The sequence below is a fragment of the Pinus tabuliformis genome, chromosome 7 (genome assembly GCF_031772625.1).
Source record: "Pinus tabuliformis cultivar Carrire ecotype Pingquan chromosome 7, CPIR1, whole genome shotgun sequence".
NCBI classification, from domain to species: Eukaryota; Viridiplantae; Streptophyta; class Pinopsida; order Pinales; family Pinaceae; genus Pinus; species Pinus tabuliformis.
The window spans coordinates 823,263,929-823,336,017 of NC_142293.1; positions in this window are offsets into that span (position 1 = coordinate 823,263,929).

The following is a 72,089-nucleotide window of genomic DNA, read 5'->3' on the forward strand; positions in this document are numbered from 1 at the left end:
TTCTCCAAATGGAATTGGGGGACAACACAATGTTTAATTTTATATACCACAATTCATATGGTCTAAAAAAAATAACTAAAACTAATTAGGATGATTCCATGGCTGGTCTGGAAAGATTTTTAAGGCTGATTTGGGCTTATGATATGTAAATGGATTTGGTTCGCCAAGTGTCTCAATGACAAGACAACAAATCTGTGTGCACCCATAAATAAGCATGGGATTGTCATAGAGATTTATTATTGAAACACCATTTTGGCTTACAATATTGTCTCATTGAGAAGTACAAACATGTACTTTGACAACATCATTGAGAAGAAGCTCTTTTCTAGTATTCCTTAGCGATCATGTGCAACTACTTGTGGAAAGCTACTTCTCAAGTTCACTTTCATTACAATTTTTAGTGACTAATTTAGGTGGGAAATCAAAATGGTAGTAAACAGACTCTAAAATGGTACAGGTTAGAACCTAGCGCTACCAATTTTACAATATTTGCAAGCAATTCTATTTTTGGCTGCCTCTGGTCTTAACACAAGGTTTGAAAAGGATCCAAAATGGAAAGATACTTGAAAAAATTAGTTAATTTCTTGGAGCATACCTCTCTAGATCATGATAAAATGAATATGAATCATCTCCACTATTATGATACAATGTAAATCGTAATATTTCAATAAATACAAAATAGAATAATAATAGAAAATGCAAAACTAACAGAAAGAAGATATGTCTTGTGTTTAATCATAGGAGATCACTTGTATTTATAATACAATGAGAGGAGCCTGGCATTTAATATAGGTGGTTGGCTTGTTCACCTACCAATTAGTGACAAGTCAAATATGCACATGATTAGACATTATAATCTAAATAAACTTAACTACATGATGTATGTACACCAATGCCCCATCATAAGTGCAACTTACGAACATAGGGAAAATATGTTAAATCTCAAAATGGGTCCTGGCTACAAGGTCATGATAGGTACCATGTACAAAGTGTTCAGAACAAAAAAAATCAGAGAGGGGGAGTGATATTACCCCCACCTTAGGGACAATGTCCTTCACATCAAGCAAGGTATCAAGTTGAATATAATGATACTTTGTCAAGGGTTAGTGAATATGTCAGGAACCTGCATCTCAGTGTGTGACAATACTGCAAATCAATAATCCTACCATTAATCAATTGTTGGATGTAATGCATATGGACTTCTATAGGTTTGGGAAGTTGATGCTCTACTGGCTACCTGATAACATGGATAACACTCTGATTATTGACCCATATTAGATTAGGTTGTTGTTGTTGAAAACTAGACTTGGTCAAAATATGTTCAATCCGAATAGACTAAGTGGCGGCACTATCAAGACCTCGATATTTTGCATCCATAGAAGGAAGGGCATTGAAAGCTTTCTCTTTGCTAGACCAAACATCAGGACCAGAGCCAAGATGAATGACATAGACAGAGTTGGACTTGCAGTAATCAAGATTGCCAACCTAATTAGAGTCAGTATAACTGACTAAATTTGCATTACCATCAGAATAATATTGAATGCAACTTTCTAATGAAGCTCACATTGTTCCTTCATGATTGGGAGACCAACCAACTGCATAGGATATATTTGGACGACTGTGAGTCAAGTACAAAATGCCTCCAACGAGATACTGATACAGCATAAAATCAACTAAAGGAGTGGAAACACTTGGTTGACAACTTGACCCCTGACAAAAATGGTATGGGTGTAAATTTTCAATCCAATCTCTGAAATCTGCTAAAGAGATCAAAGGCACAATTGAATTGTGATATGCCTATCTTAGATGCAAACTAAAAGGGTTATTGATACCACATAACGTCAACCAAAGGAGTGGAAACACTTGGTTGAAAACTTGACCCTTGACAAAAAGGGGGTGGATGTAGATTTGAAATCCAATATGTGAAATCTACTCAAGATATCTAAGGCATACTTGAGTTTGCGAGATGGTTATCCTAGATGTAGACCAAGTGATATGTATCTCAAGAAAGTAGTGAAGGATCCTCAAGTCTTTCGTGTTGAATTTTTGATGGAGAGTGGACTTCATATGATTAATGAAGGTAGGAAAATGCCCTACAACATATTTTGCGCTACTATCCACATCAAAGTAAGAATCATAGCTTGATAGAGATGGAAAATTGCATGATCCATTCGAGAGGTCCTTGCTGGTAGTTTTGGGTTGAAGCCATCAATTATGCCAAATATGTTCAAAATTGCATGCCTCACAAAAGTTGCCGAGGGGATGTCCCCAAAAGAAGCCTTGAGAGGATGGAAACCCTTTATTGGTTATCCCAGATTCTTTGCATGAATGTTGGGCCCAAACCCCCAAATAAAAATGCAAGGAAATGTACATACAATGTATGGTTTGCATATTTGTTGGCTACCCATAATATGTTAAAGGTTGTAAATTTCTTGGTCTAGATACACATTAGTTAATCATTATGAGTGTTAAATTTAATGAGCATGCCCCTTGGAATCTTGATCTTCACATGAATTTGCTTCTTTTGAGTTCAATTCTCTAGATAATGATTGTGCTCTTGAAGAAAATTGTGATGAAATGTTTCTACCACTTTCTAAGTGGAGTGAATGTTTACATACTTGTTTTAAGTTCACTTAGGTAATACATTATATCCTTAGTTGGTATATCTTCCAACCGAATTCTTAATTTCTTGACTCTTCGTAGTTTGCTATGAATGGAGGGCCTTTCTTTGTATTCCAGAAACAACAAATTTTATGGACAATGATATTCTTGTTCCTTAAATTCATTTTGAGTCTCCGTTGTTTTTTTCCAAGTTCAGTGGATTCCAAATTTAAAACAAAGAGTGTTGACCAGGCTCACTTGTTAGCTTGAACTCCATACAAACAAGGCATAACAACAACAAAAGATGCAAAACTGACATACAAACTTATGTTGTTGTTCTTCCTTTTATGTATGGAGTTATATAAGTTTAATTACAAGGAGATCACCTGTATCTATGACATAGACTGTGAAGATACCAACGTTAAATATAGGTGGTTGGGTAGTTCACCTGCGAAGCTGTAATAAGTCAATTATGCAAAGTGATTAGACATTGAACATCAATGTTAACACAAATAGATCTAAGGGTATGGATGCAGAGTTAACATTACATGAATGTTTTGGCAAGGTTTTTAAGGCTTATTCAGGCCTTACGATACATAAATGGATTTGGTTTGCCAAATGTCTCTATGACAATACGAACAATCTGTGTGCACCCCTGAACAAGCATTGGATTATCATATAGATTTATTATTGGAACACCATTTTGGCTTAAAATATTGCCTCATTGAGAAGTACAAACATGTACTTTGACAACATCATTGAGAAGAAGCTCTCTTCTAGTATTTCTTAGCAATCATGGTGAATACTAGTAGAAAGCTACTTCTCAAATTCGCTTTCACTGCAATGTTTAGACACTGCTTTAGGTGGAAAATAAAAATGATAGTAAACAAACTCTAAAATGGTATAGGTTAGAACTTTGCACTAAAAATTTTACAATATTTGCAAATAATTCTATATTTTCTTGTCTCTTGTCTTAGAACATGGTTTCAAAAGGATTGAAAATGGAAAGATACTTGAAAAAATTAATTACTTGCTTGGATCATACATCTCTAGATCATGATAAAGTGAATCTGAATCATCTCCACTATTACGATACAATGGAAATTGTATTATTTCAATACATACAAAATATAATAATAACGTAAAATGTAGAAGTAAGAGAAATAATATATGTCTTGTGTTTAATTACAAGAGATCACACATATTTATAATACAATGAGAGGGGCCTGACATTAAATATAGGTGGTTGGATTGTTCACCTACCAATTAGTGATAAGTCAAATATGCACGGGATTAGATATTGTAATATAAATAAACTTAACTACCTGATGTATGTACACCAACACCCCATCATAAGTGCAACTTAGGGACATAGGGAAAAGATGTTAAATCTCAAAATGGATCCTGGCTACAAGGTCATGATAGGTACCATGTACAAAGTGTTTAGAATGAAAAAAAATCAGAGAGGGGGAGTGAGATTACCCCCACCTTAGGGACAATTTCCTTCACCACAAGCAAGGTATGAAGTTGAACATAATTCAAGACTTTGTCAAGGGTTAGTGAATATGTTAGCAACCTGCATCTCAGTGCGTGAAAATACTGAAAATCAATAATCCTATCATTAATCAACTATTGGATGTAATGCATATGGACTTCTATAGGTTTGGGAAATTGATGCTCTAATGGCTACCTGATAACATGGATAACACTCTCATTATTGCCCCATATTAAAGTAGGTTTCTCTTGCTTAAAACTAGACTTGGTCAAAATCCATTCAATCAAAATAGACTTAGTGGGAGCGTTATCAACACCTTAGTATTTTGCATCCATAGGAGGAAGGGCATTAACATCTTTCTCTTTTCTAGAAAAAAAACTAGGACCAGATCCAAGATGAATGACATAGACAGAGTTGGACTTACAGTAATCAAGATTTCCAACCTAATCAAAGTCAGTATAACCCACTAAATTTGCATTATCATCATAACAATATTGAATGAAACTTTTGAATGAAGCTCATGTGGTTCCTTCATGACTGGGATACCAATCGACTACATAGGATATATATGGATGATTGTGAGTTAAGTACAAAATGCCTCCAACGAGCTGCAAATACAACATGGTATCAACCAAAGGTGTGGAAACACTTGGATGACAACTTGACCCCTGACAAAAAGGGTGTGGGTGTAAATTTGCAATCCAATCTCTGAAATATGCTAAAGAGATCAAAGGCACAATTGAAACGTGATATGCCTATCCTAGATGTAAACTAAAAGAGTTGTTGATACCACATAGTGTCAACCAAAGGAGTGGAAACACTTGGTTGAAAACTTGACCCTTGAAAAAAAGGGGGTGGGTGTAGATTTACAATCCAATATGTGAAATCTGCTCAAGAGATCCAAGACATACTTGAGTTTGTGAGATTCTTATCCTAGATGAAGACCAAATCATCTGTATCTCAAGAACGTAGTGAAAGAGCCTCAAGTATTTCGTGTTGAACTGTTGATGGAGAGTGGACTTCATATGATTAATGAAGGTAGGAAAAGGACCTACAACATACTATGCCCTACTATCCACAACAAAGGAAGAATCATAGCTTGATGGAGATGGAAAATTGCATGATCCATTCTAGAGGTCCTTGCTGGAAGTTTTGGGCTGAAGCCATCAATTGTGCCAAATATGTTGAAAATTGCATGTGTCACAAAAATTGTCTAGGGGGTGTCTCCAAAGGAAGCTTTGAGTGGATGGATACCCTCTATTGGCTATCCCAGACTCTTTGGGTGAAATGTTGGGCCCAAAACCCCAAATAAAAATGCAAGGCAATGGACATATAATGTACGGTTTGCATATTTGTTGGCCACACAGAATATTTTTAAGGCTGTAAATTTCTTGTTCCAGATAGACATCAATTAGTCATTAGGAGTGTTCAATTTTATGAGCATGCCCCTTGGCATGTTGATCTTCATATCATTTTTCTTCTTTTGATTCAACTTCTCCAGCTAATGATTGTGCTCTTGAAGAAAATTTCGATGAAATGTTTATACCACTTTCTAAGTGCGGTGAAAGTGTACATACTTGGTTTAAGTTCACTTAGGTAATACATTAAATCCTTTGTTGGTATATCTGCCAACCAAATTCTTAATTGCAAGACTCTTGCCAATTTTCTATGAATGGAGGGCCTTGCTTTGTATTCCAGACACAACATATTTTATAGACAATGATAATCTTGTTCCTCAAATTGGTTTTGAGTATCTGTCCTTTTCTCTTAGTTCTGTGGCCTCCACATTCAAAGCAAAGAGTGTTGACCAGGCTGATTTGTTAGCTTGAGCTCCATACAAACAAAGCAGAACAATAACAGAAGAATAATAACATATAGAAAGACTTATGTTGTTATTCTTCCTTGTTTGTATGGAGTTATATAAGTTTAATTACAAGGAGATCACATGTATCTATGACATAGACCGCGAGGAGCCCAACATTAAATATAGGTGGTTGGGTAGTTCACCTGCCAAGCTGTAATAAGTCAATTATGCACAGTGATTAGACACTGAAAATCAAATTTAACATGGATAGATCCAAGGGTATGGATGCATAGTTAACATTCCATGGTTGGTTTGGAAAGGTTTTTAAGGATGATTCAGGCCTTACAATACATAAATGGATTTGGTTTGCCAAGTGTCTCTGTGACAAGACAACAAATCTATTTGCACCCCTAAAAAAGCATGGGATTGTCATAGAGATTTATTATTGGAACACCATTTTGTCTTTTAATATTATCTCATTGAGAAGAAGAAACATGTACTTTGACAACATCGTTGAGAAGAAACTCTCTTTTAGTATTCCTAAGCAATCATGTGCGAATACTAGTAGAAAGCCACTTCTCAAGTTCACTTTCACTGCAATGTCTAGTGAATTATTTAGGTGGGAAATCAAAATGGTAGTAAACGAACTCTAAAATGGTACATATTAGAACTTTGCACTACCAATTTTAAAATATTTGCAAATAATTCTATTTTTGGTTATCTCTGGTCTTAGAACAGGTTTTCAAAAGGATTGAAAATGGAAAGATACTTGAAAAAATTAATTAATTTCTTATAGCATACCTCTCTAGATCATGATAAAATGAATCTAAATCATCTCCACTATTGTGATACCATGGAAATCGTAATATTTCAATACATACAAAATAGAATAATAACAAAAAATGCAGAACTAACAGAAATAATATATGTCTTGTGTTTAATTACAAGAGATCATCTGTATTTATAATACAGTGGGAGGGGCATGGCATTAAATATAAGTGGCTGGCTTGTTCATCTACGAATCAGTGATAAGTCAAATATGCACAGGATTATACATTGTAATCTAAATAAGCTTAACTACATGATGTATGTACACCAATGCCCCATCAGAAGTGCAACTTAGGGACATAGGGAAAATATGTTAAATCTCAAAATGGGTCCTGACTACAAGGTCATGATAGGTACCATGTACAAAGTGCTCAGAACAAAAAAAATCAGAGAGGGGGAGTGAGATTACCCCCACTGTAGGGACAATTTCCTTCACCCCATGCAAAGAATGAAGTTGAACATAATGAGACTTTGTCAAGCGTTACTGAACATGTCAGCAACCTGCATCTCATTGTGTGAAAATACTACAAATCAATAATCCTATCATTAATCAATTGTTTGATGTAATGCCTATGGAATTCTATAGGTTTGGGAAGTTGATGCTCTACTGGCTACCTAATAACATGGTAGCACTTTGATCATTACCCCATATTAGAGTAGTTTGCTTTTGCTGTTATAGCACCATTTACCACTCTTGGTAGATCTGATGCTCTGGTTATGGCCTAGGGCAACCCTTTCTTTCCAGACTTGGTCCAAATTCTAAAAGACAATGTTTTATCTCCCATACACTACTTTTGCCTGTGTTAAAAGCGTGTACACGCGCTTCAGTATATAACCAACCCGTGTATATGTGTTAAAACACTTAAAAATAATAAATCTCCTTAAATTCAGGCGGATTTTATGGGTTTTACCTGTTACTCACCTACTACAGTCTGTGGCCCAACTATTTCCCAACTCAAAAAACTAATTTGGAGAAGTATAAATTAACCTCCATGGGAAGGCCTAAGGAGGGGAAGGGATGAGATATTGATATTATAGTTGATTGATCCTTAATCGATTCTGAAGAAATCCTTGTGCCTCCTACATTACGCAAGTTATAGGAAACCTTTGTTTCCTCTTTTCTGATGTCCTTCATCCCTCCTATGACATCCTTGTGTGTATTGATGGAGGAATATTGCTAAGGCCGGTGATCCAAATTGGATCCTAGAACACTCTCTAAGTTTTCATGAATTCTTAAAAATCATGCCAAAGTTTCAAAATCTTATAAAGGAAAAGCTTATCAGAGATATCCTCGTAACAGTTGCAATTTGTGATCAGGGCAGAGCAACGAGGACCCTCGGTCAAGCGCACAAACCGTCGGCCCATGGTAATGTGCGCTGTCGCGAATTAACAAAACGGGAGGTCTTTAAAAGAAATAGGGGTGGTTTCTGATATGCGATTAGCGACATTCCTAATCGCATATTGCAGGGAAATTCCCTCAAAGAAGGAAAAGCCCCGAGTGTTATAGACATTTTTGGGCACTGCAACCCCAATCATAAATGTCCATAAACCAAGGGCTCTTAAGTCCCTAAAAGTGTTGTTCCAACCCCTAAAAGAACAAGGTCAACTGATTACATCTTCTCCCAGAAGTTCTCCATGAAAAACTACTCAGAACTGGTCAAAACTGGACCATTTCACCTGCTCCATGGTCAAAGTGCGTTGCATCCCACCTAAGTACACACAGTAGGTGCGATGCATGTTGGAAAGCCCTTCTATGGGGTGCGATGGGCGAGAGTGGACAAATGGCAGGGTCAATCTGCAAGGTGGAGAAGCAAAGAATCTTCTAGAAACTTCTCCTGTGACACTTACCTCTCTGCATTCACCTAGGAATGAGTAAGAGATCATCAATCTCCAAGTGGATTCAAGAACTATCAGGGAGAGGACACTAATCAAATCTCAAAAGCTGACTCACCTCCCTTGCAAACATCTATATATGGATCCCTCATCCCAGAGATCCAGAGGCTGGAATTTTGTATCTTGTAAGGAAGTACTGTTGGTTTCTTGGTGCAACATCATAGTGTTGGGTGATCTAAGCCTTTCATGAGGTGAAGAAGGGCTTCTTGCTGAGAGGATGATGCTGGGTCAGAACAATTGGTTGTAATCCTCTTTGCTCTTTCTTGATTATCAATAAAGCTATTCAAGTTTTCCTCCACATTCTTGTATGATTGATGTTATATGCATTTGTGTGGTTAATATATATCTAGTCCTATATTGTTTATGACAGTAGATCTATGTTCTTGTATAGTGTTATGCTGCTTTGATTCTACAGGTGCTCTTTGAAGCTGGGTATACAAGGAAGCAGGTGGCAAAAGACTCTCAAAAGGGAGAGGAATCAAACAAGGAACCAAGCGCAAGACTGAGGTTGGTCTCCTTTATTCTTCTCTCATCTACTTCTCATAAAGGAAAACAAAAGTGGTTTTTGTTTGTTTGTTTCTAAGGAAGCTACCAGCCTTAGTGGGACTAGCAGCTCTGCATAGACACTAGTTTTCCTGATAACACCGAGCACCTGGACCCGAAATATTATGAAATGTGGAAAAGTAATTAATTCGGTTCCGACGAAGCGGGATTCCACAAAACCGAAAGAATATCAGAAGGGAATTGAGTGGAAAGCAGTTTCAACTGAGTCCCGCCCGATGCCACACAATGGGTGTCACGCATCTGGTGGAAGAGAGGGAAAACTGCTCACGTCGGATGGGTAAACGTCATGTTTTGTACCCGCTCGATATGGACGATGACTGTTGGATCTGGAGGCCCCAGATCAATGGTGGAGATGCATTCTGATGGATGACCTAATTTGACGGGGTCAAAAGGCAGAACTGTAAAGGATTTGAAGTCTGATATGGATGATGCGTTGGCGGAGATTCGTATTTCGCTGGCAATCTTGGAGCAAACGGAAATAACGGTCGTTTAAACATTTCCAGTGAACCTGACACACTCATCTATTACAGAATAGGTGGCCACCTCCCTGTGAGGCGTTATACAGTGATGATTATGCCAAACAGAAGGATTCAGACGGACAGAAGCAAGGAAACCAAAAAGCTAAGAAGCAAAAACAAACAGTCAGGAAGCCGATGGCTTTAAAGCCACAAACTAACAGAGACCGAGCAGGAAAAAAAAAGAGAGTTGGTTAGACACAGAAAGCTAAGAGTAGAAAGAAGGAGCCAAGCTGACCTGCAGAAGCAAAGGCAGCATCGAGCCAGACAGAGCCAGAGAGAGTCAGAGAGTCTGTGTACTCCAGAGAAGGCTTGAGAGGTTCAAGCAAACTCCTTTTTTTATGCCTGTCATGTATGAGTCTCAGATTGGGCTCATACTGCTGTGACCAATAGAGGTCGAGTTTCAGTAAGTAGATTCTGTGTACTCCAGAAACTTGGGGGGGATCCAAGTACAGTCTTGCTGATTCATATCTACTAAGTGAGACTCAAATTGAGCTTACTATTGTAAAAACTCTGCTTTTGAAAACATAATAGAGAGGCCAGCACTGAAGGCTGGACCGGGAGATGTAGCCCAGGAGTATTGGGTGAACTCCTTATTAAAGTTGTTGTGTTTACATGTTTTCCTGTTATGTTTTCTCTAACTTCTTCAGTGCATTTGTATTTCACAATCTTATCGATCCGTTGCATAAAATAACATAGGCACATCCATGCACATGAGTCTGTAATACCTTAATTGTTTGTCTTAGATCAATTTCAGATCAAGTGGTATCACAAATCTAGGTTGCTAAGGTTAGACAAGCTTGTGCTGGATTTTTTTGTTGAATGCTAACTAGATTAAAGCTTAAATTAGGAGAAGGAGAATTGGTTGAAGCTAACCCAGAAATTGGAAGAGTCTATCCTAAGAGGAAAATGGCAGAAGAAAGTCCCTTGGAATCAAACTCCCAGTTCATGGATAGTTTCATGACCATGAGAGCCATGGTAGATGAAATGTATAGAGAATTTAAGAAAGGTAGAGATGAAGATTCATCAAACTCCAAAAAAGATAAAGGAGCAGAAGAATCTCTCCTCAATGACCATTCTAAAGACAAAGGGAAAGAAGAAAAGCTTCCCACACCTCCTGATAGCCCTGAAAATAAAAAGAAGACATCTTTGATTAAATTAGATTTTAAAATTTGATTTACCAATATATGATGGAGAGCTGAATGTAGAGAAGATAGATAATTGGATTAGACAGATTGATGTATATTGTAGGGTGCAGAGTATTGATTCAAACAGTAGTAATATTTAGCTGGCCAGCCTACACCTTGGAGGCACTGCCTTGGTATGGTGGGAAGGCAGGACACAAACTGACATGAAGAAGCATGGTAAAATTCTTTCTGTCTGGAGTGAATTTGTTTCTGCAATTAAAAAACAGTTCTATCCACTAGCTTATATGCAACAAGCCATGATGAGTTGGCAAACTATTCGACAACTGAAAGAGAAAAGTGTACAAAGTTACACCCAAGAATTTAGGAAAAGAGCTTTGATTCTAGGAATTTCTTTAGACTCACCTGAAACTTTGCTGAAGTATATAGGTGGTCTACACAGCTATTTAAAGCATACCATTCTCATGTTTAATCCCACTAGCATAGATGAGGTATCTGTTCAGGCTACACATCTAGAGGCTAGAGGCAAGAATGTGAACCCAGAAGTTGGGGGATCATCAAAACCCACTGCAAGAAAGAATAAGGAAAAGAGAAAGCAGAAATGGAAAGAGAGGAAGGCAAATGCTGTACAAAATACCAAACCTTCGTGCACTCACTACAAGAAGGATGGGCATGATGATGAACACTACTGGATTCTGCATCCAAAGCTGAAGCCCAAGAAGTACGATGGCAAAAAGAAGAAGACCACTGCATCTATTCAGAAATGTTTGGGGTTAGACTCAGGGGATGAAACAACAATCACAACCACAGGTATAAAAGTTAAAAATTATGAAGCATCTAGTAGAAATTTTGCACAATCTACTAATAATGAGAGGAAAAGACATGAGCTTTTTCATATTAGAGTTATTTCCAAGCATCAAAAGATTGATAATTTGTTTGATAGTGGCTCACAAGTAAATTTAATTTCTGAAGCAATTGTAAAGAAGTTGGGATTACTAACCACACCTGACAAGAAACCATATCCATTAGGTTGGTTATGTGATAAAGCAAAGCTACAAGTGACTAGACAATGTAAACTTCGGTTTTTTTTGGGTCAGCATTTGTAGATGAGGTTGAGTTAGATATTGTTCCCTTGGATATATGTGGAATTGTTTTAGGAAGTCCTTACTTGTATGATAGAAAAGCTATTTTATATAGGGCAGAAAACGAGTATCAGCTCCTTAAAGATGGAATTGAATATATTGTAAGAGCTCATAAACTCAAGGATAATTATACTCTCATAAACTCAGGGCAGATGAAAAGAATTGTAAATTCATGCAAACAATTTTTACTGATGGTTGTAAAGGAAAAGAAACCTGATAAAACCAATGTATTTGAGGGTTGTAATGCTAAACAACAAGCTGATTTGAAAAAAGTTGTTTCAGAATATGATATACTATTTCAAGAACCTAAAGGTATGCCACCCAAAAAGGAAATAGTACATGATATTAATTTGCAGCAAGATGCTCCATTGCCTAACATCAGAATGTATAGGTTGTCCGCTTTAGAGAATGCAGAAATCAAGAAGCAGGTACAAGAGCTGCTCGAGAAAGGGTTCATACGACCTAGCACATCACCATGTGGATCTCCAATTGTCTTGGTGAGAAAGAAATATGGCTCATGGAGAATGTGCATTGATTACCGAGCACTGAATAAAATAACGATAAAAAATCATTATCCCCTTCCTCACATAGATGATTTATTAGATCAGTTGAAAGAAGCTGTTTACTTTTCCAAGTTGGACTTGCATAGTGGCTACCATCATGTCAGAGTTGCATTGCAAGATGCATGGAAGACTGCTTTCAAAACAAACCGGGGATTGTATGAGTGGTTAGTTATGCCTTTTGGCTTAACTAATGCTCCTGCTACTTTCATGAGAGTAATGAATGATGTACTCAAACCTTTTATTGATGATTTTGTCATTGTATATTTACATGACATTTTTATATTTAGTAAAACATGGGAAGAACACTTGAAGCATGTAAAGCAGACTCTAGATGTTTTGAAAAGAGAAAATATTTATGTTAAGCTCTCAAAATGTGAATTTGGCAAAAAATCTTTGAATTATTTGGGTCATATTGTAGGGGGTGGTGAATTGAAGATAGATCCCTCTAAGGTTGCAGTGATTGTAAACTCGCCTAAACCCAAATCTGTTACTGAAGTTAGAAGCTTCCTAGGAGCAGCACAGTATTGGAGAACGTTTATTTCTAACTTTTGCTTAATTGCAGCTCCCTTACATGCTCTAACAGGATTGAACAAGGTGTTTCAGTGGGGAGGCAAACAACATAAAGCCTTCAACACCTTAAAAGAAAAGAATAGTACAACAACAGTACTAGCATTGCCTGATCTTCAAAGACCATTCGAGATTGAAACCGATGCCAGTGACTATGCCATGGGAGCAGTGTTGATGCAACACGGTAAACCCATATGTTATCATTCTGAGACATTTAATTCTGCAGTAGTTAATTATCCCACATTGATAAGGAATTATATGCATTAGTACAGAGTGTGAAAAAGTGGAAACATTATCTAATGGGAAAAGAGACAGTTATACATATTGATCATCAACCACTCCAATATTTACACTCACAAACTAAGTTGCAACAATCAAGACACTATAGGTAGATGGGAATTCTACAACAGTTTCATCTTGTCATCAGATATAAAAGGGGCATACACAATAAAGTTGCAGATATATTGTCCAAACCAATCATAAATGCATCCACTATATTTAAGCATAATTCAGTATTGCATGAAAGCTACATTAAACAATATGCTCAAGATATAGATTTTCAAGATGTATATGCAACTTTAAGTCACAGAAAACAAGTAGAAGAATTGGATTATCATGTTAAGGACCAAATCTTGTATCATTTTGGAAAGTTATGCATTCCTCAAACCGAAAGAGTAAAGGTAAATCGAGAAGCACACACTTCTCTAATATCAGGTCACTTTGGTGTATGTAAAATAGTTGCACAACTACAAAGATTTTGTTATTATCCAAAAATGCATGAAACAATTTCTAGATATGTAAGAGGGTGTACCATGTGTGCTAAAAGCAAGCCAAACAATAGAAAACTAGGCTTTTACACTCCACTACCAGTTCCTTCTCATCCTTGGGAAAGTGTTTCCATGGACTTTGTTGGGGACCTGCCTAAATCTAGAAAGGGTCATGACTATTTATATGTTATTATGGATAGGTTTAGCAAAATCTATATTTTAATAGCTTGTAACAAACAAATTACAGCTGAACAAACAACAAAAGTTGTTCTTTCAGCATGTATGGGTTCATTTTGGATTACCCACTTCCATTGTATCTGATCAAGATTCCCTATTTGTTGGGAAATTTTGGTCGAGTCTGTTGGAATTGATGGAAACTAGACTAAAGAAGAGCACAACCTTTCATCCACAAACAGATGGCCAAACAAAAGTGGTCAACAAGACAGTGATCCAGTTTCTCAGAGGCTATTGTAGAAAGCATCCCAAGCTTTGGGATGAACACCTATGCTATGTACAACATGCTTACAACCGAGCTAAACATTCTTCTACACAGAGATCTCCTTTTGAGACCTTTTTTGGTTTCACACCAAGGTCTCCCTTGGATTTTGTCTTCAGTAAAGACATAGCGGTTGAAGGACACAGTGATGTGGACAAGGCAACCAAGTTTATTGAACAAATCCAAGAGATTTACTAGGCAGTACAAGAACAGCTGGAAAAGAGCCAAGCCAAGTACAAGGCAAGGCATGGTAAGCATCGGATTGAGCATAGTTTCCAAGTTGGTGATAAAGTTTGGCTGTATATCAGCAAAGACAGAATGCAAGGTGAAGGTGAGAAAATTGGTGAAAATGCTTCTCTCCTTGATTTGCTAGCTTACATGTACATCTATTACGTAGTTAATGCAGAAAGCTTGAGACTATTTGAACCTTCATTGATTGAAGATCCCGAAGAGCAGAGCCAATTGCCTTCTATTGATGATCTGTTGACTGAATATCTCAATGAATTGTAGGAAGATACAGTTCTGTACATGAAGGTAAGGACAACGTGCAGAGGGGATGTTGAGTACCTCAAGATTGGGCTCAAAGGTTCAAAACCAAGTAGTGCAAGACGGATAGAAATTGGACAAGCGAGGAATTTATACCCTCACTTGATTGATGCTTAAAAAAAACAAACTTTTGGTGGTCCAAAAGCTTTTTCAGTGGGAAGGCCATGATCTGAATTGGATCCTAGAAGACTCTCTAAGTTTTCATGAATTCTCAAAAATCATGCCAAAGTTTCAAAGTCTTATAAAGGGCAAGCTTATCAGAGATATCCTCGTAACAGTTGCAATTTGTGATCAACACGGAGCAACGAGGACCCTTGGTCAAGCACGTAGACCGTCGCCCCATGGTAACGTGCGCTGTCGCGAATTAGAAAAATGGGAGGTCTTTTCGAGAAATGGGGTGGTTTCTAATCGCATATCGCAGGGCAAATCCCTCAAAGAAGGAAAATCCCTGAGCGTCCGGACCCGAAATATTATGAAATGCGGAAAAGTAATTAATTCGGTTCTGACGGAGCGGGTTTCCACAAAATTGGCAGAATATCGGAAGGGCTTCGAGTGGCAAGTGGTTTCAACCGAGTCCCGCCCGATGCCACAAAATGGGTTCCACGCGTCCGGCGGAAGAGAGAGAAAACCGCTCACATATGACGGGTAAACGTCATGTTCCTTACCCGCCCGATATGGATGATGACCGTTGGATCTGGAGGCCCTAGATCAATGACGGAGACACGTTCCGATGGATGACCAGATTTGACGAGGTCAACAGGCAGAATTGTAAAGGATTTGAAGTCCAGTATGGACGATGCGTTGGCGGAGATTCGTATTTTGCGGGCAATCTTGGAGCAAATGGAAATAACAGTCGTTCAAACATTTCCAGTGAACCTGACACACTCATCCATTACAGAATAGGTGGCCACCTCCCTGTGAGGCGTTATACAATGATGATTACGCCGAACAAAGGGATTCAGATGGACAGAGGCAGGGAAACTAGAAAGCCAAGAAGCGGAAACGAACAGTCAGGAAGCCGATGGCTTTAAAGCCACGAATTGACAGAGACCGAGCAGGCAAAAAAAAGAGAGTTAGTTAGACGCAGAAAGCTAAGAGCAGAAAGAAGGAGCCGAGTTGACCTGCAGAAGCAAAGGCAACATCGAGCCAGACAGAGCCAGAGAGAGTCAAAGATTCTGTGTATTCTAGAGAAGGCTTGAGAGGTTCAAGAAAACTCCTCTGTATATGCCTATTATGTATGAGTCTCAGATTAGGCTCATACTACTGTGACCAATAGAGGTCGAGTTTCAGTAAGTAGATTTTGTGTACTCTAGAGACTTAGGGGGATCCAAGTACAGTCTTGATGATTCATATCTGCTAGGGGAGACTCAAATTGAGCTCACTGTTTTAAAAACTCTGCTTTTGAAAACATAATAGAGAGGCCACCATTGAAGGCTAGCCCAGGAGTATTGGGTGAACTCTGTTGGATACCTATACCAATAGGATTCATATTTCATGATTGGCAAGAGAAAGTCCAAATATGCTCTGCTCTGATATCACAAAGATCCCATATTTCCTAGAGGACAAGAGGTGTGTAAAATGTTTCAATGTTGATGACCTTATTTCAATTTTGATGGATGATCCAACAGTTTAATCTGGGTCATGCCATGTTTTCAATTTTCTGCTATAGACTAGAGAAAGAAGTCTGTCCAAACTGCTTAATCTTGGCAGACAACTAGTTCAGGTAGAGAAGAAAAGGCTCCCAACAGCTTAATCTGGGACCTTGGAAGAGATAAGGGTAGAAGTAGATAGAAAAGGCAATAGAAAAAGCAAAAGAAAAAGCCGAAGAAAAGAAAGGGCAAGTAAGGGTTTGCAAGTCCAAATGCACCCTCCAAGAAGAAAAAATGCTAGGCAGCTAGTTGGGTAAGTAGTTGGGGTTGCAGAAAGGTTATCCCTACCATTGCAGAGATGGTAACTGTGGGTATCAAAGCAAAGTCAATTAATTGATTAAGGTATTCTTCTTCATCAAATTGCAGCAGGAAGCATGATTAACTTCCCTCATTCCCCTCCAATTTCATTTCTAATATTCCCCATCAGCTAAGATTCATGGAAAAAGACTAAGCTTTCATGGTGGTTCATAATCTTCAAAAGCCACATTTCTTGTCTAAAAATCTTTTCATTTTGATCTACTCTCAAAACCAAGTTTGTTTCACATAAACTTAATGGTTTCCCCTCCACTTACCCTCTCATCCATGCTAACACTAACCCTATTATATAAATCCCTTATAACACCTTTTTCCCTAATATTACTAACACCATGGTGTATAAACCCCAAAATCTTATAAATATTCCCCCTTTTGGTATTATAGCCAATAAAGTCTCGAGTCAGGGATCAAATGACACCTGGTCATGTTGATAAACCTATGCCAACTACCCCTTCCCCTTCATGAGCTAATTCCTTCATTTCGACCCCCTCTTTGCACATAAAACCCCTAAAAAGGCCTAATTCTCACCTTCACCCGCTTCAAATAGCAAAAATCATGAAAAACCCACTTTCTGCTCCCTAACCAAGGTTAGCGCATACAATTGGATTTTTGAAATACATTGGAAAATCGTTCAAAACATGTATTCATGCCTCCGCCCGCGGCCGTATACACTGGCCATGTCACCTTCCTGATGGCCGTTGGATCAGGCCTTACACATCCAACGGCCCTGATCGCGTCGGACTCTTTCCGACGTCCGTAAATTAACTACGCTATCTTCCTGTCACATCAGTATTTCGATCACCGTCCGATTTGGCTCCTCCAGATCTGACGGCCACCATAGCGTCGGAGCTCATCCGATGCCCGAAGGTTACCTCCCGACGTCCGTATTTTGGGTACGTCACTCCGCTGCCACGCGCCCTCACCACAGCGCGTCGGAGGTACAACTGCGGCAAACCACCACCGTACCGTAAGCGGTGCGATACGAAACCGTTGCCGGTTTCCGGTTTTCCCATTCCGCTTACATTACGTCCTCGCCGCGTCAGCTCCCCGTCGCCTTACGTCACCGCCACCTATGTCGCCACGTCAACTGTCGCCCCAGTCATTGGCCGATCTGTCCCGCCACCTCATCACCCCCGTGGGCCAGTCAGGGCTCGCCACGTCACCCGATGACGTCAGCATGACGTCATCCGACCTTGACCCCACCAATGACGTCATGCTGACGTCATCACAAAAAGGCGCCAAATTGCTAAAAGTCTATATTATGGCCAAAAATCACGTTTTTACGTTCTTTTCATTCATTTGTCCGTTCTTGCTGCTGCATGCGTTCACATCCGAGCTTGCTGTCAACCTGCTAAATCGACCAGGAGACCTCCAGCGTACGAGTCCAACCCGCATATACGTCCTTTGCTCACTGTTTTACCAGGTATTCTTCATCATTTGTCCTCTGTGCGCCTGCAATTCTCTATAAATCACTCCGAAGGCTTAAAGAACGTTAAAACTTATGAATTCACCACTGGATTCCTCTGCATAGCTTTTAATTTCCAACTACCACCTCGAAAAACACCAGCCGAGCTTTGTTCTACCTACATTCTGCTAAAAAACTAGGTTCTGTCTGCGCAATCGCGGCAGGCTCATTTAAACCAAATTTCACCATTGAGAGAGACAAGGAAAAGCCAAACATTGGTCCTAGTTGCTATAAATAGTATTTAAACTGCTGTAGACTCTGCATTCACCCTTTTCCTCAGACATTTTCATTCTTTGCAAAGAGAACTCTGGTTGTGTTACTCTGCATAGTAACACAGTCCTTGAAGAAACAGAAATCCTAAAGGAGAACAATGGACCCCCCTGTAGCTCCTATAGCCCTCAATGTAGCTCCCCTGAATGCCCCTAATAGAACATTGGACACAAGAGCATTAGCAGACTTGGACTACAAGATATCAGAGGAAATGTTGAGCAAAAGCAGGTTCCATTTACAAATCCTAAATGAAATAAAGATCAAACATGAGAGGGGAACAGACATCCTGGGAATTTGGGATTCATTTCTCCCAATATTCAAGCTTCCTCAGGTTAATCAATTCCCTGAGCTTGTCCACTTAGTTGCTGACTACTATGATGCATCCCAGAGGGCAGTGCTGGACTCTTCAGGCTCAATTCTGTTCCTCATTACCCCTGAAGCCATCAGGGAGATGTTGCAGTTCAAGACAGATCAAAAGCTGGTCCCTCTATCATTAGCTGATTTAATAGTACAGGGAGCCAGGATAACAGAGGCACAAATCACAAAGCTTAATCAGATTTTCATCAAAGCTGATACTGTGCAAACTCCTCCCATCAATTTTGCCTACCTTAACCAGTTGGGCTTAGACCTTGCAGACATGATCAGTCCCATCTTGGGATATGATTCAGTGGAGTATGTGGATGAAACTGTTCTACAAATGATGCTTATGTTTTCCCCAGGAAAGAAACCAATCTACTATGATTATGCCACATACATATCAGATAAGATGCATGAGCAGTTGATGAATCTGTCAAGAGAAAGGGTATTTAAATACACCTCTTACCTATATCATCTGCTCCTATACTTCCAGCATGATAAGTTCTCCTTCCCAAAGAAGAGAGTAGATGCACAGGGTAATCTGAGATCAGTAGTGTATTGGACATCCGTTTTTCACATAGTAAGCTGTTCTCCATACACCTACTGCGAATTTATTGATCTTTTCATCCATCCAGCCTTGACTCTACTGTTGGGTTCACCTCCTCCCAGATTGACAGACGAAATGCAAAGACTCCTGCATTTATCAAAAGCATACAGTATTGGGGATTGGTATTTCTACCAACACCACACTGTTATCAGACTATATGGGTGTGAGTTGCCCCCATTTAAACTACCTAAATTTGTGCCTATGAGGCTACTTGCCTTGGAATACTTCAGGCAGTTTGGTTATGTGGATATGCTCCACTTTTCAGGAAAAGGTAAGAAGGCACAGTTAAAAGTCAGAAATCAACTTGGCCATTTCTTTCTCAATGAAAGGGATGAAGGGTGGAGAGAGGCAGATAGAATGCTTATGGGCCTTGGTCTCAAATACAGCTTCATATGGAAACCCTATGACCCCAACAACTTCATTGCAATGAGGAGGCTCAAATACAAATTATCTGCCTATGGTCATTATAGCCTTCCTCACTTAGAAAAATATGCCAACCAAAGCAAGTGGAGAAGAGGAACTTTAGAAGAAAATGTGACCCAAGAAGAGCTTAATCAAAGAGCTCTAAGAAACCTTAAGAAGATGGCTGACCTTGAGTTTTATTCACAGGTCCCTTCACTGCCAGGCACACAAATTGGAGCAGCAGCGTCTTCCTCAACTGCCCAACATCAAGCTACAAGAACTGGTGAAAACATCTCAGAAAAGGGCAAAGGCAAAGAGATGGAGCAGGAACAGCAACAAAAACAACAGCAGCAAGCAGAAGGGCTGCAGCAAGGGCAGCAAGAAGAACCAGAACAGCAAGAGCAACAACATCAAGAAGAACAAAGGCAGGAGCAGTCTGCCCAGCAAAAGGAAACAGTGGAGACTCCTCAGACCACTGAAAGAACGGTGCCTACAAGACAAGACACTACCTTTGATGCTTCGGTCCTCCAAACCCCTCAAAAGGAGGATACATTTGTCTTTAGAAAAAGGGACAGAGAGACTCCCCTGACATCCTCTATAGACCAGGGAGAGAAAAGGCAGAGACTCAATGATTTTCCAGAGGAGGATATAGCAATAAGAGAGGCATTGGGCATGGGCCCACCCAGCAGAGAAGCTTCAGCAAGTTCCTTCCAGCAGGAACAGGACAGGACCATGGGAGGGGAGGTCAGCTCCTCCAGCCAGCAGAAAGAGGGACAAGTAAGCATCAAGCAGCAATTTATAGACATCAAGAGGAGGAGTGATCCTATCAAAGTACAACTGTACAATCACCTGCTAAACATGGCTCCTTCCAATCAGCAGAGACTTATGTCTGCTTTTGATGTAAGTGAAGGAAAAATGATAATGAGTCACTTTATGCCTACGGCACTCCAGCCACAATCCACTGCTGACTATCTTAGGACTAACCTAGAGGTCCTCGCCAAGGACATACACCCTATGGACAAAATTGAGCTGCATAAGCAAACTGGCGAAATGGTGTATGCTTCATTGGCCGACAAGACTTTGGATAATTACAAATTAACAAGCAGTCTGAATGCCACAGCTTCCCAGCTAGAACTGGAGAGGGCCTCTTCTCAGGCCAAAGACAACAGGATAAGAGCCCTGGAGGAAATCATTGTAGAAATTGGGCACAATCCCAATGACATCAAAGGGATACAAGAGATCCTGAAACTTAGAGATGCTGACATGGCGGCACTAAGAAAGAAGATCAAAATTCCAGCCACTATCCATCCACAGACTGATGAGGTAGCAAAGCAAAGGTATGAGCAGGATTCTACTGCCCTACTAGTTTCCATTTACAAAGAGCTTGTGAAGGCACAAGAAAAATTGGGGCAATATGAAGCTACACAAGCACCTCTACAAGCATCATCAAAACAAGCACAAGAAGGGCAGACATCTCAGCCCCCTCCTCAAGTCATCAATCTTGAGGAGACTGTTCCCACTACTGTGCCTCCACCTCAGTAGGCTGAACAAACAGCCACATCTACTTCAGCAGCACCCATCAGCACAGATCAGAGCCTAGATATGCAGAAGCTAAAGAATGAAATACAAATTTTGGAAGCCCAGATGACAGAGCTGAATGAAACTAAGGAAAAGCTGGCCAAGGTAAATGAAAGGCATGATAAGACAAAAAGAGAGGTGGGAGAAAAGGCCAAGGAAATCAAGGCCCTTAAAGACAGGATCAAAGAGCTTGAGAATGAGCTCAAGCTAGATAAAATCATATCTGAGATCAGAGCAATGATATGGTCCAATATTGGTAAATCCATCAACAACCAATGGCCATATATCGAGACAATCCATGAGCAACTAGAGCTCATCCCAAAGGCACAGAAGGAAATCCGAACATCAAGGGCCTTATTAGGAAATATGCCTGAAGTTGCTACAAGAATGATCAATGTGCTTAACCACAAAACAAGTTCTCAGTTAGCCACCATTGGAATCACAAATAGAACTGAGACTATTCAAATGATCAAGAGGGTTCTTACTCTTAGAAACCTGGTGCAGACATTGGACAGGAGAACCCAGGATATGCAGACAGAGGTCAATGAGAAGGCCAACACTTCAGAAGACACAGGGCCTATTACAGGACAGATTTTCTATAGTAAGATAGAAAATCTACTTTTTATAATGAATGAAATAAATCACTTGTTTGATGTAGCCCCAACTTTTTTCAAATATACAGAAGCTGAAGAGACAATGGAGGCCATCCTCAAGCATCAGCGCCCTACACAGGAATGGTGGACAGATGCAATACACAGAATTTTGTAATCAGTAAGGCATTCACCAAATCTCTGTTTTATTACAATTTTTTGTAAAAAGCACAGTTCAGCAAAGTCAGCATGCAGCATAAATCAAAGCTGAGCCAACTCAGCAGATGTAGCGGCCAACAAAGCAGAAAAAGAGAACCACAGCTGGCAGACCCAAGAACGCACTGCGCAGCCAAAAGTAAATGCGTATCTCCAGAATTAAAACAGAGTAATGCAACCGACTCAGTGACACTCAAAAGTCAAAACAATCCTCTGACAGACATAAAGGGCATTTACGCTGCATTTAAGATTGTAATAACTCCTTGCCTACTTTCTGAACGTAACAATGTAGATATTTTCTCTCTCAGATGACTCAATGCCTGAGATATTTTGTATACGCATTTCTATAAAGTCCCCTTGGCATAAGATTGCAAGGGTTGTTGTTGATTTCTCCTGAAGAAGTTCTTATGCTGTAATCCTTTTCAGAAGTTAATAGAGCAAAGCAATGGAATTTCTTGGATTTCTGAGGTGTTGGATGCGTTCTGGTGGCTGTTGATAACTACTGGATCCCTGTGTATTTCATCATACAATAAGTCTCTGTATCTCTCTCTGTCAATTAGCTGTTTTTGTTAAAATCCGTATATGTTATCTGTTTTCAATACTAAGCAACAAGGAAAAAGAATAGCTTTCAGGATTTATTCACTGAGTAACCTGAGTTCAATCTGCGTTGTTTATCAATGTTTTCTTCAGCTGTAATCTAGTTAAGTGTAATTCTTAAATGCTGCACTTTCTGGAATACATCTATCACAGTGACCTTTGTCACAGGAATTCAAAGTTTTGCTCCTGTGCAGTGTCCTCACTTTCACCCACCAGCTCAATAGGAAATTCTTGATTGCTTTCTGTTGAATCAACGTACATCACCACTTGATCTAGTTTGTCTGTTTAAAATACACAATAGGCCCTGCAGTTAGAACAACACCAAACCAGCATATCAGATCATTTCACAACTCCAGACTCCATTGCCCAAGGGTATTATACTGTCTAAACACTGCCTCATAAGACCTGAAAGAAATCCTTCAACCAAACACAAAACAAAGCCTGAGCACAATAGCTAGCCTAAAAAACCATCATAACAGAGACAAATCATAAAGAGAGAGCCCTCTCTGGTTGCAGTTAGGCTAGGAACTGTAACCCAAAGATTGGTTAGTGGTTACCCCGGCCGTATTCCCTTGGGAGTCATAGGGAACAACCTGGGTGTTAACAAACTCCTTATTAAAGTTGTTGTGTTTACATGTTTTCCTGTTATGTTTTCTCTAACTGCTTCAGTAACTGTGTATTTCGCAATCTTATCGATCCGTTGCATAAAATAACATAGGAACATCCATGCACATGAGTCTGTAATACCTTAATTGTTTGTCTTAAATCAATTTCAGATCAAGTGGTATCAGAGCTCTAGCATGCTAAGGTTAGACAAGCTTGTGCTGGATTTTTTTGTTGAACGCTAACTAGATCAAAGCTTAAATTACGAGAAGGAGAATTGGTTGAAGCTAACCCAGAAATTGAAAGAGCCTGTCCTAAGAGGAAAATGGTAGAAGAAAGTCCCTTGGAATTAGACTCCCAGTGCATGGATAGTTTGATGACCATGAGAGCCATGGTAGAGGAAATGTATAAAGAATTTAAGAAAGGTAGAGATGAAGATTCATCAAACTCCAAACAAGATAAAGAAGCAGAAGAATCTCTCCTTAATGACCATTCTAAAGGCAAAGGGAAAGAATAAAAGCTTCCCACACCTCCTGATAGCCCTGAAAATAAAAAGAAGACATCTTTGAGTAAATTAGATGTTAAATTTGATTTACCAATATATGATGGAGAGTTGAATGCAGAAAAGTTGGATAATTGGATTAGACAGGTTGATGTATATTGTATATCATAGAGCATTGATTCAGACAGTAGTAAGATTCAGCTGGCCAGCCTACGCCTTGGAGGCACTGCCTTGGTATGGTGGGAAGGCAAGACACAAGCTGACATGAAGAAGCGTGGTAAAATTCTTTCTGTTTGGAGTGAATTTGTTTCTGCAATTAAAAAGCAATTCTATCCACTAGCTTATATGCAGCAAGCCATGATGAGTTGGAAAACTCTTCAACACCTGAAAGGGAAAAGTGTACAAAGTTACACCCAAGAATTTAGGAAAAGAGCTTTGATTCTAGGAATTTCTTTAGACTCACCTGAAACGTTGCTGAAGTATATAGGTGGTCTACACAACTATTTAAAGCATACCATTCTCATGTTCAATCCCACTAGCATAGATGAGGTATCTGTTCAGGCTACACATCTAGAGGCTAAAGGCAAGAATGTGAACCCAGAAGTTGGGGGATCATCAAAACCCACTCCAAGCAAGAATAAGGAAAAGAGAAAGCATAAATGGAAAGAGAGGAAGGCAAATGTTGTACAAAAGACCAAACCTTCATGCACTCATTGCAAGAAGGATGGGCATGATGATGAACACTGCTAGATTCTGCATCCAGAGTTGAAACCCAAGAAGTACGATGGAAAAAAGAAGAAGACTGCTGCAGCTATTCAGAAAGATTTGGGGTCAGACTCAGGGGATGGAACAACAATCACAGCCACAGGTATAAAAGGTAAAAATTATGAAGAATCTACTAGTAATTCTACACAATCTACTGACAATGAGAGGAAAAGACATGAGCTTTTTCATATTAGAGTTATTTCCAAGCATCAAAAGATTGATACTTTGTTTGATAGTGGCTCACAAGTAAATTTAATTTCTGAAGCAATTGTAAAGAAGTTGGGATTACTAACCACACCTCACAAGAAACCACATCCATTAGGTTGGTTATGTGATAAAGCAAGGCTACAAGTGACTAGACAATGTAAACTTCGGTTTTCTTTTGGGTCAGCATTTGTGGATGAGGTTGAGTTAGATATTGTTCCCTTGGATATATGTGGAATTGTTTTAGGAAGTCCTTACTTGTATGATAGAAAAGCTACTTTATATAGGGTAGAAAATGAGTATCAGCTCGTTAAAAATGGAATTGAATATATTGTAAGAGCTCATAAACTCAAGGATAATTATACTCTCATAAACTCAGGGCAAATGAAAAGAATTGTAAATTCATGCAAACAATTTTTACTGATGGTTGTAAAGGAAAAGAAACCTGATAAAACCAATGTATTTGAGGGCTGTAATGCTAAACAACAAGCTAATTTAGAAAAAGTTGTTTCAGAATATGATATACTATTTCAAGAACCTAAAGGTATGCCACCCAAAAAGGAAATAGTACATGATATTAATTTGCAGCAAGATGCTCCATTGCCTAACATCGGAATGTACAGGTTGTCCGCTTTAGAGAATGTAGAAATCAAGAAGCAGGTACAGGAGTTGCTCGAGAAAGGGTTCATACGACCTAGCACATCACCATGTGTATCTCCAATTGTCTTGGTGAGAAAGAAAGATGGCTCATGGAGAATATGCAATGATTACCGAGCACTAAATAAAATAATGATCAAGAATCGTTATCCCCTTCCTCGCATAGATGATCTATTAGATAAGTTTAAAGAAGTTGTTTACTTTTCCAAGTTGGATTTGCATAGTGGCTACCATCAGGTCAGAGTTACATTGCAAGATGCATGGAAGGTTGCTTTCAAAACAAAGCAGGGATTGTATGAGTGGTTAGTTATGCCTTTTGGCTTAACTAATGCTCATGCTACTTTCATGAGAGTAATGAATGATGTACTTAGACCTTTTATTGATGATTTTGTCATTGTATATTTAGATGACATTCTTATATTTAGTAAAACATGGGAAAGACACTTGAAGCATGTAAAGCAGACTCTAGATGTTTTGAAAAGAGAAAATATTTATGTTAAGCTCTCAAAATGTGAATTTGGCGAAACATATTTGAATTATTTGGGTCATATTGTAAGGGGTGGTGAATTGAAGATAGATCCCTCTAAGGTTGCAGTCATTGTAAACTAGCCTAAACCCAAATCTACTACTGAAGTTAGAAGCTTCCTAGGAGCAGCACAGTATTGGAGAGAGTTTATTTCTAACTTTTCCTTAATTGCAGCTCCCTTACATGCTCTAGCAGGATTGAACAAGGTGTTTCAGTGGGGAGGCAAACAACAGAAAGCCTTCGACACCTTAAAACAAAAGAATAGTACAGTAGCAGTACTAGCGTTACCTGATCTTCAAAGACCATTCGAGATTAAAACCGATGCCAGTGACTATGCCATGGGAGCAGTGTTGATGCAACACAGTAAACCCATATGTTATCATTCTAAGACATTTAATTCTATAGTAGTTAATTATCCCACATTGATAAGGAATTATATGCATTAGTACAGAGTGTGAAAAAGTGGAAACATTATCTAATGGGCAAAGAGACAGTTATACATACTGATCATCAACCACTCCAATATTTATACTCACAAACTAAGTTGCAGCAATCAAGACACTATAGGTGGATGGGTTTTCTACAACAGTTTCATCTTGTCATCAGATATAAAAAGGGCATACACAATAAAGTTGCAAATATGTTGTCCAGACCAATCATAAATGCATCCACTATACTTAAGCATAATTCAGTATTGCATGAAAGCTACATTGAACAGTATGCTCAAGATATAGATTTTAAAGATGGATATGCAACTTTAAGTCATAGCAAACAAGTAGAAGAATTGGATTATCATGTTAAGGACCAACTCTTGTATCATTTTGGAAAGTTATGCATTCCTCAAACCAAAAGAGTAAAGATATTGCGAGAAGCACACACTTCTATAATATCAGGTCACTTTGGTGTAAGTAAAAAAGTTGCACAACTGAAAATATTTTGTTATTAGCCAAAAATGCATGAAACAGTTTCTAGATATGTAAGAGGGTGTTCCATGTGTGTTAAAAGCAAGCATAGCAATGGAAAAATAGGCTTGTACACTCCACTACCAGTTCCTTCTCATCCTTGGGAAAGTGTTTCCATGGACTTTGTTGGGGGGCTGCCTAAATCTAGAAAGGGTCATGACTATTTATATGTTATTGTGGATAGGTTTAGCAAAATGTGTATTTTAATACCTTGTAACAAACAAATTACAGCTGAACAAACAACAAAATTTGTTCTTTCAACATGTATGGGTTCATTTTGGATTACCCACTTCCATTGTATCTGATCGACATTCCATATTTGTTGGGAAATTTTGGTCGAGTCTGTTGGAATTGATGGACACCAGACTAAAGAAGAGCACAACCTTTCATCCACAAACAGATGGCCAAACAAAAGTGGTCAACAGGACAGTGATCCAGTTTCTCAGAAGCTATTATAGAAAGCATCCCAAGCTTTGGGATGAACACCTATGCTATGTACAACATGCTTACAACTGAGCTAAACATTTTTCTACACAGAGATCTCCTTTTGAGACCTATTTTGGTTTCACACCAAGGTCTCCCTTAGATTTTGTCTTCGGTAAAGACATAGTGGTTGAAGGACACAGTGATGTGGACAAGGCAACCAAGTTTATTGAACAAATCCAAGAGATTCACCAGGCAGTACAGGAACAGCTGGAAAAGATCCAAGCCAAGTACAAGGCAAGGCATGATAAGCATCAGATTGAGCATAGTTTCCAAGTTGGTGATCAAGTCTGGCTGTATATCAGCAAAGATAGAATGCAAGGTGAAGGTAAGAAGTTGAAGCCAATAAGGTATGGACCTTTCAGGATACTTGAGAAAATTAGTGAAAATGCTTTTCGCCTTGATTTGCTAGCTTACATGCACATCTATTCCATAGTTAATGCAGAAAGCTTGAGACTATTTGAACCTTCATTGATTGAAGATCCCGAAGAGCAAAGCCAATTGCCTTCTATTGATGATATGTTGCCTGAATATCTCAATGAATTGCAGGAAGATACAGTTCTGGACAGGAAGGTAAGGACAACGCGTAAAGTGGATGTTGAGTACCTCAGGATTGGGATCAAAGGTTCAAAACCAAGCAGTGCAAGATGGATAGAAATTAGACAAGCAAGGAATTTATACCCTCACTTGATTGATGCTTAAAAAAAACCAACTTTTGGTGGTCCAAAAGCTTTTTCAGTGGGAATGCCGTGATCCGAATTGGATCCTAGAACACTCTCTAAGTTTTCATGAATTCTTAAAAATCATGCCAAAGTTTCAAAGTCTTATAAAGGGCAAGCTTATCAGAGATATCCTCGTAACAGTTGCAATTTGTGATCAGCGCGGAGCAACGAGGACCCTCGGTCACGCAGACTGTCGGCCCATGGTAACACGCGCTGTCGCGAATTAGCAAAACGGGAGGTCTTTTCGAGAAACGGGGGTGGTTTCTGATATGCGATTAGCGACAAGTCACTAATCGCATATCACAAGGCAAACCCCTCAAAGAAGGAAAAGCCCCGAGCGCCCGGACCTGAAATATTATGAAATGCGGAAAAGTAATGAATTTGGTTCCGACGGAGTGAGATTCCACAAAACCGACAGAATATCGGAAGGGTTTCGAGCGCTAAGCGGTTTCAACCGAGTCTCGCCCGATGCCACGTAATGGGTGCCTTGTGTCCGGTGGAAGAGAGAAAATTGTTCACATCAGACGGGTCAACGTCATGTTACTTACCCGCCCGATATGGACAATGACCATTGGATCTGGAGGCCCCAAATCAACGGCGGAGACGTGTTCCGATGGATGACCAGATTTGACGGGGTCAATAGATAGAATTGTAAAGGATTTCAAGTCTGATATGGACGATGCATTGGTGGAGATTCGTATTTCGCGGGCAATCTAGGAGAAAATGGAAATAATGGTTGTTCAAACATTTCCAGTGAACCTGACACACTCATCCATTACAGAATAGGTGGCCACCTCCCTGTGAGGTGTTATACAATGATGATTGCGTCGAACAAAGGGATTCAAATGGACAGAGCCAGGGAAACCAGAAAGCCAAGAAGCGGAAACGAACAGTCAGGAAGCCGATGGCTTTAAAGCCATGAACTGACAGAGACCGAGAAGGCAAAAAAAAGAGAGTTAGTTAGACGCAAAAAGCTAAGAGAAGAAAGAAGGAGCCGAGCTGACCTCCAGAAACAAAGGCAGCATCGAGCCAGACAGAGCCAGAGAGAGTCAAAGAGTCTGTGTACTCCAGAGAAGGCTTGAGAGGTTCAAGTGAACTCCTCTGTATCATGTATGAGTCTCAGATTGGGCTCATACTACTGATACCAATAGAGGTTGAGTTTCAGTAAGTAGAGTTTGTGTACTCCAGAGACTTGGGGGGGAATCCAAGTACAGTCTTGCTGATTCATATCTGCTGAGTGAGACTCAAATTGAGCTCACTGTTGTAAAAGCTCTTCCTTTGAAAACATAATAGAGAGGCCACCACTGAAGGCTAGACTGGGAGACGTAGCGCAGGATATTTGGTGAACTCCTTATTAAACTTGTTGTGTTTACATGTTTTCCTATTATGTTTTCTCTAACTGCTTCAGTGTCTGTGTATTTCACAATCTTATCAATCCGTCGCATAAAATAACATAGGAACATCCATGCACATGAGTCTGTAATACCTTAATTGTTTGTCTTAGATCAATTTCAGATCATCCGGGACAGGACAGATCCGGAGGATGGTTCCGCTTGGAGCTAGAGGAAGACTCAGGTTGTAGCTTTCCACCTTTCATTTAGATTACATCAATAAAGAAATGCTATTCTTTTCCTGATATTTATCATGTTTATGCATTGATCCATGTCGTGATTTTCTTATAAATATTATATTAATTCGTAATTGATCATTTTTTTATATGATCTAATGTGTATATCATGAACATGCTTTCTGATACTGTTGTTGTATATGGTTTTCTTGGATAATTTACAGGTTTTAAAGGCATCAGAAGAAGCAGAGGGTTTGAACCCTGTGGGATCAACCCAAACATAGGACCTCCGGGTAAGAAAACTTCTTCCCAGTTCAGTAGTTTAAGCATTCAAATTGTTTGTCTGTGCATTTCGTGCTGCTTTATGCCGTCCACTCTATTGGGGTTTTCAACCCAAGACCCTAGGGTGTTCCCACCTGCAACACTTGATGAAAACTAGACTCTGTCAAAATGTGTCCAAACCAAATAGACTTAGTGGCAACCCTATCAATACCTTGGTATTTTTCATCCATAGAAGGAAGGGTAATGACAACTTCCTCTCAAATTGTCTCCACAACCCTTCAAATTGATCATATTTGGGGTGATCTTTGATGTTGTTGGTAAAGAAAAGCTATCGAGGAATGTTAGATTGCATGAGTCAATTTTATGTTATTTTTCCTTTGTGATGTGCTCATTATATTCTACTCATTTACATAGAAGAGAAATCCTAACTACTGTGGGAGCATAACTTACTCATAAAGGAGGAAGCCCTTGGAAGGGATCATCCTTCTTTCGCCGTGCACCTTCAGACCTAGCAACATCTTATGCTTTCTCGAGAAAATTTGAGAAATCTGAATACTTTCAACTAGCTTGGTTCCTAATGCTCCAGAGATTTCATTTCCTTTGTTGAGTCTTGCAACAACTTTATATCATCTAGGGAGGCATAGGGAAGTAAAGGATTTAGCTCTGGAAGCCTTGAGGATACGTGAAGCATCCTTTGATAAAAAAAGTCCTGCAGTTGGTGAGTTGTGTTTTCTTCTCGGTAATTGACATATGTCTTTTCAATTCTATGTCATGAGAGCCACACTCTGGATTACAAAGTCTGTTTTCTCTTTGATTCAGAGCTTATTTTTTGAAACTTTTTTTCTTTACAAGAGAGGCTTGTGATTGTTTATCTTTGATACAACATGCTCTGGGTAAGGATAATGAAGTCGAGCCCCTCATGTGGAGGGTCTTACAGATCCAAGAAAAGGAGTTTGGCTATTACAGTCTAGAAGTGAAGTCTATTTAGAAATGCTTATTGTATTTCTTGGCAACTTGGGAAAAAAAAACAGAGAAATCACTTCTTCGTCGAAGATTAATGAAGCTGAAAAAAAAATACAACGATTGATTTTCAATGTCGGCATCATTATAATCATGTTTGTTTTACCAGTTAATAAAACTACCTGTTTTACCTGTTAATAGAAATATTACCTGTTTTATTTGATGTCTTTAACTGTTAATAGAAACATTTAATTTTTATCTGAATTGAACATTCCTTTGAGATTGGTGGTTTTTCCCCATGAGTAAAATCTACAATAGTTTTTTTTGTTGTGTAAGCTTAAAATATCTCACTCGCATCCTCTTTTGCCCTGGAGAAATCTTCTTTATATTCATCAAAACAAGTGAAACGTTACACAATATAAATTCCTAAATTCACTTGATAAGGATTTGCAAGTTTATCAAATTCTTTATAATTTGACTTCCATAAGATATGCACAATGGAACTAATAAATATGAGTTTTTTTGGATGATTGAATTATGCAAATTCCCAAGGATTGTATATACTTTTTAGAATACAAGAAGAACAACATTGGGTGTGGCCACCCTATCCAACTGGGTTGGATGAAAACTAAGGAAGTTTGGGAACACATCATAGTTACAACAATAACTGGAACGACATAGAGTGGAGGTCAATGTTGTTGGGATTGTGGTGTTGGTGTCGTGGAGGCAACCTCTGTGAAACAATTCTTCAACTCTAAGATAATAGATTGTAATAATTTCCTCGTTTTGTTTGTTGTAAGATATCTAATAGTAATGCAATGGGTGTAGAGACTTCATGGTGAACCAATTGTGGCTAGCCGCTACCCATTGAGCTAGAAGCCTAGAACTGGTGTTTCAATTGTTATTCTTTTATCACGGCAGGTCATAGTTCTATAATTATCATTATTATTTTTAATTACTTAAATAAGTAAGGAGAAATATATGCTCAGATATTGAGTCTTTGATCACGGGAGAAGACACCAGTAAGGCCATAATAATATGGTATGACAAGGATAAGGCTGTGACAACTTTCAGGGTCTACATAGCATATAAAGCTAGTGCCTTTTAGAGGTCCATATCAGAAACTGTATCAGGGTGTAGGATTACATCAAACCTTTGGGAAATTTTGTATTTCAATCATGTTTATGTGTTTGGATCTGTATCCATTTATATCGTATTCTCAAGGCATCTTTTTATTCCAATCATGTTCCATTTATATCGTGTTCTCTAATTTACTCTGGAATAATTGTCTTTCAAGTTGTCAAATTTTCCTTAACTTGTGTTCAACAATTGCTCTATTGATACGAGTGGTTCTAGGAAATTGTTGCTTGATCTAGAAGTGAATGTTTTCGGAAGTATATCTAATGCATTTATATCAGCCAGAAGCCTTCCAACATGTTGAGTTGAATAGTGTTCTGCTTACAAGAGTCGTCAGACTCTGGGAAATATATGTTGGTCACCTCTCTCTTTGGAAAAAGTTTCCTTGTTTTTGAATCCTGACAAGCCTAAAGGAGTAAACACTCCAGCCAGGGAGTTGAAACAATCTTGAAATTCCAAGTTGAAGTGGTTGCCTAACAATTGATGTCAAAAGATACTAATATGTAAACGTGGCCTATTAATTAACATCTTAAGAAAAATTCCAAGACTTGTTGCATTTAAGGATTTGATTTCTTGTACTATTTAAAAAATTCATAGATTTAAAAATGAAATTATTTAAAAATGTATTAGTGTTGTTTATGTTTTCATTCCATATCTCATAAATTGCGAAGAAACTCTTTGATGTTACGTAAGGGAATGAAATCCTGAGAAACCCCATGGAAATTGAGTACAGGTTTAGACTTGGTGTACTGCAAAGGTTTGGAGGAAACAAGCTTGTATTAACCCGGATCAAATTATGTGAAGGGTTGTAGTATGAAATATTTCCTTCTCATTGATAACGACGAAATATAACAAGGTGACTAGGTTTGTAGTCTCAAGGCCCATCATATTTATGTCTATCTGGTGGATCAATTCACATCACTGGCTGTAAGGTCTTCATGTTCTGAAAATACTCCTTTTAGCTATTGTTATCTCTAGTTATCACAATTAACTCTTCTCTTTTAGTACATGGTTACTCCTTTAATATGATCCAGGAAAGACTCCTTTAAGTATCCTCAAAGACTCCTTTAAGTACCAAATATTCTCCAATATTCAGCAACCAAATACCAGTCTTCACTTTCCTCTACAAATTTTTTAGATTGGTCTCATATCTTTCACTCGAAAGATCTCATAACTTCAATGTGATTCGTCATTTTTGAAATATAGCTAATGGAAAATATTTACAATTAACAACCATTGGTTGGTCATTGATGCACTGAACAACTCTATACTAATTTTCCAAATCCATCTTCACACCTTAGGCATAGGAGAAGTTATTCACAATAGGTAATTTGCTTCAGAAACTTTTTTGCATATAATTTGTTCATCAAATATCAAGGGGAATCCCCTAAGGATAACAATTTATCTTTGATCCTTAAAAAAAAATCATAAATTTGACCAATATACACAGAATAATCGCTCATGAGCCTTAACTCAACATACGTCTTCCTTTTATTCTTAGGATAGTTACCTTAGTGGATCTACTAAAGTAAAATAGTGTATGAACAAATGTCTCCTTTGTATTCCAACATAGGTAATGAGTAGATGAGGATGAGTAGATAACATAGGATGATATCGTGGTCTACCTTAGCAATAGTTTTTAAGGCTTTGAAAAGGAGAATTTTGGGGTTGTTATTAATTTTTTTTTGGTATATCTTAATTTTTGGTATGCAATAACTTGCTTTGTGTGCATTGACAACTTGGCTTCATAATATCACACCAACTTTGGCACACCTATCAGGCCTAGTGCAACATCCCCTCATAGTTGAGCAAGCTAAGACTTTAATTTCTTTTAAAAAACTGGAAAACAATTATTATTTTTAGTAAACCATACAATGTTTATTTTACCGGAAAAGTCGTGATATTTTCAGGTCGAAAAATCAGTTGGATGAAAAATCATAATTTTTTAGCACATTGCCAAAAATCAACGATGTTATCAACACTGCATAAAATTACAAATAATGTCGGGCATGGCCAAATGTGGAATTACAACCTTAATTTCATCAAGCAAGAGTAACATTTCAGCTACCTTTGTCATACATTTTTTCTTTTGGTTAAATATTTTTCACTTTGAATTCATTTCCAAACTCATGCTCCTCGACAAGTGCAATTGCTTTTGAAAATCATCAACGCGTAATAAAAATTAGGTAGTGATAATGCTTATTTTTCCCATTTCCTTGTTTGATTTTCTTTCAAGTTTAAAGATATATTGATGAACGATTTAATGCAACTCAAATATACTTGAAATCATGATTTTCAACCTAAAACATAGAAGCCTGCAGGGTGATTCTGCTACTTATATCATTGTTGCGGGCAATTAACTAGTGTGTGTTATTAAGGTATGTGTCACTTGAAATAATAATTGGAAAGAAGAGTTGCTATTGCTAGTCACATTTCATTGCACTGCATTTATGTATTGTAGCTTATCTGGAGAAGGATAGATTAAATCAACAAAGAAAAAATTTTGTGGTGATATACCATAGAGGATGCCCACTAAATACCACCACATGTGCACAAAACTTACAGAAATAGAATGCAGATGAAATAGCTAGATCCATGGCTTCTTAGGCCTCAAAACCTACCTGCAATAAGCATGGAGATTAATCATGCAAAATCATGCCTTTTATATTATGAATTTCCTGAGGTCCTGCCCTTTCATGTAGAGGATACTTTTCCTTTTCCCCAAAAGGACTTGGACTCGGGTTTCAAATACCTTGGTTTCTTTCTTAAACCAAATTGTTACAAGTTTGCACATTTGGTATCTTAAATTGTGTTTCTTTTAAATTTCAAAAAAGTTTTGGAAATTACCTTTGGCCTTGACTTCCTAGTTTTTTCATGTAGCATTTGAAGATTGTATGGTTTCGTTGTTGCTTTAGGATGAATCATGATTTTGTTAATCTTGATTTTATGTTGTACCCTGTAAAAACATAGAAGGGGCAATCTCTAAGACACAAAATTATGATGGATACGTAAAATAAGCTAAACACGTAAAAAAAAATGGAGTAGAAATTTGTTTTTATGTATTCAACTATGTCAACACTAAGATAAAGATAATATGCATTTGTTGTACATAAGGCAATTGTTCTCCATAGCTTGTAAAAGTAAACTGAGTTTCTAGCTACAAGTTGTAAGATGCATGCTTATATTAGGTGTGTATGTGCATTTCAAAATATTTGGTTTAGTTACTTGTGTCTAATTATTGCTTCAAATGTGACCATGTAGTGGACATTTGACCTTTTTATTTCGCATAGCAAGAATTCTACATAATACTTTTATGGTGCAAAGTTTGACTTTTTTTGTGGTAAGTGCTCTCATTTATTTCTTTTTATTTTCTTTCATTTTCCTCATGTTAAAGAGGAACTTATTTACCTTTTTTAAATACTTTGATTGAACATTTCACTGAAATATCAATATTTTTATAAAAAATTGTTATGAAGTGTATGATGTCCTACCTCAGGCATGAATTTATAGATCTCAACGTTTTCTAATTTTTGTTGTGGAGAATCATTGGAAGAAGTGTTTAAGTGGGGCCATTGTATATAGTGTTTTTCTGAGAATTTCCATGTGTTGTAAAGGAAGTTCTATTGTCCCATTATATTGCAAATAGTGATAAGAGTTTTAATAGATATTTTCATTAAAAAAGAAAATCATATCACATTATTGGTATCTATTTGAATAACTAATGGTTTCAAATCGAAGAACTTGGATTCATCTTCCAATCCTGGACTATCCAAAGAATGGAGCTTCTAGTCTTTAGCATGACTCTCGATTAGTGGGTGCTATCGGTTACATAGTTTTTAGAGGCAAACTATTGAATGATTTGAAAGGTGGAAAGATGTGCAATGCATTGGCAACACAGTGGGAATGTTTGAAGTGATTAAACAATATTTCATGTGTAAATTATAGTCCAATCAATATTTAGTTGGAAACTTATATTGTAATACTTGACCTTTCATATAATAAAATTTGTGGTTAAAATATTTATTTACGATTGTATTTGATATTTTTTGTGTGTTGTTATCAACTTATGACACTGCACATGTTTTCATATTAGATGAGCATGAATACTGTATGGTATTTTTTAATATAGTCGCAAAATCATACTAATGCATTTATGTTGATTAAAAATGAATACAAATAAAATAAATATAAAACTACTAAATTAGTATTTTATATTAATTAATAATTAACACAAATAAAATGAATATACAACCACTAAATTATTTGTTTATAATGATTATTAATGAAAGTAAATGAACTGAATATAAACAACTAAATTAGTAATTTATATAATGAATGTGAAACTACCAAAACAAGATAGATGACTACTGCAAATGATAAATTTGTGATTACAATTGACAACTAAATTTTGCATACATACGACTATTAGTAGTTAATTTACAATACCTTATAACATGACTGAAATTTAGTCATATTTCTTTGGACATTGTTTGGTTTCAAATGATGACTAAAAATTGCATATATATGACCATTAGTAGCTAATTTATAGTATCTTATAACACGAACAACATTTTGGTCATATTTATTTGGTCATTTTCTACTGGTCACAGACTAAAAAATTGTCATCTATATGCAAATTTTAGTTATTTTTTATTAATTAATTAGCCATTTTGTACTAGTGATCTCATGCAGTTTATTTTCTTACCTTTATTTATGACTTTAGTAGAAAAACTTGGGTTAATTTTTTGAAAAATAAAAGTGAAAGATTTGTAAAATTCAAGAATTTAAATACATGGTTGAAAATGCATCTGGTAAGAGTATTAAAACCTCGCTTTGATACCATGTTAGAATATTATATCTACCAAACTAGCTATCTATCTAAGAAACCAACAATATATAAACATATAAATAAGAACAGGAAGGGAACAAGGAAAAACAATACAATAGATATACGTGGGTCGCCCAATTGGGCTACATCCATAGGAACTTCTATTGTCTCGAGAAATCTCCTACAATCTTACAAAGAGAGAAACTACAAGTAACCTAATACAAATGGCAGTATGCTGTGAGCATGGGATAAGTTTTGATGGTATCACAAAATGGTATATATCTTAAGAGGCTCCCTTGACCCTATTATATACCTAGAGATGTGGAGGAATTACTCTCACATATTAAATGTGGGATAATATAATTCTCTAAAATAACACCTCTTTATATAATAAATGGATACACGAGTATATTGTGCCATAATAAATATGGGGTATAATGTATTACTCTTTTACATAAGATCGTGGAGAACTTCCGACATAATATAAAGACATTATTACCTTCCAAGGATAATAATATATTTCAACAGTCATCCGGGGGTCGAACTGGGAATCTGTGCAGTTTCTCCAAGGAAGACAGAGCGGGTAGTAGGAGGCACTCGTAGACATTTTTGTGTAGTCTTCAAGAGTAGGGCTAGATCGGGCTGTGGAGAGCTGCTGGGCATAACTGTGCATTTTTGGGAGGTAGTGTCTGATAGGTATTTTCTTCGCAGTTTCCAAGATGAGTGAAAAGCGGGGCATAAGGGAGGTTTCCAGTCAAAACTGCGCAATTTTAAGAGGGAGAGCATGACAAGCAAGCATGGGGCCTTCCAGTCAAATCTGAACAATTCTCCAAGGGAGAGAAGGGAAAGTTAGCAAGGGGACATGCCCTTCAAATATGCGCAATTCCCTAGAATAGTGTAGTGACACGCAACAGAGGCCCGACTCACATGATTGCGCAATTTCTACAGACAGTACAGGGTAGGAAGCTGGGCAACTTTTGTGCAGTTTTGGGGAGCAGTGTGGCCCTGGGTAATGGTGCAATTCATGTTTTCTAATATACCAAAGGGAGGCTTGATGAGTGATACTGTAGGAAGAGCGGAGTCGATTAGACTTGGGATAACTTCTGTGTAGTTCTGGGAGATAGTCGACTGGCTCACTTCTAGGATTGCGCAGTGCAGGCTACCCGGAGGACAGCCTTAAGCTATGTGTAGTTCTGGGTAGTGGAGTAAGGTCACTAAGCGATGGGACTACACAGTGGAGCTTAGTTGGGGTCTGATTGAAGGAGGGTTTTTCCAGTCAACAAATCTTTAGGAAAAATTACTAAGTGTGAGAGGAAGTGAACTTGTGCATACATGACATTGTGATAACACACTTAGCATGACTTGACTACAAGACACCTCAAACCAACAAGACAATGTGTGCTGAGTGAGACCGACCTCAAGGTTATCAATGAAAAGTGCGACACATGAGATATATCTTCGAACGAATGTGATGACACTTGCATGAAAGTGCATGCAATTTCGTGTGTGAGTACGACAAATGTCGACAGAGTGAAAACAACTCATGCACACAAAGACAAACCTTCAAAATCACCAAAACAAACTCGTAAGCATGAAATAGAAATCAACATACTGAAAGATGACCGTGGTTGACCAAGCAAAAGGGTGTAAAGACTCAACAAGATCTCATGGACTAAGCTCGAGTGTTTGTAATCATCAGGGAGAAAACTAAAGAAGGCTCTGAAATTTGGATGTAGGCCAAAATTTTGGAGGGTGTTCCAGCTGCTACAACAAGATCCATGGGACATTTCATTGGCATGAGGAGGACCCTTGGAGGTACTGTTACAATGACTCCAAGCTCCACGAGATGATCAGTATAGCCACAGCTTGGAAAGCCACTCTACAGGTTGTAGCAGTGCAGGAAGAAACAACAATAACAACAACAATAAGAAACAAGCCATCAGAGGATAAGGACAAGAGGAAGATTTCTGAGAACCCAGAGGAAAAGAAAAGCTACAAGATGAGAGCAGATCCTATCTTGGAGAAAGCAACTTTAGCAGTAGAGGCAAAGAGGGATCAACGACTAAAGAGGGCAGAGTGAAGGAAGAGAGAAAGGCAGAGACTGGAGGAAGAGGAACGAGAATTGTAGCAAACAAAGAAGAAATTGAAGGAAGAGAAAGAGTTGAGAAGGAGAGAGAGGGAAGAGAAGAAGAAGCAGGAGAAAGAAGAAAGGCAAGGCGTGATGAAAAAAAAAACATTCCTCATACAGGTTGAGGATTCAGAGCAAATAACAACTAAAGAAGAGGGTGAAAAAATGTAGGATCGGGAGCTTGCTCAAAAAATTAAGAAACTGATTGAAGTGACAGATATGGAGTTGGGGCAGGAGCCACAGGATGAGGACACTGATCTCATGCCAAGAGCACTTGAGGTCAGCTCTTGGTATCCACCGCCTCGAGTGTCAAAACCAGTCTCGAGCGAGCAAGGAGAGGTTTTTCTCCTTGATGATGATCTGATGATGGATGTGTAAAATTTATCATTTGATGAGTTATAGAAGAAGATTATACAGGCGCAAAGAAAGAATTTTCCGGATGTTCACATGTCACTTGCATTCATGAAGGAAAGGGTGATACTATCGGATGTCAGAAAGAGTCTAGTTACCATTTTCGATGCGACCTTGGCCTATGCGGGAGTTACGATCTCAAATGTTAAGTTATTGTTAGCCGAGAATGAGAAAATGACAAAAAAATTGCAGGCAGCTAGAAAACAGGCAGAACAACCCAGAGAGAAGGGTGTAGGTTCCCCAATGGAAAAGATGAGGAAAGCGATATTTGCTGAAGTATTCAATTTATCAAGGACATATATGCTTCCATCACCCATGTGCAAGAGTGGGAAATGTGGTACAAAGGGGACCCGCTTTACTTGCCGAAGATGATGAGGCTACAAACAGAGCTAGACAAAGAAAAGGTCTAGATGTTGATCTAGAACTATGAGCAACTCATCCCATTTGCAACAACATATAGGCTTCATATGCATGATTTTATAAGAGTTTGGATGTTATGGTAAGAACACACATGATGCCGTCAATAGGTTCCCTCACCAAAGCTAAGCACAAGAACCAATTCTAGCTAGAGATCGATAGGTACATGGAGTACCCAAGACGAGAGGCCACCAGGGATTACTTGGAGCTTAGTGCACAAAACATGTAGAAGTACATTGGTGGTCCTGTCATGGTCAACACCATGTTGCACATGCTTTAGGATGAGTTTGACATAGGTTCCAAGACCATATAACTAGAAGCTATGGAGGCAAGAGTTCATTATCAGAAATACACCATCAAGCAATTTGGGGACATCACCGCATAGTACCAAGCTTGACATTAGTACGTGACCGAGAAGCATCAAGAGGAGGTTTCCGAGTTGTTATTTCCCCAAACTTCAGAGTCATAGTGTTTTTTCTTGTTAAGCTATCTCTAGCCTAGTTTGTCTCACATGGGTACATTTGGAAAATGTATATTGTTTGTAAATATGTTGTAAGTGAAATTCCAAGTGTCATTAGGGGAATGTGAAAATTAACTATGTAATGTAATGTGTTATTTGTAAAGGAGTTGAAGAGTCATGAGGGTACTCAAAGAGTCACAAAGGGGAATGTCAAGGGTCACCCCACCCTTTGTTCTAAATAGAACCTCATAACTCATAGGAGAGGCTTTTGGGATCTAGTCTTTTGGCTAGGATTAGGCTTAGAAAAGTCTTGGGAGTATTGTGACGAGCCTTGGCTTCTCCATTGCATAGAGAAAGTATAATTCTTTGGAGGAGTAGGTTTTCCTAATTGTAATGTTCCAATATTGGGGCTAGTGGTTGTCAATGGTGTATGTAGGGATGGAACATTCAATTATAATAAGAATACCAGAGCCAACACACCTTCATGCATATGTTGTTATTGTAGTTGGACTATTCTGGTTTCTTTAGCAGTGTATGTTGTTTAACTTACACATTTTCTTATGAACTATTTTGTATGCAATTGTATGAATCTTGTTGAATGCGTGTTATTGGATTAACCCATCACTTTAACTTGTGGACTATTCCACATCTTAGCCCATGATGTTATTATGCTCGTGTGTTCCTTTCAAGTTGCGTACTATTACATGCTTCTAAGGGGCACACTTACTTTTCCTCTCCATGTGTTAGAAACCCCATGCATCTCACTTGACTCATTGCAAGGTCACACACTTGCTTCCACCCAAAGTCAGCATACTTATCTCTGTGCGCTACCGCAGTCAAGGCACTTCATTACTACTCACTGCTGGGAATCCTACTGCAAACAGTCTGAGGTCTAGTTGGGACTTCTTACCTGGGAGATCCCCTTGAATGTCATCAGGTCGAGCACCATTAACAGGATCCAAGCCCATAAAAGCATTGCTTGGGAACCGCAAATAAAATGTGTAATGGATATCTTAGAGAAACAAATTAGGAGCAGAGGTAGCAGAGGTAGCATTGCTTGGGAGCAGAGGTAGTCCCAACTTAGAGAAACATGGTGTGATCTTTAGACTTGTTATAGCAAAGGCCAAGCTAAAAGGGCATATTTTAGGCCCAATTAGAGCTTGCCACAAGAATTTAGATCTCACTTGCTACATAAATGTGGAGTTGATAACCTCCAAAACATTTCAAGTCTATCAATGACATATTAGTTTAAAAGTGCAGAAGCAACTTCCACAAAGTATCTTTTTGTTTACTAGGATGCTAACTAGACTTAGTCTCTACACAAATCTTTCGAAGGAACAATGCTTAGCTCGTGCCATGTGGAGATGGATATCGAGTATGTTCCTTGGAACATGGCTAACAATGAACTATTAATATTAGAGAGAATGAAATTTCTTTTATGCTCAATCTATCATAATCATTTTCTAAATGTTAGGATTGTGGAGATTGATGATCAACTTTTCCAAAGAGGCTTCATGTCTAGGAAAAATGGATTTCTAAAGAGAGTGATGGTTGAAAAATTAATTATGTCCCCATCCTTTCCACCTAAGTGTATATATATACACACATATCATAACATGGAGTAATAGATGAATATATCCATTTAAGGTTTTCCAAGGATTTGATAATCCAACAAATACTTACTACAATGCCTCATTAATGATAATAACAAAGCTAAAGTAGTTAGAGACTTTTGGAAAGAGACATATAATACACTTGTAACTTAACTATACATAAACCTTTTTCCCTTTATCAAAGCCCCAAAGGAAAGAATTGTGAACTTGAGCCCATATTTGTGATGGAGGTGCCAGCAAGTTACTAAATAAATTCAGCAACTTGAAGGCTTGCAAACATAGTGTGCACAACACAACACACAATAAAAATGTTATGATATGACTTGATGTAATCTGATGCCAACTGGAAACATGGGAGCTACAAAGTGCCTCTCAGAATGTCTAGCAAAGTAAGGAAATAAATGACATGAGTGCAACAACCATCACACAAACACAATTGAAAGGATTTTAAAGTGCTGGACTCTTACTTCTAGTAGAAATAAACAGTAAGTACTAAAATCATAAGTAGGTATCACTACTAACAGTTTTCAATCAACCATACCTGTAAAGATATATTATCCTTAATGGACACACTTAATAGTTGTGTCTTCGTTCAACTCAAAACAATATTATATTGTAGGCCTAGTAACTTTGTTTCTTCATGCTCATATAGAAAATATAATGTGCTTGTTGCATTACCAAGTGTATAGGCCTATTGCATTTACTAAAAAATACCTCAACAAGGATATTAGAATATTTGTTTGCAGAATTGAACTCTATTACCTCTATGTGTAGGCATAGGGACTTGTTGTACCTCCACAAGACTTTGATGATATTCATTCAAGTCTGGAGACCTCCCATGAGCTCCTCTGAGCTATCACAAAGTTCTACCTTGATATTTAAGAAGGATATGTGGCTAATATTCACTTAAAACTTCCAAGAAATTGAATTGTTTCTATATGTTCCTGAGCCTTCAACCTCTTGAGCTACCAAAAATTGTTTGCTAATTGTAGAATTTCCTTGAAATTCTGCAACTACTGTAGTGAACAAATTTGAAGCTAATCGTTGCACCAAGACATAAAAATTCTCTACAAATTTGCAGAAGAATACAACATAACTAAAACATTGTCACATGATAGCAAAAACACAATATTTTCTAGGGAACCTAACTAGGAAACCCCTCTGCTAGTTATACAAATTTTATTGAGAATGTTTGAGAAAATATAATTATTACAAGGCAAATTGTTTCTCTAGAGAACAAGCTTGTTCTCCCTGCTATTACTTAGTTCGAAACCCTACTTGCAAGAACCTTGTCCTTAACTCCTAAATCCTTGTGCCATCCCTGAAAATTTGCTCCTATTTCCTAGCGCATACCAACATGAATTTCCTCCGGAAAACACTCCATATAGGCCTCTCCTTCAAGCTCTTCCTAGCTCTACTAGCTCACACACACAAAATTGTTCTCTCTATTGTATTGTCTCACAACCCTGTGCTCACACAAAATAATGATCCAATTCTATGCCTTCATTCTTCTTATAAGCAATTCACCTCAGCTAAATCTAGCAAGTTTATTTTTTGAACTTCAACTTTTGATTGATAAGTTAACCGAGTCTAACTGACTCATGTAATTCATCTTGCCTCAAATAGAAATTGGAGCTCACTTATTTGTCCTTTTCCAAAGATAACTGGCACTAGGAGACAAACAAACTGATCCTCCAACTCCCGTGCTTCATTGAAATTGCTCCATGACTTGTCCTAATTTATAGGAACTCCTCCCAACTTATAAGAACTTGTGCATGCTAAAGAAAGGTTTCTTGTGGTCTCTTTGACTAAGGCACAAGTCAAAGAATACCTTACTCACTACTATTTTCAACACTCTTTCTTAGTGAGGAAGGCGCTTATGGAAGAAACTCATCCATCTGGATCTGTCTCTGACACTACCATATTTTTCTAGAAGTATTTGGTGCTTCAAATACTTGTGTTTTACTAGGGAAGGAATGTCAGGTTTTAGAGCCCAAATCAAGCTTTTCCCATGTGACTGGTTCACTTGGGAATGGAGTGAGTCTATTTCCTCCAATTTTAGGAGGGTTTTTACTGTAAACCCCATGAATCTCAAATTTTTCCCAAGTGCAAGAAGTTTGTATCACATCTCATGCTCTTCCTGTGGTCGCTCTTACTGAAGAACAATATGCACCCCCTTTGAAAAGGGTCCATTGTTTGTTGCTACTAATTCATTTAGGGAATTTATGAACATTGGATCCATGTTTAGTCCAATGAAGTTAAGTACATCAAGAAATACTTTGACCTTTACTCAAGTTCACATAGCATGAGTAATCTAACATATTCCCCGACTATGGAAACATATTGTCACTATATGATGGTATAGTGCATATAGCAAGGTAGGGCTAGCAATAATCCTTAAAAAGATGTTACAACAACATACAACAACACTTTGGACCAATACCCCCAACAAACACACTCAAAATCTTACTGCAGCTATATGAGATAACTCACAAATACAAGGCTAGAATTGTCAATCCTTGGTGCCATATAACTCAACAACATCCTTTCAAATCCTAGCAGAAATTTCTCTCAGCCCAATACAAGTCATCAAGCTATCAAACCCTAATGGAATTTTCAAACAACGAACTCAACAATCTAACAACTCACTCAACTTATAGATTTAGACTCAACATCTTATAATAGCAATACACAAATCAATACAATGGTCAACAAGAATATGGAAAATAAATTAATACACTGTTATAATTCCACAAGTGTTGCCTTCCTGCAATAAATCGTTGTTAGCATAAGACATCAACTCAATATTTTCTTCAGGTATCTTTACCTCGGGTTCATACGTATTGGCACCTTTGAGTTGTCACATACAACGCACTGGTAACTTTGCACCGCACTCAGCCATATATTTGAAAATACTAATGCTCGGTCCAGGATGGAAATGATCCAGGCTTAACACACACAATCTACTAGTGTAACAATATCTTCCCACCAGATTGCACCGACAATTATTTATTTAAATGCATTCATTGTTCCCAACTTCCCAACGCACTTGAGTATCTATTTGGCACAATTGTTCTATGGAAACTAAGGATCCTCTGCTTATATCAATGCATAGGCTCAACTCGATTAACAACCTGCATGGAAAGTTGTTCTGACAAGTTACTCATTCCTCCAATCACTATATGGTGATGACGTGAGCACACACTTCTAATCAATGAGCTAAAAATTATAATTTCCCATACATACGATCGATTTACAGCATGCACACGATCGATTTGCGGCATGCACATGATCAACGTTGCTAATGTTGCTCCTCTCGGTTGGCGTTGCTGCAACACACACGTTTTCTCAGAGTTCAAAAGGTTGTTTTGCACTCGATTTTGCTAAAACCCATGACGCTGTAGGAAAATAGATTCGATATTCTGTATCTACATGGAGTGGTGCCACACAATCTCCACCTTTGTTCTCAGTCGTTTCTGGTGTAACTAAGCAGTTCAACCTCACTAAATAGTCTGCACAAGCAACCACTTCGACCTTTTGCAAAAAAAATGTTATGACCATAATGTACTCTTGCACGCACTTTAGACAAGCAATGCAACAATTTTAGATGAGATTTTTGGCCAGAAAATTAAACAACAATCTCTCATGAATCCACCCAGGTACAAAACACGTCCACAAATTCGACACCTATTAGAGTTGAGGGACGCATCCCCAGTAAATGCGATGGTTTTGGTATTGCAACAAATGGGTAAATTTCCACCTAGAGAAATCTTCGATGCTATCAACCCAATTGAAGAATCGAGTCACAGATTAGAATTCATACCTCTAATGAAGGATGAGTTTTGGTCCTAATCTAAACCAATTGCGATCTTGGCCGAATTTTATATTTCCACCAAGTACGTGGGGATGAGGGATTTGGGAAACGCAAGATTTGGGAAACAGAAGAGTGGATTATGCAAAATATTCTCACCAATTTTTAGTAAACGTGGGGTATTTAACACAAGGACCCCAACAAAAATAGGAAAGTAATAAAAAATTATAAATATATCATTGATTTTTTTTTTAATTTCACTGTCTTTATCATGATATAACACTTACACCATGAAGGATAAATCAATGAATCATATCACTGAAACAAATTTAAAACGAAAAGAATGATACAATCGTACAAGTAACTGTAACATTGTATAATGAAAATAAAAGTTTAAAACATATTAAAGTTCCAAATGTGAATACTGAATATTGAAATAAAAGTCAAGTCTGATACATCAAGATTCAAATTTTTATAGAGTCAAGTCTAATATATCATATATAAATATTCAAAACAAACTAAAGTCTACAACTGAAGTCTGCAATAGAAAAGCAGATAACATAAGAACATATAAAATGACAAATGAGCATAATTTGCAAGGTAATGCCCCGCTAGTCTCTGCATCCAGCTATTGCATGAATAAATCTGGATCAACCATGGCTCCATCTAAATCAGAATCACTTGCATTCTCAAACATGCTAAGTGGCACACCAACCAACCACATCTGTGCCTCGTCAAGTTCCTCCTCCATATCTACTTATGCATCATCCTCTCGATCAACTTCCCATCGTGTTGTTGGTCCCTTCAAATATGAAATAACAAAAAAACCCCTTCCCCCATCGATTCATAGTATATTTATAATATTTTATTAAAAAAAATATGGGATTTGACTTATTTTTATGATTTGACCTCAATTTTTTTTTGGAAACGTTTCCTCTTTTGGGAGGGAAAAGTCCGCCCTTCGAGTTTCTTCATGTTTCCGATTTTTGGGGACGTGGGGAAATGTCCCCCAGATTTCCCCACGTCCTTGGAGCACAGGGACATGTCCCCGTGGAACACTATAAATTTGTCCTTCATCATTTTTAACACGACCCGTAAAATTTATTAATACAACACATAAAAGTTTAATACCACCTTTTAATAATATGAATAATTTGTCACACAATCATTGAGTAGAGGAAAAAATAGAAAAAAAGTGTCCAATGCTTAGTAATACAACTTTTGTAGAATGGAAAAGACAAATTTCACCCGAAATTGTTGAAAAAAACTTGATCTTTGGTTTCTTTAGCAAAATATATTTTTTGCAACAAAATGATGACTCCGACAAATACATAAATTTAACACTTTGTGGTGTTACTGCAAATAATTCTGAAACCATGGAACCATAATAACTGCAACCTAAAAAACAACAGGATAAGCCGAGAACAAGGCTTTGATACCACTGTAATATCCCAAATATAATTTTTGCAGATTTTTTTCTTTCAAAAAATTAAGCCGTCAAATTAAATAACAATTTGCACCCATTCAACTATAAATTTAATAATAAAACTAGAAAGTATGATCTGCAACTGAAGAATAAACAAGGCAAACATGTAGAAGAACTCAACCTTATTTTATTAATATATAAATAAGTTGATACAAAAAACAAGAATATGGCGAAGACAATGCCCTCAAAGGATCAACAAAAATACTACAGTGAGCTTCCAAAATATTGATTTGCTGAAATCACTTGTGAATTTTGAATGAATTCACCAAGGGGAGAGATGGGTACTTGCCCACTCTCACTCAATCACCCGAGGGTTTCCTTCTTGCGACTACTACTGAATTTGGGAATTCCTAGTTCTCCAAACCTCTCCATGAGAAATAAGCTCAACTCCAAGGTTGTCCCAAATGATCTCCTCCTCCTCCTTTTAAAGACTCCATAGAAAGATCTCCAAGTCTCTAGAAGCATCTTATTTGATTATTATTCTAGAATCCCCTCTCTTGACTTTATCTTAAGTGACTTTTTATTTTTATTTTATTTCACTTAAGTCACTTCTAGCCTTTTTCCTCAAATTAATTATTTTTCCCCTTTTTAATTAAATGACTAATTATAGTCATTTTTTATACTGGAAAATGGTAAATTTCCCCCATACTATCTCCAACCATTGGAAGTCACTTCTCAACATCCCATCATGTAGACCTTCTTGTTCTGATTCCAACTTCCAACAAGTTATTACACTAAGGTATTCCATCAATTATTCCTCTTGAAATGCCACCTCAAGAATAATTAATTAAGTCAGACCTAGTAATACCCTCATTTTATGAAAGTTGTCGAAATACAATATAACAAAAGATAAATTGCACGGATGATGGAATATGCCAAGAAAATGGCATCAGTTCCTGTATAAAGTCCTGAAAACCCCTATGGAACCCCTGATTATGTAATCCTACTCCTAATTCCGGACCCTTACATACCCTAGAAACCCATCCTAGATGTACTATAGAGAAAAATAAAAATGAGAACATGACACGTGCTTAAAATATTTTGTTGACTTGTCTTCTTACAGGTAGAAAAAGAACAAATTAGCAGCACTAGAGATGGAGTTAGTTGAAGCCAGGCCACAAGGTTTTATTCCAAACCACTCAATCGTTGAGAATTATACAACTACAAGCAAAAGGTTGCAGGTTGTGATAGGAATCATGGTAGAGTTTGGTCATAGGTCCAACAGAGACTCAATACAAATTTCATGGATGTCAACTAGTAGTTTTTCTCTTCCCATTGTCTTAATGTGTTTTGTTAAAATTTTATGATATCATTTTTATTTCTGTAAAAGTATTTTCCTGCAATAATTTTTTTATCTATATAAGTGTAAATAACCATCTCACGAAGGAGGCATCACCCATCTTCTATTATTCTTTAGGGAATGCAGTGTTCAACCTTTCCTATCCATTTACAGTAGGGAAGATTAAGTCACACTTTTATCTTATCATCAATTCCAATAAATTATATTAGTTTGCTTCACCTCACTCCAACACATTTACAACAGAAACTCAGGATCCCCTAATGAGAAGGTTTTTCCCTCTGACTTGAAAATGGAGTGATATGAACCAACTTGTCCTTGGTGCTCACTTCAAGTGATGCTTTAGGCCCTCATAAATGTACTATTTTTGGAATGGTTTGAATTCTAGGAGAGACTTGTATCCACAACAACACATGTCTAAGATCTATACAATAGCGGAGACCAAGATCAATGATAATGAAAGAAACAAATTTTGTAATTGTCGCCTTTTTTTTATGGTTATTTGAACTTTGTTTTATATTTTCATATCTCATCTCACTGGACCTAAAAGTCGTTGTTTATACCTAACTATCCAAGTCATGCACATAAATAAATAACATATTTATGAATCAATCCATTGTCATATGGAATGAACCTTGGTCAAATGTTTTGTATATCACAACGTTTTTCACATTATGTTGCATTCTTTCCAGGATCATGCACCATACTAAACTCTGACTTAGTTGTGGTTACTGTTACTGACCAAAATTGGAGTTATGTTTCCCCTGAATTCAACAATGATGCCAAATATAAATTACTAATTTCCTAAGTGGAAAAATTGAAGGACATTGAAACAAATTTCATGGGAAACAATTCAACCATGGAGCATGAGAGGATTTTAGAATTAAGGCTTTTGTGATTTGCATTAAGCTGAGATTCCTCTTAGGGATCGATCACATTGAAATTATTTGTACCAATGTTTTGAACCATAAAGTGTGGTTCATCTTCAAGAAAAAAGAATGAACCACACTTGATGATTCAAAATGTGGGCACAAATAATTTCATTATGATGGATCTGGAAGAGAAATATCAGCATGAGAGGATATTTTTGTGATCGCCTACAATGGCATGTTGAACATGTGAAATTATCTCCACATGTTTATTTCTAAAGCATGCCAACATTGTGATAAAGTCTCCATATGTTCAATTATTTCCTTATGCTATACTAAGAATGCGATGACACCTCATTGTTTTGAAAGGGGGTTTTCTATAGCCTACAAGACTTAACAAGAGTTGGAGGCAACAATAAACCAACTTCTAATGGTATCAACCTGAAAAAATTAGGAGATCATATCAATTCAGTTTATACTCTAATTACAATGCCATTAAGGACCCAGAAGACAAGACATCTAGATGACCAAATTTCTCACTTATCCTTGTGCTTAGAATTATGAAATATCCTTGCTAACACACAATGCTTTCATAACTAAATCAAGTGTAAGTATGGCATGGTTTTTCTTTCCAAATGAACTCCTTGTGATTGTTTCTTCTATATTATATATATTTCTTACTAGCCTTTGTCTACAAAAAATATTATCACCTTTACTCTGATTTTTTGGAGCCTTTGTCATGGAAAACTCCACATCTGCCCAATTTTTCTGTTTCAAAATGGCCCCACAACTTATACATACCAAATACATCTTAGAAACGTCTAAGAGTCTTTTCTCCCTTATCCCATGTTTCCCATCATTTCTAACATAACATCTTAATTGTTGAAAGCTTAAGAACAGGGAGTCCCCTATCTTTACATGTTTGTTGACCATATCAAATATGCAGGGCTTACCTATGAAACGTTACACATGGAAAGAACTTTGGTAGAAGAAAACCACTAAAAATAATAGAACTAGACTAGAATAACCCCTACTTTTCTCTCTCTTCTTACTACCATATTTAATTGTTTTGTGTTTAATTACTAACTTTTACATGTATTCTTCAGTGTATCTTTCACCTACAAGCATCGTGTATAATGTTGAAAAACATGCTTTATATTTGATGTATGTCTTCAATACTACCTCCATGTATCTAATTCACTAATTTTGTACATGTTTGAAGGTTTACACACACACAAACAAATGTTTACAACTTTATACATAAAACAATTCCAATTGATATTGTTTGACATCATTAGTTTTCCCATTCTCTTTATGTCCATTCATATGTTTTTTTCTTCTACAACCTTTTCTATGTGTGTAGTTAAGATTATCTAAATTTGTGCCTCTTAAACCCATTCTTCTAAACAACTCAAATATTTGGATAGCTTCATTCTTTCATTGAAAATATATTGGTTTGGCCAAAGGAATTTTGTGAGCCTCATGACATGTACGTAATTGGTTCTATAAAGAGACCAATTATGATTCTTTTTCACTCCCTACTCTTTCAAATTTTTGTTTCTAATAATATTCTTGTATAATTTAACAATGTAAACTTTGAAACGGGAGATATAAACTCAAAAAGGCAACTCTCACCAAAAAACCCTGAAAAAATATCAAAAACAGTGCTAAAAATGAAAAGTGTGTATACTGGAATGATGGGTTTTTTTTAGGGTCAATTTTGAACATGTTTTAAAAATGGCAGTGAAAACGAAATTTTCGTGCAAAAAAAAACCTTGAAAACAAAAAATTGTTGATACTAGAATGACGATTTTTTTTTAGGGTCAATTTTCAACATTTTTAAAAAATGCTAGTAAAACCGAATATTTATGTGCAAAAAAACAGTTGTTTATGAGGAAAAAGACAACTAATGTTTTTGGTAAAATAACATTTTTCTTTCCTAAGTATAAATTCAACATGTTTTCAACCATAACATGCTAGATACAAAAGAAAATGGAATTTTTTCAATGATAAAATTAAAAAACCATGACATTATGAATAAATTACATGACTAAATGAATCAAAATGTCATCATTTGTATATTGATTGAAACATACATTATATCTCTAATTTAATGTTGCATTGTAGATATTCTAAACAATAAAAATTACCATAATTAAGACATATAATCAAACAACACAAAAATGACTCATCACTTCTGATTTAACACCATATGGAAATAAAAAATTTTATTTCAAGATACGATGCAAACATCACTTATATAAATTGTCTTAGACAACTATTCAAAATCACTCATATTTTCTTGCACACCATCAGAATTCACATCTTCAGATGAATGACTGGATGCAGACGAAGGTGTTCCATATTCTTCTCTTTCATCAACTAGTGCCCCATCTAAGTCCACATGCATGCCCACCATTTCAGGTTTCAAAATTCTTCTAGATATACGACTAGTTTCAGCAGAGTCCCATCTCAACACTATTCCTTTTGGTAACAACCTTTTCAGAACCTCTATCGTCATAGCCAAGCCAGACACCAAATTGGTGTATGAGACCCCCTTGTTTTTGGGACAAGTGACCCACCTCCACGCAACAATTTGATTATTATGTCTACGAAGGCATACCTACTCTAACCCCTTCTGGTTTTTGAACGTGTGACCTCTTAGGAGGAAACACACTCTCTTAACCATTAGGCCTATTCATGCTCTAAGAAAGTGGATTTGATTAGCTAAAGATAGTAATCTAGAAACTCACAATTATAACTCACGATCACAATATATAACACACATGTAACACACCTGTAAGATTACAAATTATGATAATATGTTTGAGAATACAAGCATAACTATTTCCTTTTATGCATCTCCAATGGGAATGTAATTATGAACTAGAACATTCATGCATGTTTTTTTTCCATTAAGACATTCATGCAAGTTAGTAAATTGGCGGCAACAAAAAAGTTGGATAAAGGACTTTGGTTAACTATTATGTAGTCAAAGAAATCATTTTTGGTTAAATCATGATCATTCATTATTTAAAATATAATCTTTAACTATATATAGATTCAACACTTAAAAAAATCCTTAAAACTTTTTAACTAAAAATTTAAAACCTTTTAACTAAAAATTCACAATTGAAATTTGTGATTTTAACAAATTCCTACCAACTTATAAATAAATTCAACCAACAAAATATACTTAAAAAACTCTAAACCATATAACACTAACACAACACATGAGATAACATGGATACAAGTTGCCGTAGTGATGTGACCAGGGGTGTGTACTATGTAATTGTCACTTGGAAGTTACAAACTTATAAACCATAAAGCCAAATAGTTTGGCTATATAACTAGGTTTTTTGTTTGTAAGTTTTGTTTTTGTGTGTTCTTTTTTAATTAACCCCAAGAAAATAAAGATAAATATTAAAAAGGTAAAGAAGACCAGGAAAAAAAAAGTGTAGCTTTTAAAAGGGTAAGATTTTTTTTACTTTAAGTATGTTAGATCACTTCGAGAAGCTAATTTTGTCCAAAAAAAATGAATACAATTACATTTTGGAAACAGAAAAAAAGAATATGGTAGATCAGAACAGTTACAATTACATCTTTGAAACGTAAAGAAAGAATAGAAATTGATTACCTCAATTTGACTTGGATTACGATGAAGGAGTTGGCTACATATTTATAATATTTTTTTGGGAAAGGCTAGTTGGGCATTAGGATGTGTTTTCATGTAAATGTAAAACCAAAAAATAAATTGTTTTTTAGTCATTTAATTATTTATAAGTGGAGTTGGTTAAACATAAATGTTGTTATCCATAAATGGAGTCAGTTATTAGTAAGTGAGAAATTTTCTGTGGAGAATGTAAGAAGTTTGTAAGAAGTGGGCACATGGGGCGATTCTGAGAATCGCCCTAGCCCCGCCACCCCGCAAAAGCATCTAAGTTATGTGATTTGATGTTGCAGATTAATCACTGTAATCACATAACTTGCATGCTTTTGCGGGGTGGCGGGGCGAGGGCGATTCTTAGAATCACCCCATGTGCCCACTTCTTACACTCTCCAGAATATTTTAATGCAAACTTCTTACACGCAGAAAATTTCTCACTTACTAATAACTGACTCCATTTATGGATAACAACATTTATGTTTAACCAACTCCACTTATAAATAATTAAATGACTAAAAAAAAATTTATTTTTTGGTTTTACATTTACATGAAAACACATCCTAATGCCCAATAGTTTTATTTATTAAAAAATAATATATATATATATATATATATATATATATATATATATATATATATATATATATATATATATATATATATATATTAGATGTACTTTTGCACTTTACAGTCTTTGGAAAAACATATGAAGAGATGCAATGCGTAAATATATAAAAGGACAAAGCAAACAACATGGGACATTTGTTTCATATTATTATTATGCAAATTCCCAAAAAAAAATGAAAACCAATTAAATTAGTGAAATTAAAATAAATAACAATTTACTTGATTTCAAATTTTCCAACATTTACATTTTACTAAACAATGGAAAGTTAAAACACATGATACAAACACTATGTTATCAATTTAAATTGTGTTATATTTTTTATTTATATTTAGAAATTGTAATATACTCTCTATGTAATTGAAATTAGTAAAATGAACCATAAAAGGGTCATAAATGGAAAGAAAAGTACACTTCAACAAGAAGCCAAATGTGGATGTAACCATCGATGCAAAATTGGGAGTATAATTAGACATTAAATTAGGCATTAAAACAAGATCCAAAAAAGGAAACGAAAAGGGCTTAAACTAGAAGTTAAAAAAAGGTGAAACATTAGACACAAAGAAGGGAACAAAAAAAGGCATACAAAAGGATACCGAATTGGGCGCAAACAAGGACGCAAAATAGGACACCAAACTAGATACAAAATATCGCATACAAATAGATGTAAAATTGGATGAAAAAGGGGATGCCAAGTTGGGTGTTAAAATGAAGCACAAAATGAGAAAATGTAGATGCCAAATGAGGATGCAAAGAATGGTGTAAAAATTGGATGCAAAATTGGGTGCAAAAAAGGAAGATAAAAAAGATGGAAGAAAAGACACAAAAACAGATTGAAAATGGGGCTAGAAAAAGGGTGAAACCAATGACACCATATTGGAAGCCTAAAATGATGCATAACTAGATGAAAATTCAGATTCAATCCTAGGTGCAAAATGTGATGAAAATGTGTACACAAAATGAGGCAGAAAAAATGATCCAAATTTGGATGCCAATAAAGATGCAAAGTTGGATGCAAAAATGGACGTAAAAATTGGTGCAAAATTAGACATAGAAGCAGACACAAGAAATAGTGCAAAAATGGATATAAAAATGGGTCAAATTTGGATGCAATGTTGGATGCAAAATGAGGTGTAAAAATTGATACAATATTTGATGCAAAAACAAATGAAAAAGTGGACATAAAAATGGCCCACAATTGAATGTAACATTAGACACAAAATGGGATACAAGACATGGCTCAACATAGGAAGCAAATCTAGATGAAAATTTTGACGTTTAAAAGGATGCAAGAAATGGTGTTAAAAACGATGTAAAATTGGATGCAACAAAGGATGAAAAATTAGGTGCAAAGTATGGTGCACACTAGGATGCAAACAAGGGAGACAAATCAAATGAAAAAGTGGATGACAAAAATGGTGCAAAAAAAGACATAAAAATGACACACAAATGGATGCAAAATTTGTCACTAAATAAGATTGAATAAATGGTGCAACTTGGGTGCAAAAGATGGTGCAAAAATAGGAACCAAAACTAGCACAAAACCAAATGAAAAAATAGGTACAAAATTAGAAGCAAAAACTCGTGTAAGAATAGATGTAAAAACTAGCATAAAACGAGATGCAAAAACTGACACAAAATGCATGCAAAAAATATGCTAAATCAGATGCAAAATATGGTGTAAAACGCGATGCAAATGATGGCACAAAATTGGAAGCAAGGAATGACACAAAACAAGAAGCAAAAAATGACACAAAAATATATGCAAAAAATGGTGCAAAACATGTCGTAAAAGCAGATGCAAATCCTAGTGCAAAATTTGATGCAAAAAAGGATACAAAATATGGCGTAAAAAATAGATGCAAAATCTGGTGCAAAAAGGGGTGCTTTAAAAAATGTACAATAATGCCAGATTTAGCACCTAGGCTACTCATTCCAATTGGAAAAAAAAATGTACTAAAATCTAGTGTTAAATCTGGCACAAATTCCCTGTTTTGTTGTAGCGAACTTTCCACTTTTTTAAGCCCTCTATTTATACAAATTCCACAAACTAAGCTTTACATAGGTACCCTGCCATAAAGACTAAAAACTTGAGGGTTTGTCCAATTCAATATGGACCTGAGTGATTATTAACACATAAGCAAGAGATGCTCATTCATTTCATCACTAGCTTGCCTCAAAATATAGATGCACATACCTTCCTTCCCTCTTGTAATAAACTAACAGTAGGTTAACATTTTTCCTTGAGTGCAAGACACATAAGTATTTTCTACAATATTCTAGAGATTTTTCCACCACCACTTGGAATCTTCCCTAATTTGATCAACAACTTCCCTATAGCCAAGTTTTTCTAAGTAGTTTCCTTTCACCTCATTATAGACCCAAATTAGGGTATCTTTCTCATAAGCGAATTGAATACATGACTTATATAATTATGCTAGAATCGAATTCCATAACAGGACATTATAACCTTCCAAGCTAATATATTCTACTACAAATTACCCCTGTTTCCAGAGAGTAGTTTCCTCTGGATTAACTACTTGATTCAAGGTGTCTTTCCCAAAATTTTGGAGAATAAGTACAATTTCCTTTGGAAAGAAAATGTTCTAGTTGTAGACCTGTTGATGCCCCGAAAATCGTTGTATCAACCTTGCGGAATAACCACCCGATCCGGACCTTAATACAGCTCCTTTTCCATTTGGAATGGTGGCTCCAACTGGGGATAATGGGACCAGTTTCCCAGTAATGAATAAAAGGGGTGAATGAATGATTGATTGTCTAATCTAATGATAGGCGAATAACTTAATCTATCGGCGAAATAAAAGAACTACTACTAATCCCGAGAACTATTTGTACTTTGAAGTGTAGTGCTTGATGATCTATGCTTATTAACAGGCATATAGATGACTCCATTTAATAAACATGGACTTTTATTCATTCAAGGATTACTTTGCTTAAATAGTTAAACAAAGTGATTAGCGCAACATTTCTACGCTTATATATCATCGATACATATATGATCAAAAGAAAAGCATCCCATAAACATCCAATAGTGGAGGGAATAAAGAAATGTTGTTAAAACACATACATATATTCGATAATAGCAAAGGCGATCAAATAACAATTCATATGAAAAGAATGAATTCAGACATAGATAATAGTACCATATGAGCTCCTAGTCACTCCCAATATCAATCGCTATTTGAGATTCTTCTTCCAACGCAGAAATACTTTCAAACAAAGACAGTAGTGCACATCTGCATAAAAGCTTCCTTGTCAAAATTAGAATAACTGGTCCAGTTTTATAAAAGAATATGGCTGAAGTATAGTAGTGCAACTTCAGTCTTTAAGTCAAGTACAAAACTTTACGACCCTTTCCAAAACAATGAAAGGGTCTATAAATACTTAATTAAGCTAACTATCTATGAAACTGAAATCCTACTTAATTGGTATCAATTGATCTCGAATATCTCCTTCACAGCGATCTGGCAGTCGGCGGCATGAATCATCATGTAGGCTGTTTGCCTTTAAACCTGAGCTGACATATCGCAAGCATCGGCTCCACTTCGGGTGGTCTGTTGAGGCGAGAGTTGAGCTGGGCGACATAGGTGGCATCCTGAATATCGGAAATAATATACCCGATTGCATCTGTAAGGCATTTGAGGGCGGCTCTTTGGCTGTGCGGTTTTACTAAGAAGAACCAATAGGCGTCCCATGTTAAATTGTTAATTCCAGCGATTAATCTCCCATTTTTCTCTAGTTCCGGATAACATGACTGCTCCAATGTTTTCGCCGCTGTCAATTTACCTGGAGTGCATTGGGAAATCATGTTAGACAAGTAGAGAGTATTATTAACCAATTCAACCAAATTACTTGTGGTTGATTTGCATCATGAAATTGCCCTCTCTGCTTTCATTAACTGGGACTGCCATTCTGTAAATAATATTTCCTTATGTGATTCTAAAATCTTTGGTAAATTAGCCACCTGTCCTTGATCGGTATCTTGCCACTCAAGAAAATTATTTAATGTTTCTTCGGCTTGATCCAAGTTTGTTCTATCTTTTTCTGATTTTTCACTTATTGATGTCGTCAAATCGCATAATGGTTCTGCTTGGGGGATTTGTTGACATAGAAGCTTTATCTGTGTTATCAATGCCTTGTTTATCTGTAATGCCTCTTCTTTGAATTCAACTATCTGTGGAAGATTCTTTGTTTTCTCTAGCTGGGCTGATAGTTGAGCAATCTGCTCATCTTTTGACTTCAGCATTTGTTCATTTGCTGCCCTCAGCTGTGCCAATGCCTCAGACAACTCTTTCTGCTTCTGGACTACGATGTGATCAATCCTCTGTTTCTCTTCCTGTAATTGTTGAGTTAATTGATTATTTATTTGTTGTTGTGTTAACAATTGCCGTTCTGCCTGCTCCGCCTTCTGCTGTGCTTCTGATAGTTGCGCTTGCAATGAAAATATCTCCTGGTCTTTTGTTTTTAATAAAAGACTCACCTCTGATGCCTTATCTATTGTTGCTGCCGAATAGGCTCCAGCAAATTGTGATAGTTTTGTTAGGTCGTCAGAGGGGTCAAATTCCTCCTTTCAAACTACATTGCCCGTCACCGTTTGTTTTGGGAATAGGGAAGGTTGATCAGTCCTTCTCCTCTTCCTCTGTCGTTTTACCACAGCTTTGTGTCTTGGGCTATAGAAGACATCCAAGGGAGGAATTTCTTCTATCTACAAAATAATTTGATCGGAGGGATCCTTTGGGATTATCTCTACTTCTTTCAAACTGGGTAGGCCGTTGGTTTCACTTGAAACCTGTTTTGAAGTGGTCTCCTGTGTATCTGCTGCTTTTGATGTCTCGGCATCTTTAGAGCATTCAAGATTACTGATAATTGAATCGAATTGCTGCCATTCTTGGAGCAATTTCGGGTCAATTTGAGTATCTTCATTCACCTCTATGCTGCTCTTTTCCTGCTCTTTCGTCTGGGTTTCCTCTTGTCTTTTTATATGCACTTCCTCCTGTTCTTTTGATGTAACCGGAGGTTCCTTAGTATGTCGCTGTTCAGGCTCGCTTGATGCTGTTGTTGGGGTTGTTGCTAACAAATCTAGAGGCAGAGTTTGCAACCTCTGTTCTCTAAGTCTGTTGAATTCAACTAACCCTTCATCCTGATATTTCATTCTGGCTAGTGATTTAACCTGAAATATTGACTCGGCTGAGGAGAACAGGTCATCGAACATATCTTCTTTATGATCAAACTTTGTCAATTTGGCCTGTTCAAGTGCATTATAGGCGACTTTGTTGGGATCAAATCGCCTATTAGGGAGAGTTGCTAGAGTTAATGATTTTATCTTTGTAGCTTCTTTCTCTGCATGTTTGAAATCATGCAACGTGTAGACACCACATCTCAAAGGAAAAGAGGGCCAGACCTGCTTCTTATTTTTCTTTAGAGTTTGTGTAACTCCTTCGGAGATAATCTGATAGGCTATTTCCCTCGCCAGCAGTTTATCAGGTATGTACAAAGGAAGGACATGAGGTTCGGCTTGGCTACCGAAAATTCTTATATAAGTAAACTTTTCCTCCCCGAACCATCTTCCTATTGATGTCAAATCAATCCCTGCTTGGTAGGAAATCTTGGGAGCAGGTTTATCAAAAATAGAGTAATGAATGGGTAACATAAAGCCATTGCAGACTTGGTATAAATGGTGCTTATAGGAAGTTTTCCACAATTTCTGATGGTATATGTGAATAGGCATGGGGTCTTGTGAAGTCCACCTCCAGCCGAGCACGGGAAATTCAGAATTAAAACACAGGGTGTCTAGTATATAAGCACTGTAGTAGAATGGGGGAATTAACCTTTCAGTAACGCGGGTCTTGTTTCTAAAATCAAGAACAGCTGTTGCTAGCTTATCTGACAGTATAGTTGCCCAATCCATTATTTCACTGTTACACGTCGCTTCCATCAAGGGAGCCATTTCTATAGTGAAATTAGCGGAATCGTGCAACCCCCACAATCTACACATCATTATCCCAGCATAACAATAAGGAGAACATAGGGAATCAACAGAGTACTTACCGGAAGATTCATGCTTGTGTTTTGCCGGATTTTGTCTCCAATCCCGGATGGGTTCGGATTCAATTTCGTTCTCTTTTCGGAATTTCTCCAAAAATGCCTTGTTTTACTTCTTCTCTGGCATAGGAAAATGATACATTTGCCTCAAATCATTGGCCTGAAATGAACCAAAGATTCTCCCATCTCTGGTGCAGAAAGTTTTGTCTGTGATTGGGATTTCCTCAATTGCCCACCTCACTACATCCGTATATGGGAGAATTTGTTCCCGAGCTGCTATCCGATGAAGGAAGTAATCGGCTAAGTCCTTTAAAGTACCATCAGATTTCCGAGTCGCATCTGCCGTGGCTTGTACTGTTGTCACCTCAGGTTCTTCGGCCTCAATCAAATTATAGGTACTTTGCCAAGTAGTTTTTCCGAGACCTGAACATGTAGTATCAGATATCAATCCTTTCTTTTTATTTGTTGGATCAACGACGGCTTGTCCTGTGGCTGGCGCAGTGGAAGCGATTGCAGTTTTCTTAGACTTCTTCCCCATTCTGCTTGAATTTTCTGCTTCGGAAGAATTCTGCACAGGAGTGAAAATAAGCGTAACACAGAGAATTGGTAGTGAAAACCAAATACGAGCGAGATATATTGATCAATGCACGATGAAGGATTAACTTAAGGTGGCCGCGGATACAATCTGTGAAAAGATTTTTTTAAACTTACTATTTCATTAAATGGACGTTAAAACCTGCCAATCCTTTAAATGCTCATCATATCGTTTATCGGCTGAATGATTTGTTAAAGCGTGCCTTGGATGTTTTGGCGGTTGAGCGCAGGTGAATCACTGTTTGAAAGATAAGGCCTTTAATACGAATTAATCGTAATAACCCCGCTTTAACAATTCTTGAAGTTTGTGCTTTTGGCTTTATCGCAATCGGGCGTCGAGGGAAAACTTAAATCATTATATTGGTTCCTTTTGGAATCCCCGATCGCCGATAGCGATATCGCATCGCATCGGGAGTATTAACTGGGGCGCTTTAAAAAGCATGCATGGTATATCGCCGATCGCCGATAGCGATATCGCATCGCATCGGAGCGAAAGGAACTTTATCGCATCGCATCGGGAGTAAAAGGGCTTTTGTTATGCTATCTTATCATTGCCGATATCCGATAGCCTATTGCGTGTTGTCGCGCCGGAGAAAACCAATGGGCCTTTAAAGTATGCCTCCTTTGTCATTGCGATATGCGATCTTGCGATCGCTTTATCGCAATGATAAAAGATTAATCATTTATATTATAAGACCACATAATTGGTTTATCAAAAAGGTTTTATAATGTTTTCATTTTGTTTTCGGACCTTTTTGAATAATACAATGTTGATACCAATTAAAATAAAAAGGGACCCATTTCATATTATAGTTTTTTGAATAGAAATGATATGAAATGGGGGGTTGTTGTAGAGCACAACAAGACCCTAATTGCATTCTTTCCCACTTTTACATCAAAACCATCACCTACCTTCCAAGCCAGGAAAGACCCCAAAAGAGGAAAATCCAAGAACAAATCCTGTCATTGATTTGAAGCATTATGTAATATTTTGTGCTCCTTCTTGATCTAATTGATCGAATATTATAGTACTATGTACTTTTATACTATGATATGTTTCCATAGTTCTTGCTTTAAGAAAAGTATTCTAGATTGATTTTGCTACAAGGGCTTTCCCAAAAAATTTTAAATCCTTTAAACCCCATCCACCCATAGCCTTAGGTTAAGCCAACTTCTTCCACCTTATCCACTAGGAGCCCTTAAATTATGAATTTACATACCATATAAATTAGAAGCAACATTTTATGAGATTTTGGAGGACCCCTTTTGGGATGAGTCTCGATGTATCCTAGTAATTAAGGATTTCTTCCAAAATATACATGACAAGGATAAGTTTGCTACCTCTTGACAACCATTTATTATACAAAATGGAAATTGTTTTTCCACTTTTGCGAGTAGTCATAACTAATTATCTTTGATATAGCCATTTGGTTTTCAGTTGAACCCTAAGTATTTGAGACCTCCATCATGATTGTGGTGTTGGAAAGGAAAAATGGCCTTTAATTCGACCAAGAGTTCATCCTAACATTAGCTATGTATAGTGCCTACTTAAAAATATTCACCTCCATATACGTGACATTATTGAAGAGTTGCAAGATATCTATGCGAGTATAACCATACCTACAAATAGTCAAACAAGTACTCAACCCATCATCCACAAAAGCTAAATGATATTTTGCAAGGTTCCTTCCAATTTCAATACCCACGAACAACCTTCTTCTAGCATCTTCAATTTCCAAGCTCATGCCCTTAAATACCAAGAAGAATAGTTAAGGTGAAAGGGGTTGGAATTGTCTTAGTCCATTGGAGGCTTTAAAAAATGATGATGTTGATCCATTGAAAAATACTACAAAAGTGCGTATAGAAACACACTCCATTATCCGTTGAACTAGAGGTAAGGATAACCCAATATGGATTGATAATAAGTGAAGGTAGACATGAGAGACTCTATCATACACCTTGGAAAGATTGACCTTAGGAACCATTCCTTCTTGAGTGGACCCAATATCCTTATGAATTTGTCTTCCCTCAAGGAAGTCAAATTGTTTACTGACACAGAATATGAAGTACCAACTTCATACTTGTCTTTATGACTTTAAAATAATTTTATATAGACTATTCCACAAGGATATTGGACATAATTCATCAAAGGATATGAGAATGCTACATTTAAATTGCATGCAATCCTCCTCACAAGCCTTACTTCCTCCACTACCCAAAGAAAGTCACATCAAAATAGGCCAGAGAAATATAGAAAAATTCCATTTGTCTAGCCATGTAGACTAGGGATTTTATCCCTTTATGAAAGAACTCAGAATAACATAAAAATACTCCACTATCATTGGCCTATAATGCTTCTCACACAATTCATGTCTCACCATCTTGGGAAATAAGGACACAACCTTCAAAATGTCTTCATTATTTTCACCAATGAGCTCCTTATACAACGATTCAAAATAACTAATGCCCACAGTTGCCAAACTCTGAAAATCCCTTACACTAGAGGCATCTTGAGTAGACATTTCCTAAATGATAATTTGGATCCTTTTATCAGAGGAAAAATTATGAAAAGCCTTAATACTATTGTCACCTAAGAAAAGCCAAATTGTTTGACTTTTCAGCCTCCAATTGCATTTCCTTTTCTAGTGAGAATTTAACTTTCTTATTTTAACTCTAAATCTTTAACCTTTTGCAAATCTTTCACACTTAGAATACCATGTTTTAAATCATGGAACAATCAAGTTGGGTAGTCCTCTACTTCTTTCAACTAAGAATATTTGTTTCAAAACTTGAGTGAGGTCCATCCCAAAACCTTTTCTTTCACCTTCTTTAATATATATATAAAAACTATCATAGACACAATCTAATGAAGGGATCAAAACAACACTAACTATTTTTTACCAGTTCCTTGAATTCATCCTCCAAGAACAACCCTAGATTATATTTAAAGGGAGACCCTTTAGAAAATCCTCTCAAGTTGTTGTACAAGATCCTCATGGGTAAGATACTTGTCCAACCTCTTCAAAATCCCATGAGAACCTTCTCTATTTTAGTACAGGTAGGTTTGGACTCCAAAGCCTTGACAATAACCAAATGTGCGACTTCCAATCAGTTGAGGAAAAGATAACCAAGTTATGCAACCTAGCATTCTCTTCCTAGATCTCAAATCTGTACATTGTAAAGTTTAAACCCCCTCAAAGACTAAATACACTTATTTCAAACTTAAAACTAAAGAACATGATTCGAATAAGTTTTCTTATCATCATAACGACTATAGATGTTGTGAAGGGTAATTGAAATCCCGAAAATTCATATAAATAATTCTATACAAAGACCAAAAGAAATAGAGAAAGAGTAAATAAGGGACTTTTAGTAGTTCCAACCTATAATAATCCCACCAAATAAACCTTTAGAGTCAATTAAAAATAAATCCCACCCTCTTAGCAATTTTTATAGCTCCGACACTAAAGGAGTTCCCAACCCCATTGTTTCTTGACGCAGGAAAGCATCAAGAAATTCCAAATTAGTTAACCTCTTTACGACCAATCTTTGGATAAGGCCCCCTAGCCCTCACATATTCATGGAAAGGATCTTCTTTAGGGAATAATGGAGATGGGATGACTTGCTCTAAAGGCCACATTGATCAATTTTGTCTCACTTAAATCGTTTCTATCAGGGCATGTTCATAGGCTAGACTTAAGGCCAACTTTCTACCCATTAACAACCCCCCAAATCCTTCATTACATCTAAACCCAATACTCTTGAATGGTATGTATACAAGACCAGAGGCCCTTCCCTTGGTCTTATTTTATGGGAACCACCCCCTTGAAATACTCACTAAGGAGGATGAAGAGACCTTATTTCTATTCGGGGATGACGAAGGGCAGTGAGGCTTCGATAAATCATCCTGGCTCTTAAAGGAATTAGGATCATCATATTTCAAAATAGGAGGAAATTCTTTGGTTGTGACCTTCCTTTAACACTATTAATATAAGTTGAGGAAGATGAGCCCCCATCCATATCAAATTTAGATTATCAAACAAAATTGGAATGTCTAGGAGAGGTTTTCTTACTTGAGAGGTTGTTAACATTGCTCAAAACACCTGAAGATATGGGAATCTACTATTCCAAAGTAGGTGAAAATTTCCTATGAGGAGAATCTTGAGGCACTAGGTCAATCGAAAATAAGCCTTAACGAGCCCATTCAATCAATTGGGTTGAGAATTCCCAAATCTTAATAGTTTATAACTTGTTTTCTTCTCCAAAATTCACCTCCAAAGATTGATGTTGAGAGACCCCTAAGCTAGAGAGACCTCCTTTGACACCTTGCTTTAGAATTTGCACACAAAATACTTGGAAGCATTTGCCAATATATAATCATATTTGTGGCACAAAATGCTTCAGAAAGGGACTTGAATATATTCTAGAGGTTATAAGTATCTTTTTTACCTTGATACCCGATTTATAGACTTGGAAATCCCATTTAACATATCTAGATCTACCAATACCCTAGCCACCATTCTCTTTGAGCTATCAACAAAATTGTTATCCATTGAAATTGAAGACCCAACAAATTTCCAGTTTCCCAGATAGTTAGTTCTAACCAAAATTCCGTTGGAAATCCTAGAAGTGTTACCCACACTAGGGACCTCTCCAATGAGTATAAAGAAGCATTGAAGAAAGGGTGCCATAATTTGAGAGAGGGGGGAGTTATTCATGAACTAGATTCCTTTGAGAATATAGATGACATCCTCCTTAAACTTAAAAATAAACCCAAATAAGACATGGATCAGATCATGAAACTTGAGATAGTAACCTATTACTTTAAAATAAACCTATAAAACCCAAGTGTTCAAAAGATCCATCGAAACATGTCGACCCAAACTTTTATAAACACACCGATCAACTTAAAATCAAATATAAAATTAATTATAAAAAAAAATATGATGTAAAATGCTAATGAACATATTATTATCCCTGTCGTATGCATGGTACTACACATTCAATTTTTCTTTGACTTACATATTAGTTTATCTTTGATTATTTTTTTTTTCCGCTTATCCATAGTTTAACATTAAGAATTCAATTTTTGTTATTTTATTATTATTATTTAAATTTATTTATTTGTAAAGTGATTGGTTGAGGTCTTATTATGGACTCTTTAGTAACTTCCATTTTTGTCAGTTATTAAGTTTTTGTTTTTAGATTTATTTCATTTTTTTATTATTTCCATTTTCATGAATTCTATTTTTTTTCTCCATGTTTTCAAATTAGGATAACTTATTATTATATTAAAAACTAAAAATAATTAAATAAACATATATATTAATATAAGCAATATTATTTAATCATATTTCTAAATTTCTAGTGGTGGCATTCAACAATACAACATTTTATTAACTGTTTTATTTTTCTGATGAATTCTTTGTCTTTGTTATTTTTTAGTTTAATTAAGCTATATTTAAGTTGAGCAAAAGTACTAACTACTATGTAGCCCTTGCTATATTAAAAACATATTTTAATAAATTTAATTATAAAAAATCATATATATTAATAAAAAATAAAACAAATATATATATATAAAATAGACATATATATTAATATAAATAATATTAGTTAATTAGATTTATTAATTTTTGGTGATGGCATTCAACATTACAATATTTGATTAATTATCTAATTTTTGTGGTGAAAACTTTATGTATTTATCGTTCTTATTTTTCTAATTTAAACTAAGCAACAAGTAATAGCTACTGTGTAACCCTTGTTACATAATATCATGGTAAAATAGTAGTTATTTCCATAAGAGAATCCTACCAAACCGATGCAGTGTCAATATATTGCTTCTCTACGGTTTTCATAGGTTTTCATAGCATTGGCGAAGTCATGGGGATTTTTATAAGATGAACCATCTTCCTTTGGTGCATCAATCACACCTTTTCATCTCCGTTCTTTTGCTTATGTCTATGGCATATATCGTACAATATTTAAAAATTTTAAATCGTGTGAATATAGTTAAATGGCTGATTTTTTAACTTTGCCAATGTCGTTTAAAATTTTGAAATATTTTAAAATTTGCAATTCACACATATGATTGTTTTTTTTACTCTGTTTATGTTTTTAAAAATTAGCAGTTATAATATAAATCTGTTTGTTCTGTCTCTTATTACTCTTTTTAGATTTGAGTATATTTTAATTGTAAATTCTAGAATATTTTAAAAATATATTTTGTATAATCAAAATTAAATAATTCATTTCACTTAATATCAATTAAATTTTTTAAATATTCAAAAATTTACCATCGAAATAAAATTGCCTCTTTGTAACTTTTTAATTTTTAATTTTATTAATTTTTCATCGATTCATAATATCCCATACACACACATTGCTGATAGTGTTTTTCTTAAATAAAGACAAATCAATTTTCAGGGGATGGAGTGCATAACTCAGAGATTGATCTCCATAACTAAACAACATATAACAAAATATAACATGAACTTACCGTAATTTTTTTCTATTATATATTGACTTGATTTATGATTTAGATTATTATCATTAAAATTATAATATTTTAATTTTACAATTTCTTTTTGATTCATTATTTTATTTAATGAATTATTGCCTCGGGCTTTTCAACTTTGTCGATAAGAGATATAATGTCTTGTCATATCTTATACTTTTAAACATTTTAATTATCTCAAATTAAATAAAATTAAGACAAAATAAATAAAATAATAATTAAAATTATTAATAAAACATTTTGAATCTATCCAATTACACAAAAATAAAATAAAATAGAAAATAAAAGTAATAATTATAATTATAGTTATAATTATAATTAATTATTAAAAGAGACTAGATCCATCTTGATTCCACATCTACCAAGATGCAAATCTCTTTTAAAGTAAAAAAATATTTGATCCCTCTAATAAATTTGTAAATCCAAAGTTAATATAGATCTAGGTTGGTTTAAATGTAATGTTATATATGTACAAAATTTTAGAAGTTTTTTTTATTTATTAATGGTTTGATTTTTAAATGTTTTATGTACGTATTTTAAAATTTATTTCTTATATGTTAGATTTATTTATCTTTTAGATTTTTATTTTCTATGGTTTTAATTTTTTTGTATGTAATTTTATTATTATTTTTTTTCATTTTTATTTTTATTTTTGAGTAATAATTTAAGAACATAATTTGAATTTTATATCTGTGATCTTATGAACATTTATAGATACAATTTTTATTAATTCATAATTTTAATTTGAAAATGAACTTGTTTCTATTAAAAATATGTTTTTGTTTGATTGTTAACTAAATTTCGAATATGTTAAAATTTAGCCATCATAAAAATGGTATTATTATTAATCACATTATTTTATTTTTATCTAGAAATTAATTTTCATATTTTTAAAAAATAAAATAAGTTTAAGTACAATTACTATTGAAAGGTCATGGGTTCAATTCTCTTAACAATCTACATTCTCAAAATTAAATTGCATGGTTGAACAGTTGAGAACTGATGGATGGATTTGACTATGGATGGATTTGACTAATACACTGCAAATATTCTTTGATTAGTCCAAAAGTGATAAGTGAATTTACCTAATACATTACAAATATTCTTTGATTAATCCAAAAGTGATAAGTGAATTTACCTAATACAAATATTTCATAAAACCACTATCTCTAAAGTCCATTAGCCATATATATAAAAATTATAATATAATACTTAAATTTAAATTTTGAAAGGATAATTCTCATTAATTTACTGAGATTTACTATGCAAAAATTGCTGATTTCAACTAAGTTACCAACCTGGGATGAAAATGAACATATGAACATAGGCTACTTTCTACAACTAATATCCACTATTCCTCCCTTTCTCTATCCCATAATCTTGCCCTGGCTTGAGTTTTGGCTTATAACTCAACATTTTTCACACTATACAATCACATTATAATACATTTGTTGCAAAGTTGAAGACGAAAAGTTCACCCAAAGCATATGCCATTTGTCACATTGTGCAATCATTTAACAAATATCAATATAGAAAATATAATAATATCATGTGACTTCTAATCCAACTAGTAAAACTCTCGTGTTACGTCGCTAATAAGGACCACATATTCCACGATACATGATAATAATTGGGAATTATTATACGATAAGAGATATGAATAACAAATTTAATAATATTGTGCGGTTGCATTCATATTTATATTATTTAAAAAAATTATTATTATTATTATTTGGAAAGATTGAAGTTGAAAATTATTTATATTATAGAGTTGTAAATTTTATTTGAATTTTTTATGGTATTGATTTTGTCTTAGTCATAAAAGTTTCACTAATCAAATTTATTCTCTTTAAATAAGGTTTTCCCATAACTATGTGTTATCGCTTGTTAAATATCAAATTAAGTTCTCTAAACAAGATATTTTGATAGTAGGCATAGTCAAAATTTGCTTTTAAAATATCTAAGACTTTAACACTTCACCAATATTCTTCAATACTTAGCTATTCTAAATAATACAAGAATACTTACATTTAAAAAGTAAAGGGACCACATTGTGAAAGTACATGGATGACACCTAATTTGAATGCCTTAAATTATTAATATAAAAAATGTTACGAGAATACAACAAGAAAGTTGTACCACTATCTATGACTCGTTTTGCAAATGTACAATACCTAACTACCTATTGTCACAATAATTGCACATTCTAAATCTTAAAGCATCCATGAAACTACCTCCTATAGTTCTCTTTCCTCACTAATAGCTCAATCTCAGTCCAGATTTGCCATGTCTTAAATACTTGTCAAGTCGTCTTATTCCATTGTATAGAGTCCCTAAGACTTCGCCAACATTTGGGTTATTCATTGTATTAAAATCCATACTTAGCACCTCAAAACTCCATATCCACTTGATGAATGATGACTCTTTTGTAAATTAATGCCTTTTCACTTACTTGCATCCTCTTTATAGGTGGAATATGGCTTGTTTTTTCCTTCTTTTGAGGTGCCTTTCATTGTGCCCAAGGTCGAAGTCAACCAAAACATGTAATAAATTCCATGATCATCAACTAACTTAGTCTACATTGGATCATGCATTACTATCCAAAATTTGTGAGCCTCATGCATCCAACAAGTCCAACCATCCCACTTAAACAATGTCCAAGACATTCTTACCATTTGATTGAACCTTCCACCCTCTTCATTTGTCCTCTAAGATATTGAATTCCTTAATTTCTCAAGCTATCATCCATCACTTTCGCTACTATTATCACTATCGAGTCCATTATGGCTTGAAGCCTAGCAAAATTCTTTTCCAACACACTCATTGAACCACTATCCATGGAAGGTTGCACAAAAGTCCCGCTTAAAGCTCCATCTATTGATCTTCCATCAAGTCTAAAATCTTTGAGTTCTCTTGGTATGGATCCCAAGGAAGAGAAACATTGGAAAATCGAGGCATATTACTGTTGCCAAGCATTTCAGTATTAAATAAGTAGTTAGATTTTAATATTATGTAAAGAGGATGACATGCCAAATTTAATCATTTCCATTTTGATTTTTCCTAGAAAAGAATTCTCTTGCTATGAAAGAAACTTATACTTGATTTAATATAATATTTGGTTCTACATTCTCCTTATTTATACTTAACCTGGTATTAGAGAAACACTCTTATAAGAAATTTTAGATCTTTACAGTATACTAGCTTCTGTAATCACCACAAGGAATTTGTTCCCTTATTCTATAGACTTTTATAGCCTACTAGGTACTATGTTACCGGAAACGAGAAACGAAAATGGGACAAGAAACAGAGTTTGCGGGTTTTGCATTCAAGAAAAATGTAGAAAGAAAAAACCAAGAAAAATATGAAAAACATAAAACAAAGAATTCATCATCAACATTCATTGTTTACATAGGTGAAATTCTAATGATCACATTTAGTCATAGTGGATTAGTGAAGGAAAAGAGAATAACATTTCCTTTGCTATCACATTTAACCCGAACCTTAACACCATCAAACCTCAGCCTTATTTATTTTCTAAATAGAAGGATAAACACTAAATTTGGACACATACAATATGCACTTGTAAATTATTTTCTGTTGTTATGATAACACATAAAATGGCACAATTGAAATAAAGTATGAAGGTATATATTGGGAGCGACGAAAAATTCCAGTCATGGCCAATATTATTCTATCTGTGAAAATAAAAAATCAAGGTGGGTGGCCCAACTCTATATCTTCATAGAATAATCATACCAAAATCATTTGATTAGACACGCAAAAATGTAAAAAAAGAAACGGGTAGCTCCATTGATACTCATCGCATGATCATATAAATGATTTATCTAAAGAGGGGTTTGGACGCAAGATTTGAAAAAATCATCACTAGAAATTGTTGAGTAGATACATGTGCCTTCCTAACTCAAACATTTGACTAAGCATTCCAAATAACTCTTCACCTCATAGAATGTGGAATCATCAAAGTTAGAAAATGTGTCAAAAACAACTACTGCATACCCTGACAATTGTGTGACCAAACAATTACAACCAGAGTTCTAGTTGAGAGGCCGAACAACAAAAACCTTTGGCCATTAGTGAGCACACATTAAATAACTGGATAACGCTTCAATGGAATAATCTCCTTATCTCCTTGAGCACCCTGCTATGTACCTCCAAATCCTCTACGAGTATGTTCTATGCAAATCATCCTGTGCAAGTTGAGTATGTACTCTAGTCTCTTGCTTGGAAACCACTATAACAAAATGCAACAACGAATTCATCTATTGTTTAATTATTGTTTACTAAAACTACAAACAAAAATCTATTAATATACAAACTAAACTTATTAAATTTATGTGCCAGTTAAAAATGGATTCAATTGGACAAGCAGGAAAAATGAGCTCCTTTAAGGAGGACGAGATCATATTTCTCAAAAAACTATTTCAAGAAACCATTCGTTTCTAGAGAAAGTAGTTTCACAAATTGAGAAATGAAAACAATCGTAGAGAACATTGTTTTTCGTGTTGTTCCATTTTCTATGTGTTTTATTTTGGTAACAAAGGCCCTGATCCATTTCTGGTAATGTAGACTAGGTATATCCTCCTCTCTATATAGTAAGATTGCATAGCCACCATATGAATATGCTCCTCTCTCACTATATAGTAGGATTTTGTAGCCTAAAATTGATCCACTCCCTCTCTATATAATAGGCTTCCATAGCCTAACATAAATCCACTCCCTCACTATAACATATGATTCCATAGCCTTTTAGAGGGGATCCTCTCCCATTATATTAAACTTCCATGACGTAGACAAATAAGAGGGATCATCTCCTTTAAGATGGTTTCATTCAATAGACACATACAACAACAACTTTTTAACTACAAAATTGTTTTTTGGGGCCTGAACTTAACTCGATTATAGATTTTGAGAATATTAGTTGACAAATAGGAGTGAGG